Source organism: Astatotilapia calliptera, chromosome 3, assembly GCF_964374335.1.
Source record: "Astatotilapia calliptera chromosome 3, fAstCal68.1, whole genome shotgun sequence".
Lineage (NCBI taxonomy): Eukaryota > Metazoa > Chordata > Actinopteri > Cichliformes > Cichlidae > Astatotilapia > Astatotilapia calliptera.
Genome location: NC_137424.1, coordinates 68,973,496 through 69,036,684, shown reverse-complemented (window position 1 = coordinate 69,036,684; position 63,189 = coordinate 68,973,496). Strand labels below are relative to the sequence as shown.

The following is a 63,189-nucleotide window of genomic DNA, read 5'->3' as shown; positions in this document are numbered from 1 at the left end:
TGTGACACTGACTCACATGGAAAGTGCAGTGTGCCGTGTAACCCAATGAAAGTAAAATGGAAAAATAAAGAAATGGATCTTTGATAATAGTTATGATTTAAAGAGCAAAAGTGAGGAAGCTCAACTGCTAGACTGTTCGGATCCCGGGCTTCGTTCCCAGTGTTTTGTGTTTTTTGGACTTCTGAATCTATTGTGTTTTGAAAAGTGGGGTATGTTTCTAATTTTTAGTGTTTTGTTCATTTATTAAGTTCTTTCTGTGTTCAGGCTGTCCTGAAAGTGAAGTTGAGCATTGCTCATATACATATATCCTTCATGTAAGTAGGCGACATGCTCTACAGTAACCCCAAGCTTACAGCACCTGGTATTCCCAGGCAAATTCCCATCCAAGTGCTAACCAGGCCCAACCCTGCTTAGCTTTTAGGATCACACAAGTTTAGGTGTGCTCAGGGTGGTAAAGCTGTAAGTTATGTCCTGTGGGGGTCTGGGGTCATGATAATAAACTGTAGAGGCAAGTGAATGTGTAGCCCAGATGAAAAATATCATACTTATTCTCTTTATATTAACTGTCCACATCAACAAGCGTCGTATTTCCTATGACCATTGAATGCACCTCTCAGTTCACCCCACGTGAGGGCACCTAGCTCAGCAACCAATCAGAGCCTACCCAGGCCGCATTGACCCTGTCAGCCAGGAAGTGAGGTGAAGGTGCATGATGCTCCCGGGTTTTTTCTCATCTCAGCAAGAGGAGTGGAGGCATCTACTACTCAAACCGAGAAATCCACGGACAAAAGAGAGGAAAACTCAGGATTGAGAGGAAGGAAAGCCAGCGTACTTACCTGCTGGAAGTCCGGAGTCGAGTGGCTGGATAAAGGAGAGAGGCAACGTCGGTAAGACGAGTGTTATTCTGATGGAAAAAACTTGTAGAGACTTACCGTCGCGATCATGCTAATGCTAGCTCGGTGTCTCACAGGCTAACCACTCACCTTTCATCCGGAGAGCTGCTGCAATTCCAACGCCAGTGTGTGTTGGGCTTTTGTGAAACAGAGCAACGGTGAGCAACATGTTCTTAGCTGCTCTAAAGCTAATTTTTGTCAGTTCACTGTGAGTTTAAAGTAATCTAGAGGGTAATTTTTAGTGCATTTCTCTCTCACGAATAGGCCTATAGCGTGGAGAAATTAAGCACACTGCTTTAATGCCTCTGAACTGAACTCATATGTATATTTTGTTGCTTATTTGCACATAGTTCTGAATTTGTTATGGTGTATTGTATTTTGAGTGTCAATGGTTACTTACCATAAGTATTGTTTAATTAATGTTTACATGAATAGAGAAATATTTGAGCAACTTAGATGTTTAGTTCTCATATTTGATATGCTTGAAAATTGAATGTTGTACAACAGAACTGTGAGATTTGATAAGATTTAAGATGTTGATGCAATGAATATGAGGTGATGCAATATTTTGATTTTGTATTTTAACCTTAAACAATGCATCTGAAACAGACTGATTAGAATGTACATTTTATGACCTGGATTATAGGTCAGGTTTTTTGGAGAGGACGGAAAAGTCCAAGGACCAGGACGATATTCTGGTTGTGATAGATGGCGAGCCAACCACTTTGAGGACGATCTACCCCAAAGAAGATACACACCACACACTCATACATTCCAGTTACATTCACAAGGACCTTTGAAGTTGGCTATCGCCAGCTTAACTCTAAATTCTTAAAGGGCCCCAACGAGTACTTTTATTTTGTTGAGTGTGCACACTATTTATTTTATTTTATACTTTATCTGTACAAATTGGACAAATACCTGTTATACTTTGTAACAATACAAGAGTGGCTACTCAAAAGTTAACATTGTGTCCAGGTCATTATTGCTGCTCAACACTTTGGCTCCATACGAATTTGGTGTCTTCTGATTCTGGCCAGGGTCTTATTACGAGCCCAAGTAATTATTGCGCTGTAATTCACCTTTATACCTTAAAGTTGGTTACAGAAGTGGCGAGCCAGCCAGGAGCCAATTGATTTGAGCATCAATATTGAGGCAATGACCAGCATGGATTTCATACAAAAGTCTGGTGTCAAAATACCTAATGCGGTTGTTGTCGCTGGGATAACACAGGTATCTGAGAAAGATGAACAGGTCATTGACTTTCTGAAACAGTATGGTAAAATCACAAGAGTCCTTTTTGTTGATGATTCACTGTCCAACTTCTACCAAAACCTGATCGTAGAATACTCTAGCAGTTCAGCCTTAGAAGGTTTAGAACCTCGTTTACCATACACATACACAGCACAAGCTGATCCCAGCGTTGTCTATGAAATTAAAACACTCAGTAGCATGTACACTACCACGGTTGGGAGTAATGTTACAAAAACCTACTTGGCGGAACTCAAGGAACTAGCCAAGCTGAGTGGCAAAGACTACGGTGAGGTGCTGAAGGAGATGATGTGTCAGATTGGGGAGGATGTTGAAGCCATGCGACCTACCACTGAAGAACCTTCTCCCACGTATGTCGAGACCACTGTTGTATCTCCGCCCGCTTCTAAAGAGCGACAGTGTCACACCTCACATTCAGATGTTACACCAAGTGATACTGGTGCCACTGATGATGTTCCCCTCACTAATGGAAGGAGAGCAGCGTCCCTCTCAGTAAGTGACTTGAACCCACCTGACATTCAGAAGGTTGTGGTAGAGCATATCGTACGAAGGCAAGATGTTGTCCCACACATCCAGTCCCAGGTGAGACTCCGTTCCTTCTCCGGTAAGGTTCCCAGACCTAACAATGAAACTGATTATGACACATGGCGCACACAAATTGAACTGCTCCAAAATGATCCCAGCATGTCCCCCCTGCAAATATCCAGAAAGATCCATGAGAGCCTGCTCCCACCAGCAGCTGATATAGTTAAGAGTTTGCGGCCTGAGTCACCACCTGTGACTTATTTGCAGCTTCTAGATTCAGCCTTTGGCACTGTAGAAGATGGTGAGGAACTTTTCGCTCAATTCCTGAACACCCTTCAAGATCCAGGTGAGAAGTCATCCACTTACCTTCACCGGCTACAGCTAGCATTAAACAGAGCCACGAAGAGGGGGGGAGTCGCATGTGAAGAAGTGGACAAACATCTACTTAAACAGTTCTGCAGGGGATGTTGGGACAACGACCTACTCAGCGCCCTGCAACTTGAGCAAAAGAAGAGCAGCCCACCCCAATTCTCAGACCTGTTGTTAATGATTCGCTCTGAGGAAGATCGACAGCAAGCAAAAACTAACCGTATGAGAAAACACATTGGCACCACAAAGCAGAGAACTCAGTTACAGTCCCAGGGTGCACATGTTTGTGAACCAGAGGAGAAACATGGGAGTAGCATTGCTGCTATTGAGGATCTGCGAAAGCAGGTGGCGAGTCTGCAAAGTCAACTAACTACATTCATGTCACAGAAAAAAACAAAGTTTGCAAACAGCAAGGACCCTGCAGGGAAGCCGCAGAGTAAGATGTCAAAGCCACATGGTGTAGATGGACGTATGCAAAGACAGACTTCAAAGAGGCAAAGGGGCAGACCCAAGCCCTGGTATTGTTTCAACTGCGGTGAAGATGGACATATCGCTCCATGCTGTGTTGACCCCGCTAACCCCAACCTAGTAGCAGAAAAAAAGAAGCAGTTGGAGGAGAAACAACGCCAGTGGGAAGCGCGAGATTGTACAGATTCACCTTTAAACATCTAACAGTTCCTGTTGTGGGACAAACAGGAGCTGAGGAGAGTCAACAACGTCCCTCAGACGTAAACAATGGTGACAAAATCACAGCTGAGGTTAACAAAGTAAGTACCCCAGCAAAGACTGTCAAAGCACAAACATGTTCTGGCTTAAACCGTTCAGAGCAGAACCAATCTTTCCAACTCCCTAAACAGTTGATTGGTACCAGAAGTACAGCTCAAGTGACTGTGAGAGGTGAAGAAGTCAACTGTCTTCTTGACTCAGGCTCCCAAGTTACCACTGTTCCTGAGTCATTTTACCAGCAGCACCTTTCAGAGCAAAAGATCAAGCCACTACATGACCTCTTAGAAGTGGAAGGTGCTAATGGCCAGCTAGTGCCTTACTTTGGCTATATAGAAATGACCATAACTTTTCCAAAGGACTTTATAGGTGTTCCAGTAGATGTAAACACACTTGCTTTAATCGTCCCTGACACTTCACAATCCCTCATGCTCATAGGCACAAACACCCTAGATGTACTGTTCGACATCTACTCAGAGACTGACTTAGCCAATCGTCAACCCCTCCCACATGGCTACAAAGTAGTCTTCAAAATCATTGAGTTGCGACGGAAGCAGACAAGTGACACCCATCAGGGGGTAGTGAAGCTACTTGGCAAGATGCCTCAAGTCATTCCAGCTGGTTCAACTGTAGTGGTGGAGGGAGTCGCCCTTGGCGAGGGCCTTCAGGATGAAAAATCAGTTGTAATTGAGTACCCATCATCGTCCCCCTTGCCCGGTGGCCTGCTACTTAAAGCCGGTCTGGTGGACTTTCCCCAGCGGCGGCCCCACAAGTTGCCAGTTGTTATAAGCAACGAGTCTGACCACGACATTGTCATCCCTGCCAAGTGTACTATTGCAGAGGTTAGTGCTTATCAGACCATCCTATTAAAGGAACACAACAAGACCAAACAGTCAGAACTATCCCAGAGAACTCCAGAGACTCCATCTTTCCAAGAGCCCACCATAACCTTCAATTTTGGTGACTCCCCAGTTCCATTGGAATGGAAAGAGCGCATCACTCAGCAGCTCAGCGGCATGCCTGAGGTGTTTGCACAGCACGACCTGGATTTTGGCCGGACGGACCAGGTGCGACATCATATAAAACTTTCGGATGACACGCCTTTCAAACTACGTGCCCGGCCAATCCACCCACGGGACATTGAGGCTGTCCGGAAGCACATTCAGGAACTCCTTGATGCAGGAGTTATTAGAGAGTCAGAGTCCCCATTTGCGTCACCCATAGTGGTAGTCCGGAAAAAGAACGGCCAAGTCCGGTTGTGCATCGATTATAGGCGTCTAAACCTTCAGACTATAAAAGATGCGTACAGCCTTCCGAAGCTAGAGGACACATTCTCAGCCCTCAATGGTTCACAGTGGTTCTCTGTTCTTGATCTAAAATCAGGGTACTACCAGATCGAGGTCGAAGAAGCAGACAAACCGAAGACGGCCTTTGTGTGCCCTCTCGGCTTCTGGGAGTTCAACAGAATGCCTCAGGGTGTAACGAACGCCCCCAGCACGTTCCAGCGGTTAATGGAGCGGTGCATGGGGGATATGCATTTGAAGGATGCATTGGTCTTTCTTGATGACGTGATAGTATTCTCCCGAACCCTTGAGGAACACGAAGAAAGACTCATGAAAGTGCTCACTCGTCTAAAAGAGTTTGGGTTAAAGCTGTCACCAGAGAAATGTGTCTTCTTCCAGACTTCAGTCCGTTATCTGGGACATGTGGTCTCCAGAAATGGAGTTCGGACTGACCCTGAGAAGATTTCGGCCCTTAAAACATGGCCTGTCCCACAGACCCTGCGAGAGTTAAAGTCGTTCCTTGGTTTTGCTGGGTATTATAGAAGGTTCGTTAAGGGGTATTCCAGCATTGTGAAACCTCTCCACAACTTAACTTCGGGGTACCCACCTAGCCACAAGAAATCAAAAGTAAACGCAAGACAAAGTGCACATCAGTACCATGACCCAAAAGACCCTTTCGGAGGTCGCTGGACGCCAGCTTGCCAGGAAGCCTTCGAGTCAGTCATCCAAAGTCTCACCACTGCCCCTGTACTTGCCTTCGCTGACCCCCAGAAACCCTATATACTGCACACCGACGCCAGTACCACCGGGCTTGGTGCTGTATTGTATCAGGAGCAAGAGGGACAACTTAGAGTCATAGGCTATGCAAGTAGAGGGCTGTCACGGAGCGAAAATCGCTATCCAGCGCACAAGTTGGAGTTTCTGGCGCTCAAGTGGTCAGTTACAGAAAAGTTCAGCGACTATCTCTACGGCAACCACTTCACTGTTGTAACGGATAGTAATCCGCTGACTTACATTCTGACTTCAGCAAAACTTGACGCAACTAGCTATAGGTGGCTAGCAGCACTGTCCACATTCTCTTTCAAACTCCTCTATCGTCCAGGGAAGCAGAATGGAGATGCGGATGGATTATCACGCAGACCACACGGAGGGCTAGCGGACGACCTGAAATCACAAAAAGAGATTGAACGCATACAACAGTTCACTCAAGATCACCTTTGTGATCCAGACAACATCAATGCTGTAAATCAGTCTGTGGTGAAAGCAATCTGTGAGAGGCAGTTCACCTACAGCGTCAGTCCTGACAATGAAAGAGAGGCAGATGCAGATTGTGTTGCCTTGGTGGAGGTGCTTGCTGTGTCTCCTAGTGCTGTACCTGATAGCTATGGGCAAGAGGAACAGTTTGGAGGTCTGCCAACCATTCCCCATCTAACTGAGGCAGAGCTGGCAGACGAGCAAAGAGCCGATCAGTGTATAAAGCATGTTATTTCTCAGATCGAATATGGGGACACACCACCTCCAACCGTGCGCACACAGTTCCCTGAGCTTCCACTGCTCCTCCGAGAGCTTAACCGTCTTGAGCTCCGCAACAATGTCTTGTACCGGCGACGCCAAGAGAGGTCCCAGAAAACCTACCAGCTTGTACTTCCAGCTGAGCTTCGCAACACAGTTCTCACCAGCCTGCATGACCATATGGGTCACATGGGAGTCGACCGTACACTGGACCTTGTAAGGTCAAGATTTTATTGGCCAAGGATGGCTTTGGACGTGGAAAGGAAAGTGAAGACGTGTGGCAGGTGCGTGCGGAGGAAGGCACGGCCTGAAAGAGCGGCCCCCTTGGTCAACATTAATACGACACGACCTCTTGAACTCTTGTGCATGGACTTCTTGTCCCTGGAAGCTGACAGGAGTGGAACCAAAGATATATTGGTGATCACGGACCACTTCACTAAATTTGCAGTTGCTATCCCAACACCTAATCAAAAGGCCCGCACAGTGGCAAGGTGTCTGTGGGAGAACTTTATGGTACACTATGGCATCCCAGAAAAATTGCATAGTGACCAGGGTCCAGATTTCGAGTCCCGCACAATCAAGGAGCTCTGTCAGGTGGCTGGTATCCACAAGGTGAGGACAACCCCATACCATCCTAGGGGCAATCCTGTGGAACGATTTAATCGTACCTTGCTTGATATGTTGGGAACTCTCCGTGATCAAGATAAGTCCTGTTGGCGTGACCATGTAAGACCCCTGGTCCACGCTTATAACTGCACCAGGAATGAAGTGACTGGTTTCTCCCCGTACGAACTGATGTTCGGACGCCAACCTCGGTTGCCAGTTGACCTTGCATTCAACCTGCCAGTGCAAGAGGAACAACACTCATCTCACTCTGAATATGTGCAAAAACTCAAGTCACGTCTCAAAGAAAGCTACAAGTTAGCTATGGACAAGGCTGCAAAGATGGCTCACAAGAACAAAATGAGGTTTGACAGACATGTAACTGCATCAGACTTGGAAGCTGGAGATCGGGTATTGGTCAGGAATGTCCGTATCCGGGGCAAACATAAGATTTCAGACAAGTGGGAACACACTGTGCATGTAGTGGTGAGAAGGGCAGGCAACCTCCCAGTATATACAGTTAAGCCTGAAAACAAAGATGGTCCCCTAAGGACACTACACCGGGATCTGTTGCTACCATGTGGCTACCTACCTGTGGAGGAAAGCAGTGAGCATGTACAGAAGCCAGTGTCACGCAGGCCAAGAACCCGTGCAAATCCAGCGCTAGAGGAAGAGAACTCCTCAGACGAAGAAGATGATTTGCTCATTCCTGTTTGGTTGAGTTCCCCTGTCCACACAGTGAGTGAGAGTCCTGTAAATGTTCCTGATATTGACAACCCACCTGTTTTTGACAGCCAATCTGATTTTGGCAACATACCTGATATGCCTAACAGTACTACAGATGATACTGAGTACTTATCTACCAATGGAGTCACACCGACCGAACAAGTGGATGAAATAACCTTAACTGAAACTGACTCACCTGTTGATGACCCAGACGTCCAAGAAAGGCAACTTCCATTTCAGGAGGCTGGCACCAGAGGTGCGAATTCTGAGGAGAGAGTGGAGGAGATAGTCCCAGTGGATACAAGGGAAAACATGGATACAAATGATCCTGTAAGGAGATCTGAGAGAAACCGTCGTCCGCCACGACGGCTTGACTATACGGAGCTAGGCAATCCTCTGATCACTGCAGCAAAATCATTCTTGCAAGGACTGTCTTCAGTTTGGGCCGATGTCATCAGTGATGGTGAAGAGCCTGCTTCGCCCTCTTCCTTGACCCGTCAAATAATCATCATTTAACTGTCTACCATGCACAGGGACGTGCATGAGTTCAGGAGGGGAGGGTGTAGCCCAGATGAAAAATATCATACTTATTCTCTTTATATTAACTGTCCACATCAACAAGCGTCGTATTTCCTATGACCATTGAATGCACCTCTCAGTTCACCCCACGTGAGGGCACCTAGCTCAGCAACCAATCAGAGCCTACCCAGGCCGCATTGACCCTGTCAGCCAGGAAGTGAGGTGAAGGTGCATGATGCTCCCGGGTTTTTTCTCATCTCAGCAAGAGGAGTGGAGGCATCTACTACTCAAACCGAGAAATCCACGGACAAAAGAGAGGAAAACTCAGGATTGAGAGGAAGGAAAGCCAGCGTACTTACCTGCTGGAAGTCCGGAGTCGAGTGGCTGGATAAAGGAGAGAGGCAACGTCGGTAAGACGAGTGTTATTCTGATGGAAAAAACTTGTAGAGACTTACCGTCGCGATCATGCTAATGCTAGCTCGGTGTCTCACAGGCTAACCACTCACCTTTCATCCGGAGAGCTGCTGCAATTCCAACGCCAGTGTGTGTTGGGCTTTTGTGAAACAGAGCAACGGTGAGCAACATGTTCTTAGCTGCTCTAAAGCTAATTTTTGTCAGTTCACTGTGAGTTTAAAGTAATCTAGAGGGTAATTTTTAGTGCATTTCTCTCTCACGAATAGGCCTATAGCGTGGAGAAATTAAGCACACTGCTTTAATGCCTCTGAACTGAACTCATATGTATATTTTGTTGCTTATTTGCACATAGTTCTGAATTTGTTATGGTGTATTGTATTTTGAGTGTCAATGGTTACTTACCATAAGTATTGTTTAATTAATGTTTACATGAATAGAGAAATATTTGAGCAACTTAGATGTTTAGTTCTCATATTTGATATGCTTGAAAATTGAATGTTGTACAACAGAACTGTGAGATTTGATAAGATTTAAGATGTTGATGCAATGAATATGAGGTGATGCAATATTTTGATTTTGTATTTTAACCTTAAACAATGCATCTGAAACAGACTGATTAGAATGTACATTTTATGACCTGGATTATAGGTCAGGTTTTTTGGAGAGGACGGAAAAGTCCAAGGACCAGGACGATATTCTGGTTGTGATAGATGGCGAGCCAACCACTTTGAGGACGATCTACCCCAAAGAAGATACACACCACACACTCATACATTCCAGTTACATTCACAAGGACCTTTGAAGTTGGCTATCGCCAGCTTAACTCTAAATTCTTAAAGGGCCCCAACGAGTACTTTTATTTTGTTGAGTGTGCACACTATTTATTTTATTTTATACTTTATCTGTACAAATTGGACAAATACCTGTTATACTTTGTAACAATACAAGAGTGGCTACTCAAAAGTTAACATTGTGTCCAGGTCATTATTGCTGCTCAACACTTTGGCTCCATACGAATTTGGTGTCTTCTGATTCTGGCCAGGGTCTTATTACGAGCCCAAGTAATTATTGCGCTGTAATTCACCTTTATACCTTAAAGTTGGTTACAAATGCATTAGCAAAAAGTATTATATTCCTGATCTGTGGTCCAAATCATTGAAGCATAAAATACTTAATTTGTCACACTGAAAGCAAAAAGCAAAAAAATCCTATGCAGAAATGCCAGCTGAGTCTGGCGGTGTGTACTGTTAAGTCAAATCCGATTGGTGATTGGAGTTCAGTTCTAAAACTGAGTGTTGTGAAGGAAAGCTGTCCTATCCCAGCACCGGCTTCTCATTCTTGGAGCCGGATGATGTCAACGTTGTTGTGGACACTTTGCAGAACCAGCTCTCCCTGGAAGGCAATCACCTTCTTCCTAGTGGCCGTCAGAGTGGCCGTCAGAGTGGCCACCAGCGCTTCATAAGATGTTGGCACAGCGCTCGTGATTAAACAAGACACAGAACTTTGTGATAAATTTACCTTTAGCATTTTCACTGCCCAGTTGCTGGATCCCCTGAACCAGCAAATCAAGAGACATTTAATTTTATATTTTAATCATATATTTTTTATATTTTAATTGTTGCTGATTACTTTGACTTGTTTTTGCTTGTAATGACGTGAAGGACGACTTTCTGATGAATCGTCACCGGTGGAAAATGATGCTGCGCTCAGAGAACTCCCTTTAGAAATGCAGACACCTGCACTGTGTTACCTCTGAAAACAAAAATGCAAATAACAACAAACTATCCAAGAAAATCTTTCTGATGCATAAGGAACAAACTGTTTGAGATTATCACATTTTTTCTTCTTATTTCTTCTTAGATTCCAAATTTCTTAACATGAATCACAATTTATAACCACAGATATGCGAGGTTAGAAATTCAAAACTATTTCACAGCACACTTTTATTTTCAGAACAACTCACATGTACTTTACATACAAACTAAAATGTTGCTTGAAATATAGGAAGCTTTTACTATTCATTTTTGTGTATGTAATATTCATAACTTATGGTTAGACATCCAGTAGTAGAAGTACCTGTGCTGTGATGTTTAAAGTAGATTAAAGCATTTAACTATGGTGGCCCTGAGAGGCCAAATCCACTGCAAGCTGAGAAAAGCAAAAGGTCAACAAACATATGAATCTCAGATTTAGAAAACACATTATCTGCATCTTTTTCTCCCTCGCAACACAAACAAATCCCCGGCTTCTTTTCAGTGAGCCTCTCTGCTCCTTCACATGTTTCAGTTTTTTGTCACTTGCACAGCTGTTCCACTACGTTATTGTCTCCCCTAAATAACTTCACTTGTGTCTTTATGCAGCATTTTTTTGTTTTTCTATTTGCTTATGTTTTCTTGCGTTGCAGTGCATTTCATCTCTCAGGCCCACCGTGTCAAACAGGTGTAGGTCCCAAACAGATGCTGCAGAAATGAGGGAACTAAAAGCAGCTACAACAACAATTAAGATGAGGTTTGCATTCATAAAATTGTTTAAAAAAAAAAAGGGAACTTTTGAAGAAGTTGTGGTTTCTTATTAAAATAATAATAAACACAAACATCGAGATTGAGCTTCTGTTTCTCTTTTTCCTTAACTAGCCTACATTTCATATAAAACCTAATCTCAGCTTTAACAAACTGGGCTTTCGGTTTTCACACGCACTCTGGATAAATAATATGACTAGTTCAGTAACATCATCGTTACAGTGCACGGGATTGGTCTGCTTTACTTTGGGCTTTTGTGTCATGAGTCGTAAAACCAAAGAAAAAATTCTGCGCAGATTAGAATCACTCTACCGTAAATACAAGAAAAGCTGCGCCGAGTGAAAAAGAAACGATCTGCATCCGCATCCAGATCTCGGTTCGGCTGTTCATGACCTGGGTTGTGGAAGGAAGGAAGTGGAAGATGCACTTTTCCCACATGAGTAGAACAAATTGGGTTCCCAGTACACACTGAGCCAATACCAATAATAACTGCCAGATGGGTCAGACGTGCACATACTCACAAGGGTCAGAAATGCAACATGACACCCACTGGAGGCTTCACCAGTAAGACCTACAGCAGATCAGCAGATGACTGAAAAGAAGAAACTCTTCAAAGCTCTGATGAAACTCTTAAAAAATATAAAATTACACATTTCTGGAGTCGTACGGTCAACAAAACGCACCACCAACGCCGGCTGCTCTGGGCATTAGCACCACTGGAGTCCAATACGACATCATCATGGACTACAAAAGACATTTCATATGATAAAAAGGATTTTATTTCATCCGCACAATGAATCATAAATCAATTTTAATGTGGATTTTCCTGACGTGTGCTTATCCACTCTTCTCATTGCAGCAGGGGAAAAAGCTCTTAAAGGTACAACGGAATAAGGAAGACGAGACTACAGAACAAAGCACAGCCCAAAAATGAAAATGGAGACATCCAGTACCCAGAGGTCGCCACTCCTTCCCTCTAAACTATGGACCAAGTGTCCAAACACTGCAGTGAGGTACACAATTCACATAAGAAAGTTCATAAATGGAAAAAGTAAGACAGGATAAACCTTTAATTCAAATACATGAGAATCAAATGTTTTTGGATTAAAATGCAAAGACACGTGCATGAATTATTTTGTAGTCAAAGAGGCTGTCCACTTACAAAGTAGTTAATCAGTAAAACCAGGAATTAAAAACTTTTGAAGTCTAAAACCTGAGTGCACACGTAAAGTATCAGCCACTCTGTCTATCACTTTAAAGACTTTACATTATTTTAATGCAGATTAACCTCTAATAATAATAGCAGCTCTCTTCTGTCCTGAATCAGGCGTTCTAGCACTGAGAAGGATTTAAGACGTGTACTACAACATAGGTGTACTATGTCGTCATTGACAGAGATGTAACCTCTGCAGGGTTGTGAGATGGAGGGAGGAGGACAATTAATGAATCAGGAAGTGCAGAGGATTAGTCAGGAGGAAATAAGGGTAGCAATGAAGTGGATGAGGACTGGAAAGGTTCAGATGACATAAGTGTGGAGGTTTGAATATGTCTGGGAGAGAGGGCAGTGGACCTTTAGCAGATTATTTAAACATGATCCTGCAGAGTGAGTGAAGGCCTGAGAAATGGAGAATAGGTCTGAAGGGCAGACAGATGAAGGATGGAGACGTGTCTTTGATTCTGAAGGATGTGACGATTAAGGAAACTATATAAAAATATACGAGTGCCGTGTTGTCCAGGGAGTGGAAGGACCTATGATTCTAATCAGCATCATCACCGTGAGTTGTTTAGTACTTTTCTGTTTAATAATTTCTTATATTTTCAGACTATCTTTCTACTATATTTCGAAGTTGGATTGATCATTGGTCGGCAGTTCTGAAGGCAAAAGGGAGTGCAACTCAGTACTAGCAAAGTGTACCTAATAAAGTGGCCAATAATGTATATTACTATGGATAGATCAAAAAAATTGAACCTATAGTTGTGCTTTTATTTGTTGTTGCATTCAGTGTCTATAAAATTCATGTGTAACAGGCTTTTATTTTAAAGAGCTGAGCACTCCTGATCCTGTGTGATGTCACTGAGGAGGTTGGACTTTATGTGAAACCAGCTGTGAACAGCAGGTGTGAACAAACCTATAAAAAGTATTTACAGAAGACATTTTATAAAACTTGTATTAGTATGAAGTTTCCTCCATATCAGATGCAAAACAGCTGATGCACATTCATAAAGTGGAGTTTTTACATTTTCAGTGGTGAAGACTCAGAGTTGAAGGGTGTTGTAGCACTCCAGTGCCAGTAGAGGGCAGCAACCGAACAGTTTATTCTATTAACAATTGGTCAGAAGGTTAAGAGGGGGTCAGCTTAAGTGCACTAATTTGAAACTAACTTTTTTTGCTAAATCAGCTTCTGATTGAAGAACAGGCTTTAAAAAAAAGAAGAAAAGACTATTTGAACTATCAGCTGCTGTCAGGTGCCTTCACACCTGTTACCACATCTTCTAATGTAAACACACCAAATCAATAGACTTATTACAGTGTTATGAATTTAAATCCATGGAGGTTTGTGAAAGTGTGATGTGTTTTTATGTGACATCGTGATTTAAAGTTCAGTGAAGACAAACACTAATGAGCATGTGGAGTGAGCTACATACTGCAGAAACAGTTCTGGTTTAGTCTATTGTTCATGTGTCACAATACAGTATAGTTCAAGGCCAGTGTCATAGTAATGAATGTTAAAACAGAAGTGTTTTTGAGGTGTTTAATGTCAGCTTAATGTCAGGAAAATGCATCACCAGAGTTCATGTGAGAAAACCAAACACATTGTACATAAAGGAAGTTTATTAGTGCTGCAAATAATTTTGTTTACATAAACAATGATTTGCATTTATTAAAATAAGTTTGACCTTGAAATGTGAATTTGTATGATACTAAGCTGTGTAACAAATCCACACAACCACATGATTACAAATGACCTGTACTGCTGCTTCACATGAAAAAAAGCATGTTAATTTCTTTGTGTATTACATTGCACAGTGAAACAGACAGTGTTAAGAGCGTACAGGCAAACATCACATTCATTAAAAGTACTAATTCGTTTCTAAACTTTAAATGAGCACATTAAAGATTTTCTTAAACACGGTGTCTGTTCTGAATCGCTGAATCGAATTTGAGTCACTTTTTACTTTATTCTTTATGGAAACTTGCTGCTGAACACTTTAGTCATGAAGCAGATGTTTTAAATAATATTTTACTGTAATTTGTGATCCATCCTGTAGATGCAGGAAAATCTGTTCCTGAACTTCAGATTCACAGGTTTTAGATTTCTGTCCATAAAACCTGTTCCTATAAAATGTGTAGCTGTTTGATAAGCAGACGACTCTCAGCTCTGCTTGTACTTAACTTCACGAGGAGAACAAACAGAATATAAACCAGTGTGTTTACAGTGAATGTGTCAGGTCTGAGCTGCTGTGTGGACCAGTTAGAGAGCAGCAGCTGGATCCCAGTGGTTGGACTGGTGGACGACTTCAGTGAGGAGTAGATGACATTTGGCTCTGGTAGAAACTCTGCACACAAACACACAGGAGGAGAATATAAGCACAAAGCAGAGCCTCTCTGTTCTCTTTATATACAGCAAAGTGAAAGAAGGAGAACATGTCAGTGAACGCGTCACAGTGTTTTTTTTACACCAGTCTTATAACAAAGTAAAAATCTCTAAAATCTGTTTGTGAGACACAAACTCAGCTCTTCCATGTTTTGCTGTTGCTAATTCAACGCCCATTCTCACTCCGGAGGCGTAACATGCTGGCGTTGCCATAGTTTTGTCACGTCCCGCGGCAAAGGAGACCATCGGCGTTTTTATGGTACGCGGCGGGTTATGGCTGAAATGCAGTGCAATGACGCCCCCGCGGTAATAAACGTTCCAGCCCTGCTGACTAAAATCGCCCCTGGTTTTAGATGAGATGTTAATTTTAATTAATACCAACATTTTGCTGCATTTTTGTTATAAGAATATGAACATTCAGTGCATATTTGTACTGCGCATTGTTCTCCTGGCACGCCAGAGTGTCACGTATTTTAAAACGTTGTCAAATCTACTTAAACTGTGTCTGGTCCAGTGCAGGCCCTTCACTGTCACTGATGACACCTGGTCTAAGTCATGCTTAGAAGCTGATTGTTTATGACAGCTGCGTGCTGATACAACGACTCAGAGATAGCATTAGCAACGGGTGGTATTGACCATACTACTACCAGAGCCTTGGGATCCATGTTTGGCTACGATCCCGCGGCTGTTACACTCCTCGCTGTGTCGAGGGTAGACAGTAGCATAACCAACTCCTCTAAAATACTGTCCTGTCGGTAGCTAGCTCTGTCTGTTAGCTCTACGGTGGTGTCTGGGATTAGCAGGTTTCTACTAAACCACTGCAGCTGAGGATAAAGTTGTTCGATCAGCAGCTCCAGTCCTTCGAGTTTACGTTTTGTGTGCGTGTGTCTTTTCTACAGTCATTGGTGTGGAGTGGTAGTACTCTTTAGCCTAGCCTCACTCTTCATCAGTTTCCCACTTCCGCTATTTCCGCGCGTGCACCGTCGGTGTTTACTCGACGTCCAGACAAGCGATAAAACGTGAACTGTGTGTGACGTAATCCAGGACCCAGAGTGCATCACACACAAACACATCACACGTACGAAAAATTAAAGCCACGCCCACTAACATCAGCAGCTTCAGGCAAACGGGGCTTGACCAATCAGCACCTCATCTGATGATCAGCGTGTGTGAACTTTAATAACACTACAGTACCAAAGAGTCACACTCTGACTTCTACATCTTTGCCTCAGCATTACAAAGACTCCTCAAGAGGATTTTAACCCATTCACACAATGACTCGAAGATCATTTCAAGTGTGGATTTTCCTGCTGTGTGCTTATCAACTCTTTTCACACGCAACCGCTGAAAACAAAGGTAATATCTTTAAAAAAAATTATATATATATATAAGACACTTTCACAAAGGCGTTTAAAGACAGGAAACTTCGTAACACTTTCCTGTCTGTATTGTTTTTACACATTCTTATATCTAGAGTGCATGCTAAAAAAACAAGTCCTCATTAAGGTTCATGAAGCTACTTCGTTTGGCCTGAAATATGTATTTTTTACATTAGTTTTACTGCAGACTTCAGGAGCTATTTTGGAGCTCAATGTCATTCATCTGTGTTCTGTACTTAGTGTACAAGATTGTGGTCAGCATCAGGTCTGATGGTCAGGTTTAAAGGATTCAACCACTATAAACCAGAGACTCGTGCTCTCTTTCTCTGTGATCCTCACTGTGACTTTCTGCTGTAGAAGTGAACACTTGATCCCTTTAACTTCTCTGCTTGTATGGTGTTCCCGCTTTCAGACCAGAAAGTCATCCCAGCTGAGTCTGGAGGGAATGTCACTCTGCCATGTCAAGCTCCAGACAAGGGCATCTCCGTTATAGTTGTAGAGTGGAGCAGAGCTGATATAGAAGATGAATATGTCCTTTCCTACCGGGATGGGCAGTTTGATCCTGAGGACCAGCATCCATCTTTTAAGAACCGGGTGGATCTGCAGGACAGACAGATGAAGGATGGAGATGTGTCTTTGATTCTGAACAATGTGACGATTAATGACACTGGAACATACGAGTGTCGTGTTGTCCAGAGAAGAACAAGCCGCAGGAAGAGAGCTCATCTGAAGACTGACCCCATCAGCGTCATCTACCTGAGAGCTGTTGATCCTCCAGGTGAGTGAGTAGAGTTGAGTGTGTGTGTGATCAGAGGTGAAGCTGCTTCCTGGTTGTTGATGTTTGTTTCTAAAGATGTTGTTGATGAGACTTTGTAGAAAGCAGCTGGTCTGAGTGATGTGATCAGAGTGCAGTAGATAATGTCTGACAGCAGTTTGAAGAGGAAATGGATTCTGTTCTGTTCTTCACTCATCACCTACCTGACAGCTGACACCTCACACCTGTTTCTCACCTGCAGGTCAGACAGGAGGACTCACAGAGGATGGAGGGAAGGAGGCTGGAGGGAAGGAGGCTGGATTTGTTGGACTGAAAGTTGGTCTGTCAGTTTCTGCTTTGCTTCTTGTTACTGCTCTTGTTGGTTTTTTGATGTACAGAAGACGGCAACAGAGAAATTATCCTAATGAATTGTAGCATGTTTGAAATGCCCCAGAGATTTTTACACCTTAATGGTGGTTCAACCTCTCAGTGTTGACTGAAATTATCCATCACATTGTGTATTTGGTGTTCAGCATCTTTGTGAAAGACTTCAACCTGTTCTTTAAGGCACGCTAAAGAACTTAAACTAAGGATTTATTCATCCGAAAAGAAAATTTAAATAATTGCTTAACTTTTCTTTTTTTCTTTGGTGCAAAACATCAACGATCTGTCCAGCAAACATTTTCAGATTTAAAATTTGAACATTCAATAACAGCATTATTTGTAAAATATCTGAAAAACAGTCCAAAAAAACTGTCTGCTCGATGAGCTTCATGAACACCAGCTGGAAATCCTCATATTTGAAAAAGAATGCTGTGAGGTGAAGCTGTACTTACAGTTTAAATAGTTTCAATTCAGAGTATTGAAAGTTTATTGTATGTAGCTATTATTTATAGATGTTTTCTAAGCACTACTTGTACTGTTAAAGAGCACATCAGCATCTCCTTCTTTAAGCTGCTCCTGTTCACCACAGCGGATCATCTACCTCCATCTCCTGCTGCATGCCCCCATAAACTACATCAGAGAATCTTCTCTGAGGTCTTTTCCTCCTCTCTGACAGCTCCATATTCAACATCTTTGGCGCCAGTATATTCCCATTCCCTCCTCTGCACATGTCCACTTTGAATGTAATGTTAGCAATGATGAAGATGACTCAGAATTTTGTCTGTACTCATGAGCCTTCTTTTATCAGAATCTTTCTGATCTGTTGATGCTGTTTCTACTGGAGCTCTCCCCCTTCATATCCCTGTTTTTATTCCACAAGTGTTTTTATACCACAAAAATCACATGCCTTGATATGACTGTTATTGTTGTTATATAAACCCTATATAATGAAACCTATAAATTAAAGAAAATCAATCTCCAACTTTTCTTTTCTGTTTTTGTGCTCATAAAGTGTTTACATTTAATTTGATTTATTATCTGTGTGCATAAAACACTGAATGAAAAATGAGCCAGAGAACCTGATTGAGGAAGTGGATGCTGGGTTTCCGATTCACACTCTGATTGGCTGAGAGGTATAGCCTCACCTCAAAAGAGGGTTACTCCAAGTCATTGACACTGAGATTTGAATGATGGCATCAATGAGAACCTACAAACCCTACAAAGACATGCCATTCTCATAAGCAACAGTCCTTCTGTGCAAATGTTTACTCAGTATAACTGTCTTGCCTTTTCATCATGAATCATCAAAAAGTGGATCATGAAGTGGAAACGGTGACTTATTTCCATCAAAACACATTAAGGATTAAAAAATTAAAAAAAGATACTGTAACATTTTTATATATTTCAAAAGAACGATCAAAGAAAGTGTGATGTACCATGCTCTTATGTTTTACAGATAACTTCCCTCTCAGTTCCTATTCAGGCGCTCAAAGGAAAGTAATCACTTGGAAAACCTCACTAAGGGACATTAACATCAGCGTTTAAGCTGAATTCATTTGCAGGTTTATACATGTCCCTTCTCTGTCTAGCTGAAGTAGTTTCCATGGCACTTTTAAACTTATTTCTCCATCAAAATAATTTTTAATCTCAAATATACAGAAAGAAATGGAGCCTGACTTTAGTGTTTGAGAAAGAAGTTCAACAATGACTCACTGATGGCTGAGCTTCAGACTAAATCTGTTGTCCTCTCTGATCTTTACGGGGTTTTTTAGCTGTCATTGTGCACAGAGTATAAAATAACAGTTGGTTTCAAAAATTAAAAACACTCAGCTGCTTTTGAACCACTCACTGATGCTACTTCTTCATCCAGGACTTTCAGGACTGCTCTCGAGTAAATTGTTTGTTTGACAATGGATATCTTATAGTTTTATTGGTTTTTCACTTTTTTAAAATCAAGATTTAGGCTGAGCTCATAATTTATATTTTTCAAAGATTTGTGTTGCTCAGAGGACCAGCAAGTATATTATATGATTTATAAAACATATATATATTTTTAAAAAAAAATATATATATATATATATATTTATGTTTCTGTAGACTGTCTGTAGACTGATCACAATATTATCAGCAGTCGACTTGGGGATGAGGGAGTTCTTATAATGTTTACTTTGTGAATGAACGACTAGCTTACACCATACAATAATTTAAAAAAAAAAAACACTCAAAAGACACAAAGACAAAAGCTTTAGGAGAAATATGTCCGTGTAGGTTGTCAGTCATCCAAGTCATGGTAATCTAAAAAACATGGAAACTCCTCAGGACAGCTTTAGGAGAAAAAATAATTTCATGAATGGCAAAACCCAAAACATGGCAACTAGTGCTGCCAGTGATAAAAACACTGACACTGACACACTACAAAAGTGCTGATTGGCTGAGGGCAGAGAGCCTGATTCTAGAACAACTGTGATTGGCCCAGAGGTATGGCCTCAGTTCAAAAGAGGGTTACTCCAGGTCACTGACACAAAGAATTTTCATGTGCATGTTGGTGTGGATGACTACAAAGCGATGCCATTCTGGGCATAATTGAACATTACATAACTGTATTAAAAATAAAATAACATAAAATAAAATTAAAAATCTTACTTGAGACCTTAGAGACTTTTGACTTTACTACTGAAGAGAACCGGCTAGCAAGCTAGTATTTGAACATAATGCAGTGTATGTTTTTGAATAACATACATTTTCATAACTACAGATCAAATGGTTTTGTTTTTTTTAAAACACATTTTAAACAAAAAAGAGTTTAGAAAAAGGTGTTATTAAGACATGTTAGACACTGACATCCTACTTGTCTAAACAACCGTATGCACTTTTCACTGTTTGGTGAACTTTGGAAGAAGTTCATCAGTCTCTAAACCCACTCAAAGTTGGCCTCTTCATGGTATGTGGACTATCCCAAAACTATTTTGCTAGTATACTGAGATAAATATAATACAATGTGAAACACCCTGTTTAAATTAGTAGCTGTGATGCATCTCCTTATTGGGCAATGCAGCACTCTGCTTTGTCTGACTTGATCGCCTCTAAATGTGATCATTACAAGAAAATACAGCAGCAAAGGTGGAGCCTGATGAGGGGAGAATTGCCTGAGGATGGAGCAGCAGCAGTTTAAAGTGAGATGTGCATACAACAGTATGAGACACATCTATATACTAATATGTATTTGTGCATTTTCATTTATAATAAAGAGCCCGGCACCTCTAAATGAGGCCAGATGCTCAAGTCTATTACTAACATTTTTCACTTTATAGGTGCTTCCAGTAGGTTATCCTACCAACCTCCTGTCTGTGTAAACAGGAAGTCCAATTCAATGGTCTGTGAAGCCCAACAAGATGACTGTGAGCCTACAAGAGACCTTGCTAACAGTATATTTGTTCCTTCCACAGTCAACTCTCAAGTAATTCACTGCACACACAATGCCAGGATTATATTTCACCCAAGTCTCAGTCATGTAATGTCTGCTCGTTCAGTTGGTGCCTGAAACAAAACCTCCACCTCTCCATGTGCTGGACTCCTAAGACCTTTAACTATGCACCCTGCCCACTGTCCTACATCACCTTGGAGTTTGTTCGGACTGCCATCCTATAACAGAACTGATTTGTAACACAGCATCTCCAACTTCTGAAAATCTTTCTTTGGGCTATGAGTTACATGAAACCTAACTTTAACACAAATCAATTCAATGACAAACTAGTAAAAATGTTTATATTTACAGTTATAATGCAGGTTCTCTGATGTAACACCCAGGATTATTAGAAGATTGAAACAGACACTGGTTCATTCAAGACAATTTCAAGCTTCACTCGGATATTTAATATGCAGGTAAAACAATACTAGCAACTTGGGATGTTTTTTTTTAATTTTTACTTTGAAAATTAAAAAAAATTATCAATAAAAAATTCATTTATTTACCATGTCAGCTGCTGCTCACTGGTTGTGCAGTGCAGAAATAAAGAGATTAAACTCTTCAGTTTCAAACACACACATATCCTGTACTGAAACTTTTCTGTGCATCGTACAGCCAGTGAATGATGCCCCTGCTGTTTTTAGTCTGCACCTGTGTTTCAATGTTCATCGTTTTCTGCACTGAAGAGTGTCATGTGTTGGTTAGCCACACCCAAACTGTAACATATCAAGTTTTTCATTTGAGAGCTTTTTGAAACCCACAGAACCATGTGAGAAAAGCAAGGGAGATCCTGCAGAAATCAAGAAAACAAAAACAAAATAAAAGGTTCTCACAACATGAAGACTGTTATTAGCCAAACCAGAGCACAGTGCGGTGACAACGTTCAGCTGTTTCACATGAAACTGAATAACAGGGAGTCGATGCTGTGGATTTACATGCAGAACTTAAATAAAACAGTCAAGATTATTAATTATATTAAAAAACAATGTTCAGTCTGTTTCTTTAAATGTTTCATAGAGAGAATAAAATAATGTGTACCAAGAAAAAAAGACGTTAGACACATGCTGGCCTAATCAGGGCTGCTATTGCTCAGTTATGACTTTGCAAGTTCCATGGTAAGACAGTGTATACATGACTTTATAGTCATTGATAACTATGGCCTGTGGTGAGTGATGTTTTTGATGTGTTTTGATCCACTTAATCAATATAAATAAAGCGCGGTTTGTGTCTGTGTTTTGCTTTTTTATTTTGTGGGACAAGCAAACATGTTGGTGCTTGTATCTACTTTTGATCTGCTTCACTGTGAGCTGATGGTGACCGTTAAAAAAACAAAAAAAAACTGAGTCAAATATGATTAGACCATAGGAAAAGTCTGAGTTTAAACACATGAATATATTTTATTGATTATTAAATTGTCTGTTGCTGTCCAACATCAACCTTTGAGATTTGAAGTAAGCTTTAACTGAAGTTCATCATCGTTCCACAGAGTGGCGCTGCAACACAGAGATAACTATAAAATGCAGGTTGAGGAAATAATAAACACGTATTTAATATGTTTGCTGTACATGTACTTTTCTTTTTAGTCTTTTTAGTCTTTTTGTTGGTCACAGACTGAATTTTGCTGACAAATGTCTGTCAAATCTTGTACATTCTTATACTTTAACCAAACACACATATAAAAAACAATTTTAAACGTTTTAAAAGTGATAAAAAATAATAAACAAAAAAACACAGAGCATCCAGAAAGTATTCAAAGCACTTCGCTTGTTCCACATATTGTCATGTTACAGCCTTATTACAAAATGGATTCATTTAATTGTTCACAGGTGAGTATGTAAAGCCTTTGCTGTGGCACTAAAAACTGAGCTCACATGCATCCTGTTTTGGTGCATCTATTGATCATCTCTCAGATCTTTCCCAACTTGATAAGAGTCCACCTGTGGAAAATTCATTTGATTGGTGATGGTTTTTTATAACTTAGGATTTGATAAGATCATATAGTTGACGGTGCATGCCAGAGCACAAACCATGCCATGAAGTCCAAGGAATTACAGTATTAATTATGTCGACTGCTGAGACAGAACTGTATCTAGGAAAAAAATCTGGGGAAGAGTAAAGAAATTTCTGCAGCACTGAAAGACCCAGAGAGTACAGCAGTTGCCATCATCTGTGAATAGAAGAAGTCTGGAAGGATTCTTCCTAGAGCTGGCTGCCAAACCAATGTGAGCAATGGTTAGAAGATGAGCTGAGTGTAGGTGACCAAGAATCCAATGGTCACTCTGACAGAGCTCCAGCCTTGCTCTATGGAGAGAAAGGACAACTATTTCTGAAGCTCTCCACCAGCAAGGCCTGTATGGTAGAGTGGTCAGATGGAAGCCACACCTCAGGAAAAGACACATGATAGCCTGTCTACAGTTTGTCAAAAGGGAACTGAATGACTTGCAAAAGATATCAAGGGAGTGGTTTTGGGACCAATCTGTGAATGTCCTTTTTAAAAAAAAAAAATCTATATATATATATATCATTAATCATTTATTTATCCAGGTAAAATCTCACTGAGATTCAGTGGCTGTGCACTAATGCTCTCAATTAACCTGGTGGAACTTAAGAGGTCCGGCAAGGAATGATAGGAGAAAGGGCCTAAAAACATAGCTGTACCAAGTTTAAAGCATCATACTCAAAAATACTAGAGGCTGTAAGTGCTGCCATTTAACTGCAGGTAACAAACTGCACTCCAGGTAAAATTTAATACATCTGTCATAGATTATCACCAAACACATTTCCTTATTCATCATCCCTTATTATTACAGTACATCGCATTGCAAATATAAAACATAAGTAGTAACATCACTGACAGTTTTGTTGGGAGTGATTATGTCAAAATGTTCCTGTAGAGATGGAAATCTACCTTTTATGCCAGACTGCATGGATGTAGAAGCAGTTCATTAAATTTCCAATCTCTGTCACTATCAAATACACAAAACACCAACGATACACCACGAGCAGTGAGAGGATTCGCTCTGGTTTATATCTGGTAATAAATATCTTCTCAAAAAAGCAAAGTAGTATTGCAACATGGCATTTGGGTCTTCTAACTAAAATAGGAAATTAGGAACATAACTAGTGCCATCATAGCCAGACCTGGCCCACATCTGGTTGACATATACTTTGCCATGACACCAGACAGTCAGAAGTGCCAGCTTGATGCCGGATTTGGGCCAGACCTGTTTTCTATGAAGCTGGACAACATAAACCAAACCGCAATCGGGCCAGATGTGACATGCCATCACATAAACGGTTTATCTACACCAGGCCTTGCCCATATCTGGATGACATATCACTTATGCCAGAAGTCAGCCAGCAGTGCTGGCTTGACACCAGATCCAGGCCAGACCTGTCTGCTATGTGGGTTAATATCCAAACATGCATATGGTAGTGTCTGGGTTACATTAAAGGTTTGTGGGCAGGTCGGCCAATGAGGATGCAGCCTTTTGTTAGCCCTGAACCAAATATTTGAAACATGTTGCTAGCATCAAAAATCAAAAAATAACTTTTCAACAATCAGAGAAATTTCCGGTTTGAACATTTGATCTGCTGACTTTGAACTGTTTTCATTAAACATCAGATTGAAGTGATTTCATTCATTTCATTCTGTTTGTTGTTGTTGTTTTTTCTTTGTTTTTTTACAGTGGGAACACATTGAGGCCACCTACAGGGCAGGTGGCTCTAAGTGCTAAAAGTTGTTCTCAAACAGAAGATAAATCCACTGATTCTTTGTAAAGTTCATCTGATGCTCACATGAATCCTATGAAGGAAACTTTACTTCACTGAATGTTTCTTCAACGCTCATTTCAACATGTTGAAGTCATGAATGATCCACTCTCAGTCTGCACTGAGAGTGGATCACGTGACATCTAAGGTGTGTCATGTGACATGTTCATTATTGTCACACATGTCTAGATATTCCCTGATATCATAACTGCTCAAACACTTATCTTGTTTTATCTGTTGTGGCCAGTGCTATCCTCTATGCTGTTGCATGCTGGGGCAGCAGATTGAGGCCAGTAATGTTGTGGGGATGGAGCTGGACTCCCTTAGGGTGGTGTCTGAGAGGCAGATGTTGTCCAAGATAAAGACAATGTTGGATAATACCTCCCACCCACTCCAGCACCACTGAACGACACAGGAAATCATTCTTGCCCATGGCCATCTCCCTCTAAAACTCCTCCATCTAACACACTTTAAACACTGCAATAGTTACATGCTGTTTGCACACGCTCTTTTCTACTCAACAGTCAGAGTGTTTCTCCAACAGGAGGACTTTCTTTACACTCAACTCATCACAGACACACTGACGAACCAGGAGATCTGAACCAAAACCCAGGATAGAGAGTTTGAGTGAATGTGGTGTTGAAGGTGTGGAGGTGGATCAGAGTGTCAGAGGAGACTCTGTAGAAGGACAGAGTGCCAGCAGGACAGTCCACATACACCGCTACTCTGTTAGAGACAGAGTAGGAGGAGGAGGTGATGGGTTTTTCTGTCTTATTTTGCCTGACAGAACGAGGACGATCATCAGAGCAGATGAGACTCCAGGACTGATCATTCCATCCAAACAAACAGTCAGTACTGTCTCCTTTCCTTCTGATTTTTCTGGAACTCACTGATATCTCAACGTCTCCTGTCCACTCGACCTCCCAGTAAGAGCGACCAGTCAGACCATCTCTACACAGCAGCTGTTCATAAACATCAAATCTGTCTGGATGATCAGGATATGACTGAACCTCCTCAGCATGTGTCACCTTCCTGTTGTTGTCAGACAGTTTGAGGTTTGTGTGTACTGTGTTTGTGTCGATTGTGAGTTGACAGAAATCTGATGGAGAGAACAAACACAATCCAGCTGCAGTTATTGATCCATCATCTGTTCATTGATTGACACTTTGATGACTCCTGACACCAGAGATGTGAATGAGTGATGTGACAATTTGAAGATGGTTGAATGTGTGCTGCTTTGTTTTCATGAATCACATTAAAAACACACTTACACTTCCTCAGACCAGGTCTCAACCATCGGACTCCAGCAGGCTCCACCCTGAAAGGAGGAGGAGGGTCAGACCAGCACAGTCTCTTTCAGCATGAACACATGGACATTACATGGCTGTCATACACACACTGTTAGACACTGATAAAGGAGCAGTTCAACACTGTGGTCTTTTCCTGTTTCATATGTTAGGCTATGCCCTCTCTAATTTTGGTAATTCCACGTCAGTGGAAACTAGGGCAGGGCCATATCATACCATTCACGGTAATACCGGTATAACATTGGGCAACAATAAGAAAATGAAATATCGCAACAGAATATGGGTAAAACGCGCATGCCTTTGTTTTCATACGCACATTTCGGAAAAAGCATGGCGGCGACAGAGAATTAGGAGAGCGAAAGCGGATCATTGAATGAAACAGATGAACCAGAATTGGTTTGTAAAAATGCTGCAACTTCAGTGGTGTGGAACTGGTTTGGCTTTCGTCCGTCAGATACACAACAAAGCACTATTTTTGGTGGAGCATGCTAGTGTAACCCGTTCAAGTGTTACACCTGTTGTTGCTGCGTTGTGTTCTGGCGTGAAAGTAAGAGGCAGGAGACAGTACTGGGTCTTTGGCTCTTTACTGCACATCTGCAACACAGAAATATGTGTCTGATCTGTGTGTGTCACGCGCCTGCCAGTACACCTCTCCCCCGGCCATGCTGAAAGGAGCTGTGACCGGGGCACAAATGCACGCGCCTACGTCACCACGCAGCGCGCACACACACGAACGCACACAGACTCAGATCACACAGGTAGGAGACCGAGATGCAAAAATGACATATTTAATCCAAAAAAAATGTGTTTTGGGTGAAATTCACAAGTATTTAACACATATGTTACACTAGCGGGCCGTTGTTATTACCGTGTTTTTAGGAAAATATGGCACACTTAAAATCAATCCCTTGATTTTTCTGAAAATCGACAGAGCCCCTTATAATCCCGTGTGCCTTATGTATGAATTCTGGTTGTGTTTACTGACCTCGAAACGATTTTATGTCATACATGGCGCTCGAAAATCTGTCAAATATTTTAGTGCGACTTTGCTAAGCTACGAACTCGCACCGCTTGATGGATTGTCAGAGCATTACAGCTATCGTAGGCAGGAGCCTCGCGGAGTGATACGTACTGTGCTTCAACATAATATTACTGTATTGTGTGTGTGTAACCTCTTTTTAAGTTTTGTGGATATTATACATGGTTATGCTGAGGATATGTCGGCCAATTTCCACTGGAAATGCCTTGTAGTTAAACTGTCAGCAAGGAATTTTCATTTGCACTGTTATTTTTTTATATAACTTTAATGCACATAAAAAACAGCTGCTTGTTTAAGTGAAAATACATTGATGGGGTTTTGTTGCACTAATAAAGTTGTGGAGTTGTAAAGTATTTTGTCTAGCATCAATTATATCGTCAGTTATATCGTTATTGCAAATTTTCAAATGTATATCGTGATAAATATTTTTGGTCATATCGCCCTGCTCTAGTGGAAACCCAAACAACGTCCATGTCACCTCTACTTGCAGCCCACATAATGATGTGATGAAATATTTTTTTTAATTATTATTCAAAAATTATAATTAACACTACATAGCATAGCATAGAATGTATGAAGCATGTAAAAATAATAATAACCACTGCAGCCAAAAAGAGTGCCTGACGAGCCCAGTCGTAAGTAAGCTATTAAGACTCGACTGTACACTGTGTTCGTGTTTTCCTCCGAAACAACAAGTTCCACTGGAGCAGCCTTTCAACGCCTCTCTCTAGACAACACAGTAAAGCTAGTTTTATTATTTATTATTTATATTACCCAGAGGTCCCTGTACTATGGTTCGGAGCCGGGGACATGTTTTATATACGCGCAATCTCTAATAATCGGCTGTAGTTAAACCTTTACTTAAAAAGCCATCCCTAGTCTCAGCTGTCTTAGCTAATTATAGGCCAATCTCCAACTTTCCTTTCATATCAAAAATCCTTGAAAGAGTAGTTGTCAAACAGCTAACAGATCATCTGCAGAGGAATGGTTTATTTGAAGAGTTTCAGTCAGGTTTCAGAGCTCATCACAGCACAGAAACAGCTTTAGTGAAGGTTACAAATGATTTTCTTATGGCCTCTGACAGTGGACTCATCTCTGTGCTTGTCCTGCTAAACCTCAGTGCAGCATTCGATACTGTTGACCATAATATCCTATTAGAGCGATTAGAACATGCTGTACGCATTACAGGTACTGTAATGTATCAGATCTATCTAATAGACTCCAATTTGTACATGTAAATGGAGAGTCCTCTTCACACACTGAGGTTATTTATGGAGTTCCACAGGGTTCAGTGCTAGGACCAATTCTGTTTACATTATACATGCTTCCCTTAGGCAGCATCATTAGAAGACATTGCATAAATTTTCACTGCTATGCAGATGACACCCAGCTTTATCTATCTATGAAGCCAGATAACACACACCAATTGACTATGTGCACGTTAGCATATGCTACTTCCGGTGCGGAAACTCCTGTGGGGAGCTTTGTTTCCGGTGTCCTATTCGCGACTGGTTTACGGTCCAAAACAAGTTAAGCAAGTGAATGAATCAAGCGGCGATTTACATTTCTATAGATGTTTTGGGCATTTACCCAATATATCTGTAAATGATGTTCATCGACTTGTGATATTTTTCCCTGCGCCTCAGAGCAAAAGAGAAAATGGATTCAAATGTTATATTTCTCAGCTGTCCCTCGTTTATCGCGGGTGTTATGTTCTAACAATAACCAGCGATAGGTGAAATCAAGTAGCCAATTTTATTTTTTGACGGTGCAAAACATTTCGTGGACATCGTGGATATACAGTACTGCACTTCAGAGTCACACTACTAGCGATCGATGCAGCGATTCTGTACTGTACAGGAGAGACGTCACGGAGGAGATTGTCTGCAGCGATCAGGACGCAGGACACAATGTGACGTAAAAAAAAGCATGCAAACTTGCACTAAAAAATCTGTGAAACAGCGAGGTGAAAGGTGAACCGCGTTATAGCGAAGGACCGCTGTAATTTTTAAGGTAAGTCACAACATACCCTTCATACATACTAATGTATAGAAACCATTACCAGCAATCATTCATTTTTTGTGTGGCTTTTTTCACGGTTTGTTAACATGCTGTGTAGGTGTGTACTTGACTAGCTGATCTCGACATAACGGGGGAAACATCTGGTTTGACTATTCTTCACCTGTAGTTTGAATGCTGAACATTTGCCTGTTTAAATCATAAGACCAGTCACTATACAGAGATGTGCTTCTGAATGTGGATGATGTGTCTTCTGCTGCAGTAATGCAGTTCTGCTTGTGTTGAGTGATGTAAACAACTGATCGATCAAAACTCTTTAAACTCAAAATTGATCATTAGATTTTTTTTTATGACACAACAGTAGTGAGTGTTCCCACCTTCTCCTCTTTGTAACTTAACGTGATCTTTCCGTTTTCAAGTTTTGGAAAAAAACTCACTGAAAATCCTTCAGCTAATCCAAAATGCTGCAGCAAGAGTCCTGACAGGGACTAGAAAGAGAGAGCATATTTCTCCTGTTTTGGCTTCCCGTCATTGGCTTCCTGTTAAATCCAGAACTGAATTCAAAATCCTGCTCCTCACATACAAGGTCTTAAATAATCAGGCCCCATCTTATCTTAATGTCCTTGTAGTACCATATCACCCTATTAGAGCACTTCGCTCTCGCTCTGCAGGCCTACTTGTTGTTCCTAGAGTATTTAAAAGTAGAATGGGAGGGAGGGCCTTCATTTTTCAGGCCCCTCTTCTGTGGAACCAGCTTCCAGTTTGGATTTGGGAGACAGACACTATCTTTACTTTTAAGATTATGCTTAAAACTTTCCTTTTTGCTAAAGCATATAGTTAGGGCTGGACCAGGTGACCCTGAATTCTCCCTTAGTTATGCTGCAATAGATGTAGGCTGCCGGGGATTCCCATGATGCATTGAGTTTTTCCTTTCCAGTCACCTTTCTCACTCACTATGTATTAATAGACCTCTCTGCATTGAATCATATCTGTTATTAACCTCCGTCTCTCTTCCACAGCATGTCTTTATCCTGTTTTCCTTCTCTCACCCCAACCGGTCGCAGCAGATGGCCCCGCCCCTCCCTGAGCCTGGCTCTGCCAGAGGTTTCTTCCTGTTAAAAGGGAGTTTTTCTTTCCCACTGTCGCCAAAGTGCTGCTCATAGCACTTTGTCATATGATTGTTGGGGTTTTGTATTTTGTATTATTGTAGTGTCTACCTTACAATACAAAGCACCTTGAGGTGACTGTTGTTGTGATTTGGCGCTATATAAATAAAATTGAATTGAATTGTTCCCACCTTGTGTTTCCCGATTTTGTAGTTTTTCCTTTTGGCTATTTAAGGCTTCTTTTCATCACTTCCTCACCTGGAATTAATTTTTAAATCCTCAGCATTTAATTCAGAGCATTTTACAATCAGGCTCCTGTGTATGTAGTCCATCTCCACCATCACTCTTTATCTCACTCACTCTGTGTTTCATAAACCTGCATAAGGTCATCAAACAAGTTAATCATCTTAATTAAATTTACAATAACAATTATCATTATCCTGTTCTTTTTAGGTTCAACTAGAGTTAGCTTTATTAACACTTTACAAATGATTCATTTTTCAACTTTTGGTCAAGCTAGGTAAACAACTTCCCCTGCTTCCAGTCATTTTACGAAGCTAGGCAGACCTCATCAGAGAAATGCTTCTGTAGGGAGATTAATCTAATTTGAATCAGGTCGAACAGAAGACGATTTTTCTTAAAAATGACTGAACTAGTATAAACATGCAGATATCTCTGCAAATTGTGAATATGTGAAGAGCAAAAGACAGTTATTGTTGGTGAAAAATGTCTCCTTGTAAACTCCCCTACATTAATATCTTAATCATTCAGATAGATTAGTGTTTCTGTTCCTGAAAATTTTTCTTCAGTGTTATTATTCATGTCACATCCATATGAAAACAAACAAAGAGTGAAGGACACAGGAAATGTTTCCAGCTCTTCCACCTCTATCAGACATTCTCTCAATACCTCAGAGTGTCCAGTCTCCAGCGTGGAGCCTTCCGTCCAGCCGAAAAGAGCTTCATTTCGGAGTTTCCTGGATGATTGTAGCTCAGGTCCAGCTCTCTCAGATAGGAGGGGTTGGAGCTCAGAGCTGTGGCCAGAGAAGTACAGCCTTCCTCTGTGATCAGGCAGCCTGACAGACTGCAGACACACAAAACAATCTATCTTTGAACACTTCATAGGAGGGAAGGATGTGAAAGATGAAGACTAAAACTAAATGGTGGTGGCTGTAGCTCAGGTGGCAGAGCAGGTCAGCCACTAATCAGAAGGTCGGTGGTTTGATCCCAGGCTGCCTCCTGGCTGCATGCCAAGTATCCATGGGCAAGATACTAACCCCATGTTTGCCTACTGGTGGTGGTCAGAGGGCCCGGTGGTGCCAGTGTCCGGCAGCCTCGCCTCTGCCAGTGCGCCCCAGGGTGGCTGTGGCTACAACGTAGCTTGCCATCACCAGTGTGTGAATGTGTGTGTGAATGGGTGAATGACTGAATGTAGTGTAAAGCGCTTTGGGGTCCTTAGGGACTAGAAAAGTGCTATACAAATGCAGGCCATTAACCATTTTAAAGGATCCATAATGCTCATAGAATGTCTTGACACGTGGCAGCTTGCAACAAAAAAAAAGTCACATCTGCTGGAGCACACTGCTGTTTTTGTTTGGCTTGGTGAAGCTTTACAGACAGTTCAGAGTCTTATTAGACTCTAACAAAGGGAAACTAAAATATCTGACAATTCTATAAGCGTTAGTAATTCATTTGGTAATGCAATACTGAGTGGAAGTGATTTAATCCTGACCTGAGAGTTTCTAGTTTACAGTATGGACTTTTCACTCCAGCAGACAGAACATTCACTCCTGAGTCATGTAGGTTGTTATCACTCAGATCCAGCACTCTTAGACTGCAGGGCTGGGAGCTAAGAATTGAAGACAGACTTTCACAGCTTTTCTTTGTGAGGTTACAGCCAATCAGTCTAGAAATAGAGAGCAAAAGACCAAAAATGGGTTAAAGTGAATTGATAGAGTACTAAGGAGTTGGGAGTTTTATAATAATAATAATCTTTCATATCTAGCTGGAATTGTTATTCCTTTATTTCAAACACATCATAACTGTGGCAATTTAAAGTGATTAATAAATAAAGACAAATAATAAAATACAAATGATGAAACCGATCATTAGTAACTATGATTTTTAAAAAAAATAATAATAATAATTTCATTTGATAAAAAATAAACAGTCCTTGATTTGACCTCAAAGTTTCCAGTGCACAATGTGGACTCTGCAGTCCAACAGAAAGAAGCATCACTCCTGAATCCTGCAGGTTGTTGTTGTTTGCATCCAGCTCTCTCAAACTAGATGACTGGGAGCTGAGGACTGAGGACAGAGCTTCACAGCTTCTCTCTGAGAGGTTACAGGCACTCAGTCTAAAAAAGGAACACAAAAACAAAAACAATGAAATTAAAGTGTATTGATGGTGCAATGATGACTTATTAGATTTGATAATAGTTACTATTATTTCAGGACAGGCTTGAATTATTACTTCTTTATTTTAAACACAGAAATGTGTTAATTTAGTATTTAGAACTTGTGAAAAATACAAAACTACACCAACGGATTGCTGATGGTGACCATTATTTGCTGTGCTTTTTATAAAACAGGAAATTATATAATTTGATGAAAAATAAAAAAATTATTTGATCTGACCTCAGAGTTTGCAGCATACAACTTGGATTTAGCAATGCAGCTAACAGAAGCTTCACTCCTGAATCCTGGAGGTTGTTGTTATTCAGGTCCAGCACTCTCATGCTAGAGAACGGAGAGCTAAGAACCGAGGACAGATATTCACAGCTTTTCTCTGAGAGGGAACAGCCACCCAGTCTTGAAAAATAAAGAAAACAAAAAGACTGGATGCAAAATGTACCAATAGTTCAGTGAAAAAATTAGTACATTTAGCCATATTCATTGTCATTTCAGAGGCAGCAAGAATTGCGATCATCTAATTTTACACATTAGAAATTTGGCAATTTACTTGAAAGAGAAATAATACAAATTACTGAATTACAAAACCAAGTAGATTAATTTGACCTTTATTAGCTGAGTTTTAATTGTTTCATTATAATTTGATGAAAAATAACTATCCTTTTATCTGACCTCAGAGTTTCCAGTGTACAGTGTGGACTCTGTAGTCCAACAGACAGAAGCTTCACCCCCGAATCCTGCAGGTTGTTGTTGCTTGCATCCAGCTCTCTCAAACTAGACGACTGGGAGCTGAGGACTGAGGACAGAGCTTCACAGCTTTTCTCTGAGAGGAAACATTCACTAAACCTGGAAAACAAACAGTTAAAAAAAACAACTTCAAACAATTTTAATGTATAACCTAAATAACAAAAACAAAATCTATTATGCAGTACAATTCATAGTTAAGTCGGGAACAAATAGAAAAATTGCTCAGATGAAACCAATGTAACGCTCTCAAATTACAACCACAAACTTATTATGTTTTTTATCAAGATTTTCTGTTATAGACCAACACAAAGTTGCACATAATTGTGAAGCGGTACGAAAATGATACATGGTTTTCAAAATTTTAAGCAAATAAAAATCTGAAACCGTTAGCATACATTTGTATACATTTGTCTTGTTCTGGCCTCCTTAGACTGGCTTCCAACTGAATTTAGAATCTATTTTAAAATCCTATTACTGTTTTTTAAATCCTTAATTGGTCTGGAGTCTGTATATTTGTCCGATCTGCTGAAGCACTATGTCCCCCCTCGTTTACTCTGGTCAGCTGAGCAGCTGTTGCTCTCAGTTCCTAAATCATGGCTGAATCTTAGAAGAGACCAAACAGTCTCGATTATGGCCTCAAAGCTTTGGAATGATATTTGTCTTCCTACTAGGCAATCTACATCAGTAGTAGTTTTTTAAGCTGGTTAACCTCCTAAGACCCAAACTCTTTGATGCCATGCATTTTTAATTTCTATTTGCTATTTGGGCTGATTGGGACCTGATGAATGTAAAAACAAAGAATTATCTTTTTACCTGATTTTGCTCTACAAGGGCATATATATCATATCATATATCATATATCCACATATGAGAACATTCATTTAAAATTTCGATAGAACAGTGGCTTGTGTGTGTTTGTCTGTGAATGACTTGGCCCTCAAACAATGATCAGGTGACTCTTTCGTTTCAGTTTATTTAACTTCCACACAATATTTCCAGCTGACGTTTTCCATGACTGATCAGTTTTCCACTGAACCCACTCTCCATATTCCACAGCCCAATTGCCGGCATCACTAAAAGCAGAAATTTCATTAGCCTGATTACCCCCACCTGGACCTAAGCTTCCTTGGTACCAGTGTTGGGACTAACACGCTATTAAGTAACGCGTTACAGTAACTACGTTATTATTGAGGTAACGAGCACAGTTACTCATTACTGGGATTTAGATAGGCTCGTTATTCGTTACTTCGTGTGGTGGCTATCGTGGAGCTTCCACAGATTCAATAACATTAGCAAGTGGTGGAGGCCAGCAGGTGAATGAAGGAAAAGGGAGGTAAGAGGAGAGACCCGAAGCGGCTGCCCGTCCGAGTGTCAGGTGAACTGACACTTATAAGAAGTTATAACCTGCAGTCCATCTGGGTCAGATATGAACCAAGTTTAGTTGGAGTTTATTTTCGTTATGCTGACTTTTTCGTACTGCGTGCTAGCTAGCATGACGGAGTTTCTATACAGCTGGGTGGTGCTATGTTACTGATGTTGAACTTTATTTTGTTCATAAGGTTAATTATTAGAGTTGCCAACTGTCCCATAAAAAACGGAATCGTCTCGTATTCAGAGAAAATATTACGCATTTCGTATTGAGGTGAAAAGGAACAGTTTGTCCCGTAATTCAGCTACAATGACAAAGACACAAAGCTGGAGTTATTCTGTGTTTACGCTGCACAGCTGCCTCTTCTTCTCTCATCCTCTCAGCCTCCGTCTCCTGTTTCTACTTCAATCATGAAACTGATCAATGATCAGCTGATCGGCTTTTCTCTCTTGTTTGTTTAATCGCCCACTTTGTGCCAGAAAGAGGAAACCAGCGGATGTCGCGCTAAACAACAGCAGCACTTTTAAGCTTGATCAGCTGTTGTTAGAATTTATTTAATATTAATTTCTAGTATCAGCTGATGTTTGCTGGAGCCACAGCTGTAAAGCTGCTGGTCATGATATCGGTTTGGTTATCTGGTGAGAGGGAAACATGAAGATGAAACCAGGAGATGTCCTTACTGAATCATCAGAGCTGTGATGGAGAAACAGGTTTGCCTTTTAGTTGGTGGTGGCCAGAGGGCCCGGTGGCGCCAGTGTCCGGCAGCCTCGCCTCTGTCAGTGCGCCCCAGGGCAGCTGTGGCTATAATGTAGCTTGCCATCGCCAGTGTGTGAATGTGTGTGTGAATGGGTGAATTACTGAATGTAGTGTGAAGTGCTTTGGGGTCCTTAGGGACTAGAAAAGCGCTATACAAATGCAGGCCGTTTACCATTTAACATGAATGAGTTGAAGGGAAGTTATGAACTGTTTCTGAGAGACAAATAACACCAGGATCCTTTTCTAAGTAGCTGACAACTGGTAACTGTGCAGGGGCGGGTCTAGCAAAGTTTTGCCAAGGCGCAGGTAGGGCATTAACAGGGAAAGGGGGACACAAGAAAATACTTTTCTTCATTATTCTCATTTAAAATGTCTAGCTTTTAAAATAATAATTATCTGAGTCTTGCAACAAACAATTGATAGATTGATACATATATACCATCAGAACAGTGTACATCACTGTCACAACAGTGTTTATTTTCATTCAAAGGCTTTATGATTTTTCCTATAATGGTGGGCTGGTCTCTAGTCAAAATGCCCGCGACGATTTTTTTGTCCCAGTCCAGCCCTGTATGCAGCTCATCTGCAGTCGTCTGTTACCTACATCTTCCTATTCAGAAGGCAGAATTTCCGAGTTCTGAGTACAATCGAAAGCATCACGACTGCAGTTTTTGTGTTGGATGTAAAAAGCAGGCTAGGATAGAATCAGGCGTGGGATTTCTCTCGTGGAAATATGCACATTATTTTTTCCTTTCTATTGGTAGGTGGCACAGTGCACTTGTGGCAAGTAAGCAAGTTAGAAGACTGGCACTCTTGCTGGATATCCAGTTACGGAAGCAACACATTAACAAGAGAATTCTGAGTAAAATCAAAGTTACTTTCCCTAGTAACTAGTTACTCTGAAAGTAACGAGTAACTTGAAGGAACTGAGTTACTTCTATATTTGACATTGAGCGTATGGGGGGATACATCAGAGAGAGGCCTGCTCAAAATGAGACCCTTGAGCGACAGTTGGACGACATCACGGAACGGATCACTGCAGCTGTGAGGTCTCAGAATCAAAAGAATGACAACACCATGGAACAGAAGTTTGATACCATCATGGGGAGGCTCGCGACTCTCCAACGGGAGATCGAGAGGCTAGTGTCGGAGTGTTAGGGCAGCCTGAAAATTCTCCTGGGCTGCTCGCATGGAAATTTACAAATCAACATTGAGATTGCGGACCCCCATAACGGCGCCAGCTGCAGGCCCAAGGCTGGAGCCGAACAATCACTCCCTGATAACGACTGTGTTACAGCTATTCTTCCCGTCCCATGCAAGGACACCTGGATTGGCTGGAGGACTGTTTACTTAGCCTGATAGGCCGACGGACACTGTCTCAGCTAAACTATGGACACGCACACACACTCACTTAAACTGATAAGCACTCACTCATCCCCCCTCCCTTTCCAACGCCTTCGTAGCAGTCAACTGGACCAGCGCAGATATGCTGCAGGACCGGATGCGCTGTCTACACCGGCTCTCTCTTACCCTTTACCCGCCCCTGTTTCTTGTCTTGTGTTTCTATGGTGTATTGATAGTCATGTGCTTTTGTGCTGAGGTGTTTTTTCTGTTATCAAACTGTTCTCCCACTAGGAGCTCAGTCTGAGTGGAGTTTTGTTTTTTTCCTATCAGCCTACCTTTCTGACAAGTCTCAACAATGTGATGTTTGTGTAAAGTTGGTCAGAAGGTTCCTTTGTAAGTGCACATGTGCCATTAGCGTGCTGCCTGCTGTAACCCTAATTTCCCTCGGGATGAATAAAGTATTCTGATTCTGATATAAGTAACTAGTAATGTAACTAAGTTACTAATTTAAAGTAACTTACCCAACACTGCTTGGTACTGGCCCTTGAGCCCGCTGCACCACCTCATGCTGAAATCTGTTCCTTCTGCTCCCTGTGACTCTTCACCTGTTCCTGTTTGAAATTACAGTATTTTGCTGCAATAGGACATGGTCTCCAGCCACCAGTTTGGATATCTATGACAGTCTCTTTTATTTGTTTTTCATTTTCTCCATTAGAGACTTGACGGAATTCTTCATCAATCACCCTTCTTCATAACTATCTGTGAAGCATCAGTTGATGTAATCTTTGAGTGTTTAATTCTGAGCTAAAATTCTGTTTTGTTTCCCGCGAACTCTCTGGTATCTGATGTAACCTATAGCATTTTCTTTTCTATCACTTAACTTTCCATCACTTCTGTCACTTACCTCCCTTTCTCTTTGGATGTGTTCTTAAACAATTAATGGCTAAATAAAATAAAAAAAACTCTCCAAAGAAGATTAATTCAAAATTCCTCCACAGTAATGTGAAAGCACCATTGCCAGTTTTCAAGAGTGCATGTTGTATTACTTTTTGCATACAGGCCCAACAAAGTTTTGATATATTTTATTAGGAAATAGAAGCCATCATAATTTAAAAAATGAATTTTGGATTTACTTGAGTAATTTTTGTCTAATATTGCAATGCGTTTAATGACGCAAAACATTTAAGTGTGAAAAATATACAAAAAAACAAACCAAAAATTTGTCTGCAACTGTTGACAATCATTCACTTAATTTTTTAAGGTTAAGGTTGCACATGATTTTTTTTTTCTTTTCAAGTTGAATTTAAGGGATGAAGGGAAAAAAAGCAAACCACATGACTCACAGAGCTTTGTTGGAGGCTTTGACCACTGGCAGCAGCCTCAGAAGAGCCTCCTCTGAAGCAGAGTATTTCTTCAGGTCAAACACATCCAGATCTTTTTCTGATGACAGTAAGATGAAGACCAGAGCTGACCACTGAGCAGGAGACAGTTCATCTGTGGAGAGACTTCCTGAACTAAGGGACTGTTGGATCTCCTCCACTAGAGAATGATCATTAAGTTCATTCAGACAGTGGAACAGATTGATGCTTTGCTCTGCAGACAGATTCTCACTGAGCTTCTTCTTGATGTACTGGTGTGTTTTCTGATTGGTCCGTGAGTTATTTCCTGTCTTTGGCAACAGGCCCCGTAGGAGAGTCTGATTGGTCTTAAGACAAAGACCCAGGAGGAAGCGGAGGAACAAGTCCAGCTGTCCATATGGGCTCTGTAAGGCCTTGTCCACAGCACTCCGGTAGAAAGATTTAAAATTTCTTTTTTTCCCAAGTAAATTAGACTTCTTGGAGGTTGTTTGTTGTTCTTCCAGCAGATTGATGCCAGAGTTGATGAAGGTCAGCTGGACATGAAGAGCAGCCAGAAACTCCTGAACACTGAGATGGATGAAGCAGTACACCTTCTCCTGGTACAGTCCTTTCTCCTCTTTAAAGATCTGTGTGAACATTCCTGAGTATAATGAGGTTGCTCTGATATCGATGCCATACTCTGTCAGGTCAGATTCATAGAAGATCAGGTTTCCTTTATGCAGCTGATCAAAAGCCAGTTTTCCCAGAGACTCAATCATCTTCCTGCTCTCTGGACTCCAGTGTGAATCTCTCTCAGCCCCTCCATCATACTTGACCTTCTTCACTTTGGCCTGAACCACCAGGAAGTGGATGTACATATCAGTCAGGGTCTTGGGCAGCTGTCCTCCCTCTCTGGTTTTCAGCACATCCTCCAGAACTGTAGCAGTGATCCAGCAGAAGACTGGGATGTGACACATGATGTGGAGGCTTCGTGATGTCTTGATGTGGGAGATGATCCTGCTGGCCTGCCCCTCATCTCTGAATCTCTTCCTGAAGTACTCCTCCTTCTGTGGGTCAGTGAACCCTCTGACCTCAGTCACAATGTCAACACACTGTGGAGGGATCTGATTGACTGCTGCAGGTCGTGTGGTTATCCAGAGGTGAGCAGATGGAAGCAGTTTCCCCCTGATGAGATTTATCAGCAGCACATCCACTGAGCTGGACTTTCTAGGGTCAGTCAAGATTGTAGTTTTGTGGAAGTCCAGAGGAAGTCGACACTCATCCAGACCATCAAAGATGAACACAACCTGGAAGTCTTCAAATCTGCAGATTCCTGCTTCTTTGGTTTCAGTAAAGAAGTGATGAACAAGTTCCACCAAGCTGAACGTTTCCTCTTTCAGCGCATTCAGCTCTCTGAAAGTTAATGGAAATATAAACCGGATGTCCTTGTTGGCTTTGTCTTCAGCCCAATCGAGGGTGTATTTCTGTGTTAAGACTGTTTTCCCAATGCCAGCCACTCCCTTTGTCAGCACTGTTCTGATTGGTTCATCTTTTTCAAGTGAGGCTTTAAAGAAGTCTTCCTGTCTGATTGTTCTTTCTGGTCTGTCTGGTTTCCTGGATGCTTTTTCAATCTGTCTGACCTCATGTTCACCATTGACCTCTGCAGTCCCTCCCTCTGTGATGTAGAGCTCTGCGTAGATCTGATTCAGAAGGGTTGGGTTTCCTGCTTTAGCGATCCCCTCAAACACACACTGGAACTTCTTCTTCAGCTCAGATTTAAGTTTACGATGACAAACTTCAGCAAGGCTTTCTGAATAAAGAAAGAATATCAGTTCATCTTTTACATAGTCCATATCAGAACTTTTTCTTTTTAAATAAATGTTGGTTCATCTCTTGAAATTTTAGTTAATGTTAATGTTATAACCAGCAGCTTAAATCTTTAGAGAAATCATTTTACTTTTCTGAAGACGGTCAGCCAGGTCCTCCTGCTTCATTCTCCTCAGGAAGTCCACTGTGATCTTCACAAATGCCTCTCTGCTGCTCCTCCTCTGCTCATCATCCTCCCTCTTACTCTCCAAGCATTCTGGGTAATCTGGACTCAGAACCTTCTGGATCTTCTGCAGCTCGTTCCTCACAAAAGTGATGATGTTGTCCTCCAACAGCTGGAACAGAATACTTTATGAATGACCTAATCAGACTGAAATCATGGAGCCACACATCAAATCTGTGTTGGACACACTGGCAATCCACTGGTCTACAAAGAACAGCATGGAGATGACTGTGAACAGAGTAGATGTAAAGGTAGTTGTTGTACATGTACAGACCATAAATATGGAGTCCAGGTGTGCTTGATGCTGCTGGGCAGGCTGACCACTGGGAACCTCTGAGCTCTCCTGGTCCACTCTGTGGAGGAGCCATGAAGATTTAATCCACAAAAAAAGCCTTCACCATAAAATCAAACAAACAAACAAACAAAAAACACACACATCTTGACATGAATTAGATCATCTGTTGGTTGTTGGAATTTGTAGGTGAAAGATGTGGACCTTATTTGCATTTGTACTTGTATGAGTTTTCCTTTCAGATAGTAAAATGATGAACAAAAAAATCAAATATACAAATCATATTCAAGTGTCCTACCATTCATGTCATGATTAATGACAGTATGTTCTGTTTAGTAATGAAAAAACTCCAAAATCTTTATTCCTTAAATCTCTTCAAGTTTGTTTTGGATAACACTTAATTTTAAATCCGTGTGTTTGGTTGTGATCACATTTTAAGCCGTGTCATCTTACATGTTGGAGAACTCCCAACCAACCTAGAATAGTCTGATAGAAATCTGAACATTATCTAGCATACCCGGGTATTTTTGAAAACGCAGATTTTTCTATCCGTTTGCACCTTTCGTCCACACATAAATGGCGTTTTCGGTCACTGAAACTGAGATTTCTAAAAACGCCTGCAAGGGTGGACATTTTCTAAAACTCCATTTTTGCATTTACGTGTGGACGAGAACAACGGAGAAAACGCAGCGTCAAAGATGTGCGCCTTTTTTGACGTCACACTGTGCGTCACGTTATTGTTTCGATGAAATGAATTTCTACAATACTGTTACTGTTAATTTTACTCTCTGCAGTGTTTAAATGCTTACATATACACACACAGTTACTGTCCCTCCACACATACGACTCGGTTCTGCTTCTATGCCCCAGCTTTGTTTACTATTTCCCAACGAGGCTTCTAGACTTCTGATTGGCCAACATTTCTACACGGTTAGGAATATATCGCCACCTGTTGCTTTGCCATGTTCCTAGCAGCATTTTCCTTCATTTCTGCGTTTACGTGTGGACGGGATTATTTTTTAAAACGAAAACGGAAAATCTCAGTTTTGAAAAATACCCGTGTATGAAATTCAACCAACTGTTGTTCAGTCTTTCTTCATAAAGATTAGAAAAACTTCCCAGTGCTTGTGAATGCCTTATCCACACCCTCATTTCCTCCTGATCAGAAATTTGCTGCTGATTGTCTCTCTTCACTTGCATACCCACCACGGAGGCCGTGGAGACTGTCAGAAAATGACTACAAGAAGACAGCTCCTTGGAGGACAGGACCAACTTCACACCCGATCAGATTTGCACACTGTTAGACCTCTGCCTCACCACTACATATTTCAAATACAACGAAGGCTTTTACAGACAAAAACATGGCTGTGCCATGGGCTCCCCCGTGTCACCTATTGTAGCCAACCTTTACATGGAGGAAGTGGAAAGGAAGGCTCTTGGCTCTTTCAAAGGAAGAGTACCCAGCCACTGGTACAGATATGTAGACGACACCTGGGTCAAAATCAAGACACAAGAAGTGGAATCCTTCACTGCGCACATTAACGCTGTGGATAAAAACATCAAGTTCACCAGGGAAGACACAAAGAACAACTGTTTGCCTTTCCTGGACTGCGCTGTGCACATTGAAGAGAACGGCAACCTCAACATCGAAGTTTACCGGAAGCCCACACACACGGACCAGTACCTCCTCTTTGACTCCCATCACCCTCTGGAACACAAACTTGGAGTAATTAGGACCCTACACCACCGGGCAGAACATGTTCCCTCTAAGCCTGAAGGAAAAAAGAAGGAACACACACATGTAAAGGAAGCACTCAAAACGTGCGGCTATCCTAAATGGGCGTTCTTAAAGTCAGCAAAGAGGCACAGAAAAGAAGACCAGACACCAGCGAGGGAGGATAAGAAGGACAGACGCAACAACATTGTCATCCCCTATGTAGCCGGTGTATCAGAAAAACTCAGGAGAGTTTTCTCCAAGCATGACATCCCGGTGCATTTCAGACCCAGCAACACGCTCAGACAAAAACTGGTTCACCCGAAAGATAAAACGCCAAAGCACAGACTTAACAATGTGGTGTATGCTGTACAGTGCAGCGAGGAATGCCCAGACCTCTACATTGGAGAGACCAAACAGCCACCTTGGCTCAGGCGATAAGAGGATCATCAGGGGGTCCTTTTGTCCCTCTGTGGGGGGTTACTCCCACTAGGTTTATATCTGGGACTCTCCACCATTTGACCTTAGAACTGAAGAAGCTTCTCGGATGAGAGGTGAAACGTCTTTAAGTAACTTAAAGAAGTCCAGACGCTTTTCTTTGCAAGCTCCTTTGACTACGATGACCTGGATGACTGAGAACCTTCACAGACACTTTGAACCGGTTGTGGTCCGGAGGAAGCCCCATTAAGTGGCTAGTTGTAAGATGGACAGTGTTCAATAAAGCAACATAAAGACCGTGCTTTATGTCCTGATTCAATTCAGAGTGCTCTGCCTAATTTAGTAATAAGGTGGGCACACAACAATGGCGACGAGGACGACACGAGGACGACACGAGGACGACACGGACCTGGATTTGTTTTTGTGAGAAGTAGACCCAGCGGCGGCACGGTGTTAGCGAAAAAACTTGTGGGCTAACATGGAAAAGTTGGGTATTCAACCGTTCGCCTGCTACACTGATCCAGCTACGCTCGGACCGAGATGGACGTGCTGGTTAACATCCTTCGAGTTGTTTGCTGATGGGAAAGGTCTTATTTTGACGGATGATGCTACAGACGCGATCAGACAGCGGAGACGCGCTCTTCTACTGCACATGGCTGGACAGGACGTGCAGGACGTCTTCTCCACTCTACCACAGACGGGAGAGGCAAAGGATTGAAGTGGAACATGAAGAGTCTGAGAGTCTGACGGAGGTCAAGTGGTGGAACGACACTTGGCTCCAGGCAGGTCTCCCTCATGCATGAGTAACAAGAAGAACTTTGCCTACTTCGTGTCTTGCTTGCTGTGTAATTATATTGTCTTCAACGTTCCAGCAAATAGGTTCAAGCTACAAACCTATCAATACCCACCCACTGTGGATGAAATCTTGCAAGGACTAAACGGCTCTGCAATCTTCACCAAACTCGATCTCAAGTGGGGATACCATCAGCTAGAGCTTACCCCGGAGTCGAGAGAGATGACTACATTTGCAGTGCACAACGGAGTATATCGGTACAAAAGGCTAATATTTGGAGTCTCATCAGCTAGTGAGCAATATCAGCATGAGATCGCCAATGCACTAGCTGGCATTGAAGGAGTTGAGAACATTTCAGATGATGTAATCATACACGCACCAGACCAGGAAACCCATGATAAGCGCCTGCATGCTGTGATGAAGAGACTCTCTGACTGTGGTCTGACACTAAACTCAGAGAAGTGTCAGTTCAACATGGACAGACTCGTGTTCATGGGAATACTTTTGACACAGAAAGGCATTAGCCCAACTGAAGAAAGAGTGAGAGCTGTGGTGGAAGCCCGAGAACTGAAGAATGCTACTGAGGTGAGAAGCTTTCTTGGACTGGTAGGCTTCAGTAGCAGGCTCATACCACAGTTTGCTACACTCTCTGAACCACTTAGACGTTTAACTCGAAAAGAAACTATGTTTACATTCGGGCCAGAACAAAAGCAAGAATTTGAAAGACTAAAGACTGAGTTAGCCAGAGCAGGTACCCTAGCCTATTTTGACAAAGAAGCCCCAACCAGAGTCATAGCAGATGCAAGCCCTGTAGGCTTGGGCGCAGTGCTAATACAAATACAGAACGGAGAAGAGGTACCAGTGTGCTACGTAAGTCGGAGTTTAAAAGACTGTGAGCGAAGATATTCTCAAACAGAAAGAGAAGCCCTAGCACTGGTATGGGCATGTGAGAGACTACATCCATATGTGTATGGCAGGAAGTTTGACCTCATCACAGACCACAAGCCATTGGAGGTCATATACAGCCAGAAATCTAAACCTTGTGCACGCATAGAAAGATGGGTTCTCAGACTGCAACCATATGACTTTAAAGTAGTGCACATTGCGGGAAAGCAAAACATTGCGGATTCACTGTCAAGACTGCTGTCTGACACCACGTCAAAAGAGACACATAAGCATGAATCTGAAGAATATGTGAGATTTGTTGCAGTTAATGCTACTCCAAAAGCACTCACAACAAGAGAGGTTGAAGAAGCCTCTGCTACAGACTCAGAATTAACAGAAGTGCGAAGAGCTATTGAAAATGGACACTTTGAAAAATGCAAAACATATGCACCCATTGCAAATGAACTGTGTGTCATCGGCTACATAGTTTTGCGGGGAACTCGCATTGTATTGCCAGAAAACCTCAGAGCTCAAGGACTGTCCCTAGCTCATGAAGGACATTTAGGAATTGTTGGAACCAAACAGCATCTCAGAACAAAAGTTTGGTGGCCAGGGATGGACAAAGCTGCAGAGAAGTTTTGTAAAGCTTGTCACGGATGTCAAATAGTAGCCAGACCAGATCCACCTGAACCACTGAGAAACACACTTTTACCGGATGGACCATGGCAAGATGTGGCGGTAGACTTACTGGGACCGCTACCTTCGAACCACTCAATACTTGTACTGATAGATTACTACAGTCGGTACTATGAGTATGATGTAATGTCATCTACACCCGCTGAAAAAGTCATTGACTCTATTGACTGTATATTTAGCAGACATGGGCTACCAGTTACCATCAAATCTGATAATGGCCCACAGTTCAAATCTGAGCTGTTCAGAGAATATTGTGAAACTAATGGAATCAAACATATAAGAACTACACTAAAATGGGCTCAAGCAAATGGAGAAGTGGAACGGCAAAATGCATCATTGATGAAAAGAATCAGGATCGCACAAGCTGAAGGACTTGACTGGAAGCGAGAGCTAAGAAAATATGTAACAGTGTATCGTAGCATTGAACATCCAACCACGGGCAAAAGTCCAGCAGAACTCCTGTTCAACCGCAAAATGAGAGGAAAGTTACTGAACATCAGTGAGGCAAAAACAACGGAGTTGGATGTGTGTGACAGAGACGCTGAACAGTAGGGAAAATCAAAGATTTATGCTGATGAACGAAGGGGAGCTGAGTATTCACGTGAGACACGGGAGACACACTGCTGGTTCAACAAGACAAAGTGGACAAGTTTACAACACCATTCAACGCAACACCACACAAAATTGTAAGCAGAACTGGAAACCAAGTCATTATTGAGTCACCAACAGGAGCTCGCTATCACCGGAATACCACACATGTGAAGAAATACGAGACAAATGAGACCAGAGAAGGACACTATGACACAATACCTGAAAGGGAGGAAGGTGAAACACCCACAAAGACTGACACCTTCACTCCAACACCACAAGAGGGCTCCCAGGGGCCAGAGAGACCAAGTAGATCACAGAGGGCTAAAAAGATACCCAAGAGGTTTCGTGATTTTGTGGTGAAATGAACTATAATATGTTAAGGTGAAGAGGTAACTTACATTTGGCAAGTTTCAAGTTCATATGTGTATGTCGACATGTATATATTGAAAAAAGAAAGGTACATGTAGAATAGAATAGAATAGAATTCAACTTTATTGTCATTGCACATGCACAGGTACAGGGCAACGAAATGCAGTTTGCATCCATCCAGAAGTGCTTTAGTGATATAGGTATATTACAATATATATTAGCAATAGTATAGATATGTAAGTATATTACAGAGATGGGTCTATTATGGTATGTTATAATGTACACGGTATGAAGTATGTTGTGAATATTCTATAACTATAAGTATGTACAGGCTGTAGTGAGTACAAGCTATGTGCAGGCTATGAACAGGATATAAATCTGAAAAACTATACAGAATATGAAATAAATAACTTTACAGAAATCTGAGATATACAGCTATACAGAAATGGGAACTATGCAAGTTGTAAACAGTTGTAGGATTAAAGATTATTGAATGTACAGAATGATTATTTACACAGAGCTATACAGTAGTGCAGTTAAGATAAGTGAGGGTGTAGATAGTTTCTACAGAGGCTATATAAAGTGCTAGTGGTTGTGAGTGGTGGTTCACTCCATGTTATTATTGTGTGTTTGAGGGTACAGTTGTCCATTGTGGGGGTGTGTATGTTCAGTCCATGAGTTTAACGTGGGTCAGATGTCAGGAGGCAGAGTTCAGGAGTCTGACAGCTGTGGGGAAGAAGCTGTTCCGGTACCTGGTGGTCTTAGTCCAGAGGCTCCTGTGGCGCCTCCCAGAGGGCAGGAGGGTGAAGAGTCCATGTGATGGGTGACTGGGGTCTTTGATGATTTTCCCAGCCCTTTTCAGACACCGGTTCCTGTAGATGTCTTTTATGGCAGGAAGTGGTGCTCCGGCGATGCGCTGGGCAGTTTTCACGACCCTCTGCAACGCCTTCCGGTCCGAGGCAGAGCAGTTCCCGTACCAGACTGTTATACAGTTGGTCAGGATGCTCTCGATGGTGCAGCGATAGAAGTTCACCAGGATGTCTGAGGACAGGTCGTTCTTCCTCAGTGTCCTCAAGAAGAAGAGGCGCTGGTGAGCCTTCTTGACCAGCTTGGAGCAGTTGGTCGTCCAGGTGAGATCCTCGGAGATGTGGACTCCCAGGAACTTGAAGCTGCTCACACGCTCCACAGCCGTCCCCTTAATGTGGATGGGTGGATGTGGGTCAGCATTCCTCCTGTAGTCCATGATGAGCTCCTTGGTCTTCTCGGTGTTAAGCAGCAGGTTGTTTGTGTCGCACCACTCAGCCAGACGATCCACCTCCTCCCTGTAGGCGGCCTCATCGTTGTCACTGATGAGGCCAATCACCGTGGTGTCATCTGCAAACTTAATGATGGTGTTGGAACCATTAGCAGGTCTGCAGTCGTGGGTGAAGAGGGAGTAGAGGAAAGGGCTCATCACACAGCCTTGTGGTACACCGGTGTTCATTGTGATGGTAGATGAGCAGTGGTTATCCAGCCGGACATGTTGGGGGCGGTTGGTCAGGAAGTCCAGTAACCATTTGCAAATGAGGGAACTGATGCCCAGGTCTGTCAGTTTCCTGATGAGTTGTGAGGGGTGGATTGTATTGAATGCTGAACTGAAGTCTATAAACAGCATTCTGGCGTAGGTGTTGTTGTTGTCCAGGTGTGATAGGACAGAGTGTAGTGCGATGGAGACTGCATCCTCTGTGCTCCGGTTCTGGCGGTATGCGAATTGGTGGGGGTCCAGGGTATGGGGGAGACAGGATTTGAAGTGTGCTAGGACCAGCTGCTCTAAGCACTTAGTGATGATGGGGGTGAGTGCTACTGGGCGGTAGTCATTGAGGCAAGATGGGTTGGAGTTTTTGGGTATCGGGACGATGGAGGTGGATTTGAAGCAGGCCGGTACCACAGCGTGGGCCAAGGACAGATTGAATATGTCTGTGAGCACTCCTGCAAGCTCCCCAGAACACGCTCTGAGAACACGCCCGGGGATGCCATCAGGACCTGCAGCCTTGTGGACATTGATCCTGCTCAGCACCGCTCCTACATCGGTGGGGGAGAGAGTCAGAGGTTGGTGGTCTGGCGTCATGTCTGCTTTGGTTGTGGTTGTGGGGTTCCCTCGCTCAAAACGAGCATAAAAGTTGTTGAGCTCGTTGAGGAAGGAGACAGCAGAGGATGCGGGGGAGGGTTTGGTGGTCCTGTAGTCTGTAATGGTCTGGAGTCCTTGCCACATGCGTCGGGGGTTGGAGTTGGAGAAGTGTCCTTCTACCTTCTTTTTGTAATGGTGTTTGGCTTTTTTGATGCCCTTCTTTAGATTAGGCATGTGCATCTCCTGACCTAAAGGCGGTGTTGCGGGCCTTCAGGAGGAGACGAACATCCCGGTTCATCCAAGGCTTCTGGTTGGGGTACATGGTGATCCGTTTCTGGGTGGTGACACTGTCTGTGGTTTCGGAGATGTAATCCAGTACAGATGAGGCGTACTGGTCCAGGTCTGTGTGGGTGAACATATTCCAGTCTGTGTTTTTAAATCTGTCCTGGAGCACTGCCTCTGTCCCCTCTGGCCACACTTTAATTGTCCTCACAGCAGGTTTCACACGTTGGATGAGTGGTGAATACCTAGGTGTGAGGAACAGGGAGAGATGGTCCGATCGTCCAATGTGGGGGAGGGGTGTGGCTTTGTAGGCTCCAACCAGGTTGGAATACACATGGTCTAAAGTCTTGTCTCGTCTGGTGTGGCAGGAGACATGTTGGTGGAATCTGGGGAGGACTGTCTTTAAGTTGGTGTGGTTGAAGTCGCCAGCAACAATAAAAGCAGCCTCGGGGTGTTTATTCTGGTGTTTGTTAATGGCTGCAGAAAGTTCTTTCATGGCCAACCTAGCATTAGCATCGGGGGGGATATACACGGCAGTGAGTATGATCGAAGTGAGTTCTCTAGGGAGATAATAAGGTCTGCATTTGACCATTAAAAACTCCGCATTAGGTGAGCAGTGACTCTCAGTAGTAGTGGAGTTCATGCACCAAGCATTGTTAATATAAATGCACAAACCTCCACCTCTGGTCTTGCCGGAGTCATCTGCTAGCCTGTCGGCTCGGTGTGTGTGGCGTCCTGCTAACTCGATAGCATTGTCCGGGCAGCTGTTGTTCAACCATGTTTCGGTGAAAAACATGACATTTGAGTCCATAATCAAATCAAATCAAATCACTTTTATTGTCACATCGCATGTGCAGGCACACTGGCACAGCACATGCGAGTGAAATTCTTGTGTGCGAGCCCCACAAGCAACAGAGATGTGCAAACACAACAACACAAACCAGCAAATACAAGAATGGCTACATCTGAAACTAATAAATATATGTACAATATATAATAGTGTATGCATTTCTGGATGTGTATACTAAATATTATCCTACGTGTGTGTGTGTGTGTGTGTGTGTGTGTGTATACACATTTTACAAATTAAATAGTAAAAAAAAAAAATAATAATAATAATAAATAAAATATATAAAATATACAGAGTTGAATATGTGCAAAACAAGTGGCATTTATATACAGTGTGGAGTGCATAGTGTTGCAGTTCCCGTAGTGAAGCTGAGGTGTCTATGAAGTGTTCAGCAGTCTGATGGCCTGATGGAAAAAGCTGTCTCTCAGTCTGCTGGTACGGGACCGGATGCTGCAGAACCTCCTTCCTGATGGAAGCAGTCTGAACAGTTTATGGCTGGGGTGACTGGAGTCCTTGATGATCCTCCCCGCTTTTCTCAGGCACCGCTTCCTGTAGATGTCTTGGAGGGAGGGAAGCTCACCTCCAATTATCCGTTCAGAGCACCGCACTACTCGCTGGAGAGCTTTGCAGTTGTAGGCGGTGCTGTTGCCATACCAGGTGGTGATGCATCCAGTGAGGATGCTCTCAATGGCACAGTGATAGAAGGTCCTGAGGATGCGGGGGCTCATGCCGAATCTTTTCAGTCTCTTCAGTGAAGAGGCGCTGCTGCGCCTTCTTCACTGTTTTGTTTGTGTGTACTGACCACGTAAGATCCTCAGCCAGATGTACTCCAAGGAAACGGAAGCTGCTCACTCTCTCCACAGCAGCGCCGTTGATGGTGATGGGGGTGTGTACTTCTCTGCACCTCCGGAAGTCCACTATCAACTCCTTTGTCTTTGCGACGTTGAGGGTGAGATGGTTGTCTTGACACCAGTGGGTCAGGGCGCTGACCTCCTCCCTGTAAGCCGTCTCATCACCGTTGGTGATAAGACCCACCACTGTAGTGTCGTCCGCAAACTTCACAATGATGTTGGAGTTGTTAGTGGCTGTGCAGTCGTAGGTGTAGAGTGAGTACAGGAGAGGGCTCAGTACACACTCCTGTGGAGCACCAGTGTTCAGTGTGATGGGGGATGAAGTGATGCTGCCCTGTCTGACCACTTGGCGTCTGTCAGACAGGAAGCTAAGGATCCAGCTGCAGAGGGAGCTGCTCAGTCCTAGATCCTGCAGTTTCCTGTCCAGCTTCGAGGGAACGATGGTATTGAATGCTGAGCTGTAATCTACAAACAGCATTCTCACATACGTGTCTCTCTTCTCCAGGTGTGACAGGGCAGTATATAGTGTCAGGGCTATGGCATCATCAGTGGACCTGTTGTGGCGGTATGCAAACTGTAGAGGGTCCAGTGAGTCGGGTAGTGCAGAGCGGATGAAGTCCCTGACCAGCTTCTCGAAGCATTTGCTCACGATGGGGGTCAGGGCTACAGGTCGCCAGTCGTTCAATGAGGAGATGGTGGAGGATTTGAGTACAGGGACGATGGTGGCCATTTTGAAGCAGGCTGGGACTACAGACAGAGAGAGGGAAAGGTTGAAGATGTGTGTGAACACTCCAGCCAGCTGAGCCGCGCATGACTTGAGGACGCGGCCGGGAATCCCGTCCGGACCAGTAGCTTTGCGCGCGTTCACCTTCCTGAAGCACCTCCGCACATCCTCCTCAGACACAGTGTGCGCGCTGACGTCATCCGCGGTCTCATGGTGTTCGCTGTGTCGAATCTAGCGTAGAATACGTTTAGATCCTCACACAGAGAGGCCGTGGTCTGCGGTGTGCTGGTTTTCCCTCTAAAGTCTGTGATCGTGTTTAGTCCCTGCCATATACTCCGAGGGTTGTCAAACTGTTGCTCCACCCTGTCCCTGTACTCACGTTTGGCTGCTTTGATCGTCTTCCGGAGTTGGTAATGTGCGTGTTTGTAGTCCGATGTGTTCGCGGAGGCAAAGGCAGTGTTCCGTGCCGCGCGAACATCTCCGTTAATCCAGGGTTTTTGATTTGGGAAGGATTTAACTGTTCTGGGTGGGACGACATCTTCCACGCATTTCCTGATAAATCCACAGACTGAGTCTGTGTATTCATCAATGTCTTTTGCGGCTACGTGAAACATTTCCCAGTCCACGTGATCAAAACAGTCCCGCAGCGCAGACTCCGATTGGTCCGTCCAACAGTGCACCGCCCTCCGGGTTGGAGCTTCCTGTTTCAGCTTCTGCCTGTAGGCGGGCAGGAGCAGGATGGAGCAGTGATCTGATTGGCCGAATGGGGCGCGGGGGAGGGCTTTGTACGCATCCCGGAAAGAGGTGTAACAGTGGTCCAGAAGCCGTTCTTCACGTGTATTAAAGGGAATGTGTTGATGGAGTTTTGGTGAGACTTTCTTCAGGTTTCCCTTATTAAAGTATCCAGCTGTGATAAACGCTGCCTCTGGGTGTGCGGTTTCCTCACTGCTGATCGCGCTGTACAGTTCCCTGAGTGCTCGGTCAGTATCGGCTTGTGGGGGGATGTAAACAGCCGTAATAATCACTGCTGTAAATTCCCTCGGTAGCCAAAATGGCCGGCACTTAATCATCAGGTACTCCAGGTCCGGTGAGCAGAAGGATTTGACCGGGTGCACGTTCGCATAATCACACCAGCTGTTGTTGATCATGAAACATACACCACCGCCTCTGCTTTTCCCAGTAAGATCCTGTGACCTGTCCGCGCGATGCACGGAGAACCGCGGCAGTTGTATTGCAGAGTCCGGTACCTTGTCCGATAGCCAGGTTTCTGTGAGGCAGATCACGCAGCAGTCCCGCATCTCTCGCTGGAATGAGATCCGTGCCCGAAGCTCGCACAGCTTGTTCTCCAGAGACTGCACATTAGCCAGTAATAAACTGGGTAACGGTGGTCTGTAAGTGCGCCGTCTCAGTCGAACCAGAACGCCAGATCTTCTCCCTCTGCGTCGGCGTTTGCGGCCTCCAGGGACAGAGAACAAAGGCGTCTCTCTAATCCGTCTGTTGTTAGTGATGGAGAGCCGTATCTCATCCATTTTGTTTGCCAGAGAATGGACATTGGCGAGGAAAATACTGGGTAAAGGCAGCCAGTGTGGTGTTAGCTTTAGCTTAGCCCGTAGCCCTCTGCGCCTACCTCGCCTTTGTTTACGATCTCGGCGCCGTCTGCGTGCACTTCCGCCCGGCCGGGGAGAGTGGGCAGCCTCCGGTGTTCTGGAGATCTCTGGGATGAGTCGGACATCGGCGATAAAACTGTTGGAGTTGTGAGTCCAGATGTCCAGAAGCTCTTGTCTGCTGTAGGTCAGCAACGCACAGCAATTCTGGATGAAAAATCCGGTTAAAAGTAGATAAAAAAAACGCTAAATAGCAGATTCTGGAGAGACACTGAGCCTCGCGTTGTTCACGCGCCGCCATCTTGAACATGTGTGGTGAGACAGATTATATAATTGTTAGAAAGTAAGACAAGAAGAATGTTCAATGTTGGAAAAAAAAAAGACATCAATGTTATTACAACTAAAGTTTGAATCTAAGGAAAAGGGGGATGTCATGTATTGATATGGCTGTCTTAATGTGATGACCTTTGAACCGGATGTTGTTGTCCGGAGGAAGCCCCATTAAGTGGCTAGTTGTAAGATGGACAGGGTTCAATAAAGCAACATAAAGACCGTGCTTTATGTCCTGATTCAATTCAGAGTGCTCTGCCTAATTTAGTAATAAGGTGGGCACACAACAGTGTCCTGCAGATTTTAGATCTCACCCTGGGTCTACACACCTGATTCAAATGATTAGTTCATTACCAGGCCTCTGGAGAACTTCAAGACATGTTGAGGAGGTAATTTAGCCATTTAAATCAGCTGTGTTGGATCAAGGACACATCTAAAACCTGCAGGACACCGGCCCTCGAGGCCTGGAGTTCGAGACACCTGCTCTAGAGCTTTCTCAGTTTCCTGCCCACCTTAAAAGTTTGTCTAACTTTAAGCTGTTTATCTGTAGTGGACTCTGCAGCAGCCGCCAGCTAACGTAACTCAGCAAGTCAAACAGCACAGTCTGTGTGGACAGATGGATGCTGGAAGTCTCCAAACATTTACAACAAAAAGCTTCAAATTTCTCTTTCTGTCAACAGTTCAGTGAGCAGAAGATGAACTGATCTTCAAAAGACACAAAGGAAGAGAGGAAACTTTCTTTTTAGCTTTTCCTTTTTTAGCAGATTACAGTTAGTTTTTTATTTGATGGATTTTTTGAAACGTCGCAAAAAGTGGAGATTGACTTTAGTTTTTTTAGAAGTTAAAATAATAACCAGTGTTTGAGTCATTTTGATGCTCTGAGTATTATGAGTAAAATAATAATAATAATAATAATAACTTTATTTATAAAGCGCTTTCAAACAAAGTGCTGTACAACTGTTTAAAACTAAAGAGATAAAAAAAAAATTATATATATATATATATAAACACCCAGCACGCCCCTGCGGGCGGTTTATCCTTCAAGCTCGGGTCCTCTACCAGAGGCCTGGGAGCTTGAGGGTCCTGCGCAGTATCTTAGCTGTTCCCAGGACTGCGCTCTTCTGGACAGAGATCCGATGTTATTCCCGGGATCTGCTGGAGCCACTCGCCTAGCTTGGGAGTCACCGCACCTAGTGCTCCGATTACCACGGGGACCACCGTTACCTTCACCCTCCACATCCTCTCGAGCTCTTCTCTGAGCCCTTGGTATTTCTCCAGCTTCTCGTGTTCCTTCTTCCTGATATTGCTGTCATTCGGAACCGCTACATCGATCACTACGGCCGTCTTCTTCTGTTTGTCTACCACCACTATGTCCGGTTGGTTAGCCACCACCATTTTGTCCGTCTGTATCTGGAAGTCCCACAGGATCTTAGCTCGGTCATTCTCCACCACCCTTGGGGGCATCTCCCATTTTGACCTCGGGACTTCTAGGTTATACTCGGCACAGATGTTCCTGTACACTATGCCGGCCACTTGGTTATGGTGTTCCATGTATGCCTTGCCTGCTAGCATCTTGCACCCTGCTGTTATGTGCTGGATTGTCTCTGGGGCATCTTTACACAGCCTGCACCTGGGGTCTTGCCTGGTGTGATAGACCCCAGCCTCTATGGATCTTGTACTCAGAGCTTGTTCTTGTGCTGCCATGATTAGTGCCTCTGTGCTGTCTTTCAGTCCAGCTTTGTCCAGCCACTGGTAGGATTTCTGGATATCAGCCACCTCCTCTATCTGCCGGTGGTACATACCGTGCAGGGGCCTGTCCTTCCATGATGGTTCCTCGTCTCCCTCCTCTTTCTTGGGTTTCTGCTGCCTGAGGTATTCACTGAGCACTCGGTCAGTTGGGGCCATCTTCCCAATGTATTCTTGGATGTTCCTTGTCTCATCCTGGACTGTGGTGCTGACACTCACCAGTCCCCGGCCCCCTTCCTTCCGCTTAGCGTACAGCCTCAGGGTGCTGGACTTGGGGTGAAACCCTCCATGCATGGTCAGGAGCTTTCTTGTCTTTATGTCAGTGGCTTCTATCTCCTCCTTTGGCCAGCCTATTACCCCAGCAGGGTACCTGATCACGGGCAGGGCGTATGTGTTGATGGCCCGGATCTTGTTCTTACCATTCAGCTGACTCCTCAGGACTTGCCTGACCCTCTGCAGGTACTTGGTGGTTGCAGCCTTTCTAGCGGCCTCTTCATGGTTCCCATTTGCCTGCGGGATCCCCAGGTACTTGTAACTGTCCTCTATGTCTGCAATGTTGCCTTCTGGTAGTTCAATCCCCTCAGTTCTGACTACCTTCCCTCTCTTTGTTACCATCCGACTACACTTCTCCAGTCCGAACGACATTCCAATGTCATTGCTGTATAGCCTGGTAGTGTGGATCAGTGAATCGATGTCTCGTTCACTCTTGGCATACAGCTTGATGTCATCCATGTACAGGAGGTGGCTGACAACTGCTCCGTTCCGTAGTCGGTATCCGTAGCCAGTCTTGTTAATGATCTCACTGAGGGGGTTCAGGCCTATGCAGAACAGCAGTGGGGACAGAGCATCTCCTTGGTAGATCCCGCACTTGATGGTAACTTGTGCTATGGGCTTGGAGTTGGCCTCTAGTGTTGTACGCCACATCCCCATTGAGTTCCTGATGAAGGCTCTTAGGGTCCCATTGATCTTGTACAATTCTAGGCATTCCAGTATCCAGCTGTGGGGCATTGAGTCATAGGCCTTCTTGTAATCAATCCAGGCAGTGCACAGGTTGGTCAGTCTGATGATCCTATTTTTCAGGTCAGTTCCTCTCGCACTCAACGATCCTTCTCCTATCGCACTTGGGGCTATGTACCCAATCTCGGGTGGGGGTGATGATATCTCCCCCCTGACCTGGCGTCCTGACTCCTCCTTGCCGTAGCATTTGTGTTGTACCTCGTCAATCTCTAGCTGTGAGAGCAGTCCCTTCTTTCGAATGTTGGAACACTGAGCTACTAGTTGTTTCGCCGTCATTGTGGATGTTGGGTATCGAAGAATCCATAGGTCCCTCATCCTATTCATGTAGCCCCTTCCGCCGGGGTTACTTGCGTAGTAGCATTCCAACAACGCCCTGTTTTCGTCCCTTGCCCACCGATGCCTTCTTGTTCCAGTAGCCCACTTTTCGTCAGGGTGCCCTGGTTCCTCAACACCTGACGCGGACCTTGTTGATCCGGGCGACGTCCGAGCCGGCATGCCTTCATATTTATCTGTCTCGCTCATGTCTGCGGTAGGCTTGCTTAGCATAGGGGGTCTAGCCTTAGGACCCTTACTGGATACAGACGCCCCAGGCAGGAATCGAACTTGCGATCCTCTGTTCCAAAGGCGTGTAGTTTAACCACTACGCTATCCAGCTATATATATATATATATATATATATATATATATATATAAATAATCTGACAATACAATAATATTGGCCATATTATATTTGCATTACCACAGTGAGATGACTTTAGTCTCATGAACAACATTAACTAATTGTTATTTACTAACTAATCTTAAATGACTGTTCAGCACAGAAATGAAGCCCAACAATCATGTTTTACAGTCCCGTGGTCTCAGCCTCAGATACTCAACTAATCAAAGTGATGTCATGACAAAAATGAATGACCAACAAAACATTTTTCTCCTTAATTTCTGTCAAACAAAGCTGTATGTAACGTGTCTCGCGGTTAGTATCATGGTTGCTAGGTAACCTGAACAGCACGACGAAGCGTATACCGTCCCATTTCACAAGCCTCTCACTTCCGCACTTCTCGTACTTATAGTACGCACCGTACGTAGTACGCGTACTTCAAGCGTGCAGACCCTGAATTGGGACACAGCCTATGAATACCTTCATCATGCCAAAGAGAAACTGATTTGCAGGCTAATCATGAGCAGAAGGAAACTCTAATCTAGTGACGGTAAGGTAAAAACAGAGCACCACCGAGAGGTAAACACAGTCATTTACACTGTGCAGGACTATTGATGGTCCAATGAGCAGCAGTATATGTTGGACATTTTTTATAGAATAAAGGAATTCCTCACTCAGTGATCTTCTTTGAGATGCAGTTTAGAGGCCAGGAAACAACATCAAATCAGACACCAAACTGACATCAAGGAGTTCATGTCACTAATAGAGATGGACCGATCCGATATTACGTATCGGTATCGGTCCGATACTGACCTAAATTACTGGATCGGATATCGGAGAAAAATAAAAAATGTAATCCAATCCATTAAATATCACGAAAGCACCTCACAAAACTTGCAACACGCCGTAACTCACCTCAGAACATTAGCACGTCGGAGCAGTATGCATCACGTGATAGAGCGGCTGTGGCATGCGGACCTGTCGGTGGTCTGGATAGCATTTGAAGCTTCGCTAGCAACCAGCATTTCATCGCCGACAAAGTTATCCCCGAGAGAAGTAAAGCAAGTGTGTAAGTCCATCTCTGAATGTTTGTAAAGCATTCCTGCGTTAAGCTTAACGAGCGACTGCCTCTCGCTCTCCGGCTGCTACTTCAATCATGAAACTGCTTAAATGATCAGCTGATCGGCTTTTCTGTCGCGAGTCCGTCTCTCTTGTTTGTTTTTGGTCCACTTTGCGCCAGAAAGAGGAAACCAGCGGCTGAACAACAGCAGCACGTTTAAGCTTGATAAGCTGTTGTTAGAATTTATTTAATATTACTTTCTACACCAGGATCTTTTTCTACGTAGTTGACGGCTGGTAACTGTGCAGGGGCGGATCTAGCAAAGTTTAGCCAGGGGGGCCGATAGGGCATGAACAGGGAAAAGGGGGCACAAAGACATAATTTTCTTTCTTATTCTCATTTAAAATGTCTAGCTTTTAATAAATAATTATCTGACACCCAAAGTTTTAATTTGATGTAAAATGAATAGAAGTCAATTACTGTATATAGTGACTATTAAGTCTAATATATATACCCTAGTAAGCTATAGTACTTTTTCCTTTGGGAAGGTACCATCTGTGCAGTCTGCAATTTTGTTGAAGAAAGATGTTGAATCTATTTAATATTTCTTGAAAAATAATTGATTTCTGTGCATTTTTTTTCACACTGCATCAAATTAAGGTTGATTACGTCGATTAAGCATCATGAGGTGGCGCGTGAGGGGTGGTTCCCTATTTTTTATTTATTTATTTTTGTTGTTGCTGGGAGTTGGAACCCTATTAGTTAGGTTGCTTAATATTTACGCTAAGTACTCTTTAAAATACCAGAATAGGGAGGATGGTGTAGGTCTAAGTTTATTAGATTGATGAGTATTGCTGAACTATGAAATATTTTTTTTGTATACAGGTATAACAGAATAGCTTTAGTGTAGTTGTTGTTTTAAACTTGAGTATGAACTTGCAGACTTGCAAAATGCAGCAAGATATTTTAAAAAACAGTTTTGTTAATTAAAAAACACTATATCGGATTCATATCGGTATCGGCAGATATCCAAATTTATGATATCGGTATCGGTATCGGACATAAAAAAGTGGTATCGTGCCATCTCTAGTCACTAATAGCTCACCTCTCTGCAGCAGATGCCTGCTGGTCTTTAAAACCAATGAAACGTTCATGAGACCAGTCACTCTCTAAGGACACACGGCTGGGTGGAGGTCCAGGTTGGTTCCTGTGGATAATGATGGAGCAGTGATGTGAGTGCTGAGCTGTGACATGGAGAAAAGTCATGGACAGTTAGAGATGGTCATCTCACCTCTGAGCTTTGGTCTGACTCTCATGTTCCCCACACAGAGTAGTTTCAGAGGGAGGGACTCCCTCCTCTCTGTCCTCACACTGATCCATGCTGCTGAATTCACATCCACATCAGCTCACACACACTCTCTACCTTCACCTGCAGAGGAAACATACATCATTCATGTGCACATCAACTGTCAAGATCAGGTGACTCCACTGTGTAGTGCACATTTGATATGTTTGAAAACTCAATTTAGGATTTAGTGTAAGGAAAGGCATCAGGTGTAAAACTCATAGTTAAATTAACATGGTGGGTGCGCTCATTTTGGCAGAAGCCAATTGATTTCAATAATGAATTAAATACAGTGTTTAGGCTGTCATTTCTAGCATCTACATGGATGTTAACATCACCTAGTATGATTATTCTATCTGAACTCACCACTAAATCAGATTAAAAACTGAGAGATTAAAAACTGAGCATGAGCCGGGTGGATGATACATAACAAAAAAAAAAAATTTTTTTGAGTTTCACAGTTAGGGTGAAAAAGGCAAAGATTCAAGCTTTTCATATGCTGTACCCAAGTTTTTGCAAGGCACAGTGAATGTAAAGTGAATATGTTGATCAGCGTAGTGTAGTGAGGGTGATACATCTCCTGCTGTCAGGCCTGCAGGTAACATGCTGTCGTTGTCCTTTATCTCATTGTGGATAGAAATTATTTTTTGGAGTGGCACAAATAATTTGTGTGGCATCAAATTTGATGCAGAACGCCTGATTGTTCTGTAAATAGTTTGAAATGGTTATTTAAAAAACCTGGCTGCATTTTTAGGCAAATAGCTGCAAATAACTTTGTTGTTTGCAAACGTAGTTACTCTTCTGAAGAAGTAACTAGTAACTAGTAACTAGTAAAAAATTAATTCATATTTCAAAATAACTTGCACAATATTGGATTATAATACTGTATTTTGCAGACAAAGAGTTACAGGACTGTCTCTTAGACCACAGCCAGGAGCTTCACACAGACTCATACTTATAATACAAGTAAGAGCTTTGCCAAAAAAAAAAAAAATATATATATATATATATTTTTTTAAATTTTTAAAATTTCAAAATTGAAGTTCAAGTTATTTTTATTTCCAATAGTGTTAACAAATAATGTAAAGTGTCAATAATTATTTAAATATGTCAATAATTAATTAAATGTTTCAATAATTAATTAATTAAATGTGTCGCAAATATTTATTTAATTAATTTTTGACATATTTAATTAATTTCTTAATGGTGTATTTAATTAATTCATTATGCCAGTCCTGGCGTTCCATACATGAAAAATATATATATTTTTTTAATTTTCATTGTAAGAGAGCTAAAGCACAATTAAAAGTATTCTAAAAGAAATTGTCAGGGGTTTAGACATTTGTTCACAAGTAAGAGAAATAAGACACTGCAGACCGACTCAGAGAGTTTTAAGACATGCGCATGGGTGTGTGCCTCTCAGCAAAATCACACACACTCAAGCGCAGGCTGGTTGCTTTATTTATAGGCCAAAATGGGTTACATAGTACTTCCTCTTTTAACGGAAAGGGGAGAGCTTAGGCATTGTCTCAGCTATCTAACCTCTGCACACAAACTGAAAATAACGACACAGCAGTATTCATGCTTATCTGACATCACAGACACTGAAGTAAAGAATGCATCGTATATCATGTCTTGTCAAACATCTCAAACACTGAAGTAAGGAATGCATTGTGTTTTGTTTAACAATAGGCTTGGTTATGTGAAAATATATGAACACTTGAAAGTAAAACACACTTGATTATATTGTATTTGAATATAAAGCACATTTGATTATACTTGATCATATTGCATAATAAAAATCCTCTATCAGAAATGTAAACACTTAATTTGATTATTTTAATTAATAAACCATGTAGCTTGGATGGATTTGATGCTGGCGTGACCACAGTGCACACGTCTGCTATTGCTCACAGTGGCCCAAGGGACGACTCGTGGAGTTTGTGTGTTTGCTCAGACACATGAAAAATTAGAGGGAACATTGCCTAGCAGAGACCCCAGTCCGTGAGATCTTCAATGCACATCTTTGGCAGAGCTTCAACAGCATTCCTAGGGAGATTGGGACCATGTTCAATGGACCATGTCTGAGCTTTCGGTGTCTACAAAAGCGCTATATGCAATCCATTACTATGGTGGTAACCCCCGAACCAAAAATTGAAATGCAATCAGTCCATTTGGAGCGCAGAATGACTCAAAATCCCTGAAATGTCAACACATTTTGATAGTTTGTCCAAAGGTTGTCCATTCTGGCTCCAGATGGGTTAATTGGATTAAAAAATTAATTGTGATGAAGGATTAATCCGTGTTAATGTATGAATGTTGACAGCCCTACAAATAATGTAACTACACACTTAAAATAAATATAGTCAAGAACACCCCATGCCCCCTTTAGGCTCAGTCCTGCTTACTGCAGATATCACTGCTACATAAAGTACCACAAGGCAGAACTTACAGATGATGCCGTTGTGCTTGGTTGATGAAAAGTATTTGAGTCCAAATTTGCTGTATGTTGTATTTAAAAAGAAATGAGCTGCTATCTTGAACAAGTCAGCGCTTCACTTATGATGGAAAGAGGGGCGGGAAGGAGAGGAGGGAGATTTTCCCAAGCAGAGGATGTAAATAAGAGACAAGGGAGGATAGAAGCATTCCTGATCATATTTACTCCAGCTCATGTTTCAGAAACAGCAAATACTCCAAACACTTTCAAAACAAAAGTGTCTCCAGCTGAAGCACAAAAAATGTCAGTTTAATGAAAACAAATCTTCTTTATTTTAACTGCAGCTTCTCAAAACTCTGCCCTAATGAACAAACGCATCATTTTCTCTCTCACACTGACTCACTCCTGAACAATGAGGCTTTGCAGCATAGTTGTGTCACACCTGCCCTGCAGCTAAACTGATCACATCAGTTTTACTGTAAATAGTAGTGGTCATGTGATTTAGAAGACAAGCATCTTCCTCGTCTGTGCCGTCAGTGTGGGACCAAATTCTCCATGTTATCAGATTTGTAAGCAGCAGCTGAAACTGTCACATGAATGAATGTTCATCAAACTGTTTGATTCCGGCCAATCAATAATCTATAATCATGTGGATTTGTCTTCAAACACAAGAGTGATCTAAAGTTTGTCTTGATATAATAGCTGAACATCAGGTCCAAACATCACAGAGCAGAAAAAAACAGTCAAAGTATTAAAGAAGAAACCAAAGCAAACTTACAGTTTCTTCAAACACACGCGGACAACAAGCTCCACTCCACACCTGGACACGGACACGGACACACAGTTGAGCTGCTCCCTGGAAGGAGGCGTAACATAACACCTGAACACTGTGAGAGTGCCACACCTTCATGTACTGATTTACAAATATGCCGTCTGACTGCTCAGGCGGAGTTTAAAACATGTTAAGCACCGAGGGGCTTTCTGAGCTTCCTGCTCAAAAGACACATGTCCAAAATAAGCATTTCTCTGCAATTACGAGCTCTGTGTAAACAATCTTGGTATCAAAATAAAGTTAACACTTGTGAGAGTTCATCAGAGGTGTAAATATTACAGCACATATTATTGTGTCAAAGTTACTGAGGCTGGGATATTTGAGTATCTATACCACACTTTCCGATACTTCCATTACTGAGCTTGTGTTGCAGCTGATTAAATGGAATCTTCTCCCTTTTGAATCTGTTACATAGGAGATGAGAAATAAAATCAAACAAATGTCGAAGGATTAAAATGGCAAAATACCATATTTTTCATTTCCCAAACACGCACAATTTGTCCCATCAACAGCAGGATTCAGCAAAACAAGACGTCCTTCAGACTTTAAAGTGCTGTCAGTTAAACGAGGAGGTGGCTGGAGAGAGAGTTCTGAGCTTCTCTGCTTAGGCTGCTGCCCCCACGACCCGGACCCAGATAACCTGAAGAAGATGTATGGATGGATAATAATGATAAAAAAAATAATAATAATGCACTGCACATGTCATTTATATGCTCCTGCATTTAAACACTGATTTCAGCCACCAAGGTGTGAGTGAATAAATCCAACACAATTCCCACCCTGAGATCAAGATGGTTGGATCATTGCTTACTATGTCCACCCCCAGAAAAACGCACCCCAAGTCTTGCGATTTACCAGAGTCTGTGCAGGCTTGTCCATACCTCTTCCCTTCTTGTTTGTCTGTTTTAGCCCTTAGGTACAACAGGTTGAGCAGCAGGAGAGTGGAACATCATCGTTAATAATAACTGAGTCCAATTTGGTTATGAAGAAATCTTAGAGGGTTTTAACTTTGTTTTAAAGCTTGTGAGTAGCTGTGTTTGCTGTTTCCTGTGTGAGAAACCTCTGAGTCGGCTCCCCAGTCTGTGGACTTAATGGTGCTGAAACTCAGGGTGCTGCTCTATGTCCTTGGTGCTGAAAACTGAGCCTGATGCTTAACATTGTCCACCCCAGGTGTGAAACTCAGAAACCAGTCTTACTTGTTATCATCTATCGTCCACTTGGGCCTTACACAGAGTTTCTGTCTGATTTCTCAGACTTTATATCTAATTTAGTTCTGAGCTCAGATAAAGTAATTATTGTGGGTGATTTTAACATCCATGTAGATGCTAAAAATGACAGCCTCAACATGGCATTTAATCTGTTATTAGACTCAATT

The 63,189-nt window shown here is 42.5% G+C and overlaps 2 protein-coding genes and 1 long non-coding RNA gene across 4 annotated transcripts; 1 reads left to right on the top strand and 2 right to left on the bottom strand.

Annotated features, from left to right (window-relative positions):
• Positions 1-14,097: 14,097 nt before the first annotated feature.
• Positions 14,098-16,078, bottom strand: LOC113018102 (uncharacterized). The gene is made up of 2 exons (XR_013906425.1): positions 15,602-16,078; positions 14,098-14,916 (listed from the first exon to the last, which is right to left on the bottom strand). It is a non-coding gene; the product is annotated as an uncharacterized LOC113018102 (long non-coding RNA).
• A 38-nt stretch (positions 16,079-16,116) lies between these two features.
• Positions 16,117-18,453, top strand: LOC113018087 (programmed cell death 1 ligand 1-like). Its single transcript, XM_026161156.2, has 3 exons — positions 16,117-16,310; positions 16,746-17,111; positions 17,350-18,453. Exons 1-3 carry the CDS (start codon positions 16,229-16,231, stop codon positions 17,520-17,522), a joined length of 621 nt encoding a protein of 206 aa, XP_026016941.2. The 5' UTR covers positions 16,117-16,228; the 3' UTR covers positions 17,523-18,453.
• A 3,857-nt stretch (positions 18,454-22,310) lies between these two features.
• Positions 22,311-61,875, bottom strand: LOC145425670 (uncharacterized). Of its 2 annotated transcripts, XM_080298903.1 has the most exons (13): positions 61,761-61,875; positions 58,492-58,629; positions 58,306-58,407; positions 40,468-40,546; positions 40,101-40,305; positions 38,150-39,953; positions 33,263-33,436; positions 32,816-32,989; positions 32,362-32,535; positions 31,911-32,084; positions 31,089-31,262; positions 25,980-26,026; positions 22,311-25,807 (listed from the first exon to the last, which is right to left on the bottom strand). In XM_080298903.1, exons 2-13 carry the CDS (start codon positions 58,578-58,580, stop codon positions 25,278-25,280), a joined length of 3,726 nt encoding a protein of 1,241 aa, XP_080155029.1. In that variant the 5' UTR covers positions 58,581-58,629; positions 61,761-61,875; the 3' UTR covers positions 22,311-25,277. The 2 variants fall into 2 exon arrangements, with proteins under 2 accessions (XP_080155029.1, XP_080155030.1); XM_080298904.1 differs by lacking the exon at positions 61,761-61,875 and having other exon boundaries at positions 58,492-59,527.
• Between the last annotated feature and the right edge of the window lie 1,314 nt (positions 61,876-63,189).

What these genes read in the sequence shown, in the direction of transcription:
- LOC113018087 (XM_026161156.2), top strand. Translation starts at nt 16,229, where the DNA reads ATGACTCGAAGATCATTTCAAGTGTGGATTTTCCTGCTGTGTGCTTAT. An exon ending in CGCAACCGCTGAAAACAAAG is followed by an intron (nt 16,311 to 16,745) that starts GTAATATCTTTA and finishes TCCCGCTTTCAG; the next exon opens with ACCAGAAAGTCATCCCAGCT. An exon ending in GAGAGCTGTTGATCCTCCAG is followed by an intron (nt 17,112 to 17,349) that starts GTGAGTGAGTAG and finishes TCTCACCTGCAG; the next exon opens with GTCAGACAGGAGGACTCACA.
- LOC145425670 (XM_080298903.1), bottom strand. Translation starts at nt 58,580, where the DNA reads ATGGATCAGTGTGAGGACAGAGAGGAGGGAGTCCCTCCCTCTGAAACT. An exon ending in ACCTGGACTCCATATTTATG is followed by an intron (nt 40,306 to 40,467) that starts GTCTGTACATGT and finishes ATTCTGTTCCAG; the next exon opens with CTGTTGGAGGACAACATCAT. An exon ending in TGTAAACTAGAAACTCTCAG is followed by an intron (nt 31,263 to 31,910) that starts GTCAGGATTAAA and finishes GTGTGTCTGCAG; the next exon opens with TCTGTCAGGCTGCCTGATCA.